We start from the raw sequence: 59,767 nt of genomic DNA, 5'->3' as shown, positions 1-59,767 counted from the left end.
TATTTTGCTTGCAATGAGCCTCAAACAAAACTGTCTTCATTTCAGTCCTACCTGCAAGCATCTTAGTAGGAGGGCTCAGCTATGCCAGTGCCCTGATTGAATCATTGGACCTCAGCTCTGAGTACGAACCAGGTTAGAAAGCCCATGGAGGAATGTGCAGAGATCAAGGGACAAGAAGGACACATTAGTTATTAGTTAGGTGAAGAAACTTCATGGAATCATAGAACTTGTGGCTGTTTAGCCCTGTGAGAAGTGGTAATTAGGTGGAGATGTTGACAGTATCAATTTTCAGAAAGAAGAGGAACACCTACAGGATACCACCCCTTTTACTTCAAACACCAGCCCAGCTACGGGGGGGGGGGGGGTCTGCTTCTATGAAGCTATTGGCTTAATGCATTCATCTTCATCTAAAACTGAAAGAAAGCCTAAGTAAATGGGTTTACTCACCCTTGCCTTCCTCCCCTCCCTCAGTGTTAGTTTAGACCTGGGACAAATACCTGCCTTTTGCTTAGGTCAGGGGTCCCCAAACTGTGGTCTGCGGATGAACTTCATTTCAGGCGGTCAACAGCACATCAGAAAAATATATATATTTAAAAACCAAACATCATCTAGCATAGTGTGTTACATAGAGGGTCCACCAAGACCCTCAACAATTTTTAAGTAGTCCATGGGGGGGGGGGTTGGGAATCACTGGCTTATGCTACTATATAAGGGCTATGTAAATCATAGCACAATAAACAATGGGTGGGATTCATCAAGTGAGTGTTGTCAGCAGAAGGCCTGCACAAAGACTTCGGCTTGTGCAATGGGGCTCCCCTTTCTCCTCCCCCATGCAGCCCATAATTGGCTTGAGGGGTCAGGAGAACCCCTAGAATAGTGCACATGGAAAAGAGAGGGGAACATCGTTCCATTTGGCAAGCTTACACTGATGGAATAATTAGTAGAAAAGGACACTGAATTCTTCCTAACGTGTTACCACATAATTTGTGGCCCTATAAATCTTGATGTTATTTATTAATGCATGCACTGCTTAATGCCAAAATAAGCAATTTACAATTATAAAAAACAAATTGCAGAAGCACTGAAATATAAACAACCATAATTAAAGTACACAAACATGCAATAAAACAGTCCCATTAAAATAACACAGTAATTAAAAGAGGTGACTCTGGTCAAGAGATGAAGGGAATTTCTATGTAAACAGGTGTGTCTTCAAAAGCTGGCAGAATGCCAAGCAGGAAGTGGATCCCATAATGCCAGCACTGCCAGCAAAGAGACCCATCCCTGTGCCAATGATCGTTAGGTTTTTGCAAGACTAATGAGGCTCCATTTGCTGAACTTGATGTACCACTCAGCATATAGAACACAGCATTCTTACACCAGCTGCAGTTACGAGTGCATGTGTCACAGTGGCAAAACTATCTCTGTCCAGAAAGGGTGTAGTCGATTTGCCGGCTGAAACTGGTAATAGGCTCTCTTGGCTCTGGAGGTCACCAAGTCCTTCAAGGACAAAGAAGGTTTCAAGAGCAATGCAAAATTACATGCCTATTCCTTCAGAGGGAGTGCAACCCCATCTAGAGCAAGCAAAAACCCCAGTTCTTGAACCTGGGACTCACTTACCGCCTCCCCCCAGCATCTCTGTCTTAGCAGGGTTCAGCCTCAGTTTATTGACCCTATGCAGGTCTCTGCTGCATCCAGAAAAGGATTCACCTTGTGCATAGCATTGGGGACAAATCTGTTCCCCTAACAGCAGTGATTTCACAATGTATCTGCAACACAAATATCATCATGCCACTACTGCAGCACAGTCACAACATGATTGCACAATAAAGTGATACACTATGTCCCACAGCTTTTCAGAATCATGCTGCAATATAATTAGTGTTTCAGGAAGTAAATTTGGGAAGGTTTTGGAAATATCTTTATATAATGTATCATATAAGACATTTGCTGTGGCAAAACAGGCAACAGAGGACATACTTCTCAGTATGAACCTGACACAACTTCCCAGGTTGTGTTCTCTCCACCTCTCCGATCTAAATACAGTGGTACCTCGGGTTACAAACACCTCGGGTTATAAACACTTCAGGTTACAGACTCTGCTAACCCAGAAATAGTACCTCAGGTTAAGAATTTTACCTCAGGATGAGAACAGAAATTGCACGCCGGTGGCAGGAGGCCCCATTAGCTAAAGTGGTACCTCAGGTTAAGAATGGTTTCAGGTTAAGAACGGACTTCCGGAACAAATTAAGTTCGTAACCAGAGGTACCACTGTAAAAGTGAAAGTATAAAAGTTATTCTCTCATTCTCAACAACTCCAATTATTTCCAAGTCCCCATTTTAAATAGTGATTCTACTGTGTTTGCCTAGGGATGACTATCAATTGTTGCTCAGAGGTTAATTTCGCTATCCTTGTCTGATTTTGGATTTTTCACCTAGAGGCTTCACTATACTTTGGACCCAAGAGACCATTTCTCACCCGACAGCCAGTACAAGAAAAATGTCTCTCCCTGGCAGAGAAGGTCCTATGGCTTCTTAGCGATATTAACATTTCAGTGACTCACAAAGTCACCCTTTTTGCTCTGGTGGCCAGAAAGATCAGAAGAAGAAGAAGAAGAAGAGTTTGGATTTGATATCCCGCCTTTCACTCCCTTTAAGGAGTCTCAAAGCGGCTAACATTCTCCTTTCCCTTCCTCCCCCACAACAAACACTCTGTGAGGTGAGTGGGGCTGAGAGACTTCAAAGAAGTGTGACTGGCCCAAGGTCACCCAGCAGCTGCATGTGGAGGAGCGGAGACGCGAACCCGGTTCCCCAGATTACGAGACTACCGCTCTTAACCACTACACCACACTGGAAGACCCTGGACAATATAGCATTGAACTGTAAGGGAGAGATCTAAATAGAGACTATTATTCATGGCATGGCATCTCTTTATGTGTATTTATTTTTTATTCAGATTTGTCATGGTCAATGGCTAGTACAGTACATTTTTAAAACTACCTAGAGACTTCCCCTGCTGGCAAAGTGTTGAAAAATATTAGGGAAGAAAATGGTGCAAAACGATGTTCTCTCATTCCTCGCCATACAACACAGTATAATAAGAAGCCCTGCTCTTAGCTGTGCCCTTGACTGCAATTATATAGACTTGGAAATGGAATTTTCAGAATGACTTTGCAATATTTTTAGACAGTGTCTCATGTACTTTGATTGCAGTATTACTTCAGAACAGTCACTAGTAAGGCAATGCTGGGATACGTTTCAGCCAAGGCTGCTAAACCAGCCTAGGGATGAGTTAGTGCTGCATCATTAATGATTTCTGGAACTGGAACTTCTTCAGGATGGATGAAATAATACCTGTCCACTATTGCAAAGTACATAGGCACATGACTCTGGAATTAACCCAGGTTGAGAAGTAGGCAACTGTAAGCATAAAGCTCAGTTTAAGGTCCTGAATCAACATGCAGTATCAACCATCATTCCCCAGAGTAGTAGGCAATTGGATTTATATTCCGGTGCAAAGTGATGTCATAGGTGATCATGGCTTGTGATAATTTAATAGAAAGTCCCAAATGGGATCTTCAGACGGATACAGGAGTTAGTGTTACTTTTCATAGAATCTTTCATAGAATCGTAGAATTGGAGAGTTGGGACCATGAGTGTCATCTAGTCCAAACCCCTGCGATGAAGGAAACTTTTGCTCAGCGTGTGGCTCGAACTCACAATCCTGAGATTAAGAGTCTCATGCTCTACCAGCTGAGCTATCGCAGCTGAGCACTATCCCTGATAGCTCAAATGAAGATACAGGTGAGCTGGACACGATGTGAAAGGATGGCAGTGGCTGTCAAGCATTATACAGATACCCACAGCGGTGACACGAAAGGCAGGATGCTGAAATGTAGGGCAGGGCTCTGAGACAGAGAACAGACAGATATTCGAAGGATTTATAGACCACAGAAAGGCTACAGAGCAAGGCAAGAGAAACAAATAAACTTGGGGAGAAAACGTCAGATTGCAAGGTGATATAATGTTAAAGGTGAAAGGTAAGGAAACAAGTTAGGAGAGAGTGAAGGAGAAGCATGGGTTGTGGTGGGAGAAAACCACTATGCACCGTATGGGCTGTGGATGGAAAGAGCTACAATATGGAAAAGAGGGTAGCTTGCAGCTTCCTGTGATGAGAAGGGTACCTAATCCCAACTAGTGAAGGTCTTACCGGGTGATCTCTGATAAGAAGAGACAACCTGAACTTCCACTTGAGGTGCCACGGAAGATGGCTGAAAATTCCATCGTTCCGGCTCCCAATGAAGCACGTGAACGTAAGCAGGTACTCGCTTGGTGTTTAATAAGGATCAGGCAGACTCAGCAATGGAGAATAAGAAGGTAAGGTTTATTGCCAGGCAATAAGGACCCAGTTTGGAATCTCTTCCAAAAGGAACTGGGACCCCGATTGACAGAAATCCAGAGGTCTTTATACCTGAGCAGATCACAGCAAATCATAGATCATGAGACAACCATGAGGGACTCACGATATTGTCAGCAAAAATTAGCCAATTAGCAAGCTTCTTGCCACGCTACCAGCTCCTGGTCAAGCACTGGTCAAGCACGGAGATCCAGTTCTGCTTTCCGTTGCTTGCAGTGACGCTCTGTCTAACCTCTCCCCTAGTTATGACAGGACAGGGAGTTTTGGAGATTTTGTGGTTTTGCTCTTCCTGTTCTGTGGATTAATTTAGCCTGTATCTGAGGGGATTTGTACCAGTATCTCTGATTCACATCTTCCCCTTGTCCAGGGTACACGGATGTTTGTAGGGGAAAGGTCGTCTCCTAACTTTGCTGTTTCAAGCAGTTTGCAGTTAGCTAAGGCACAGCTTCCCTTTGATTCAAAATGGATTTTAAAATACTGTAAGCCCTGATTATGTGTGAGCATATATGAATATATTGATTACTGATAACTGATTATATGGATAGCATAGGGGTAGCCCTTCTTCCTTGCCTCACCACGGGGTAATTAGAGGCTGAGATGGAAGTAATCAGCCTCCCAAAATCTTTCCGGGGTACGGGAGGACACAGTCTCATCCGCGGATGCCCAATAAACCAGTCCCAATTTCGTAAGGAAGGAGGGGCTGGGGGCACTGGATGGAAGCTCCCAAGAGAGTCTGGCTCTCCTGGACGCGCACTGGATGGAAGCTTCCAAGAGAGTCTGGCTCTCCTGTGAGCGCATCAAGTTTCATTTCTTAAGATGAAAAATTGGATTTAAGTTTTGGACATGCTTCGAGCGAGGAGGGAGAAATTACTCTGCCAATTAAGCCAGCCACTGAGATGCCAAAAAAAAGTCTGAGTGGAAGAAGGATTAACATCTAAGTTGGTATCTTGGAACGGAACGGAAAGGGGGGTTAAGCCTCTCCTACTATTGTACTCCTACTATTGTACAAGCTGGATTTCGAAGGGGCAGAGGAACCAGAGACCAAATTGCAAACATGCGCTGGATTATGGAGAAAGCTAGAGAGTTCCAGAAAGACATCTACTTCTGCTTCATTGACTATGCAAAAGCCTTTGACTGTGTCGACCACAGCAAACTATGGCAAGTTCTTAAAGAAATGGGAGTGACTGATCACCTCATCTGTCTCCTGAGAAATCTCTATGTGGGACAAGAAGCTACAGTTAGAATTGGATATGGAACAGCTGATTGGTTCAAAATTGGGAAAGGAGTACGACAAGGCTGTATATTGTCTCCCTGCTTATTTAACTTATATGCAGAATTCATCATGCGAAAGGCTGGGCTGGATGAATCCCAAGCCAGAATTAAGATTGCTGGAAGAAACATCAACAACCTCAGATATGCAGATGACACAACCTTGATGGCAGAAAGTGAGGAGGAATTAAAGAACCTTTTATTGAGGGTGAAAGAGGAGAGCGCAAAATATGGTCTGAAGCTCAACATCAAAAAAACGAAGATCATGGCCACTGGGCCCATCACCTACTGGCAAATAGAAGGGGAAGAAATGTAGGCAGTGAGAGATTTTACTTTCCTGGGCTCCGTGATCACTGCAGACGGTGACAGCTGTCACGAAATTAAAAGACACCGGCTTCTTGGGAGAAAAGCAATGACAAAGCTAGACAGCATCTTAAAAAGCAGAGACATCACCTTGCCAACAAAGGTCCGTATAGTTAAAGCTATGGAAGTGAGAGCTGGACCATAAAGAAGGCTGATCGCCGAAGAATCGATGCTTTTGAATTATGGTGCTGGAGGAGACTCTTGAGAGTCCCATGGACTGCAAGAAGATCAAACGTATCCATTCTTAAGGAAATCAGCCCTGAGTGCTCACTGGAAGGACAGATCCTGAAGCTGAGACTCCAATACTTTGGCCACCTCATGAGAAGAGAAGACTCCCTGGAAAAGACCCTGATGTTGGGAAAGATGGAGGGCACAAGGAGAAGGGGACGACAGAAGACGAGATGGTTGGATACTGTTCTCGAAGTTACGAACATGAGTTTGACCAAACTGCGGGAGGCAGTGGAAGACAGGAGTGCCTGGCGTGCTCTGGTCCATGGGGTCACGAAGAGTCGGACACGACTAAACAACAACTATTGTCCTTTGCTTCATTATAAGTTGGCTCCTATGGGTGGGAGTCAATCACATACTGGTCAACTTAGGTTGTACAATTAAATTTTACAGGGAGGTCTTGTGCAGCAAATTCAATCCCCCCTAATATTTGCCTTTTTGAAATAAAGGAAATCAGCTGGGAAATGCAGTGGAAAGTGTGACAAAACACTCTGATGCAGCATTGTCCAGCTGCTGGGGGGGGGGTGATCAGAATGAATAAACAGAAGCACCTTGAGTCAAAACTACAAGCAAACACAGCAGTTATGTAAAACAACAATTAAGGTAAAAAGAAGTTGTGCCAAGTCTGATTTTAGAAATCTCCAGGTATGCCTACTGGTACTGTGGCTCAGGCACAAGTGAGAACAAAACAAGTGATGTGATTTTAACCAGGTTTTGTGCTTCAAAGTCACATTAACTTGTGATGCACTTCCATACATAGATAATTTTGCTGTGATATTACTCCAAAGGCTGAAGGCAAAACAGATTGTGAAAATTAAGGCAATTCTAGCGTCAGAACCATCCATTCATATAGAGAGATGGCTCTGTTGGGCACATGCTGGCCTGAGCCATCTCTGCCTTTCTCCATCATGTGTCTAAACTCTCCTTTCCAATTCCTGTGACCCGGGATGACTTTGTTATAGCCACTCTTTTCAAATTAGCTTTTAAAAGTAAGCTGTAATTGCAATTGCTTGCATGTCTAGAGAACACACTAAGATTATGTCTCTATTGTGGTATTTGAGGTGCCCAAAACCTGTTATACAGGTATTATCAGATGAATCTGAAGCAGGTGATTCTTCTAATTTTGAAGCTATTGTGCATGCAGAAGTCAAACTCAGATTGGTACATCATCTTCCACACACTCAGTTCTTTGGCCTTGTGATCTGAATGATTAACAAACCCTACTTCTCTAGTTTCATGTAGAATTTGCCAACTGCCCACTCTCCGAATGTACACCTATTTGTTCTTATGTCCTCCTCACTTTAGTAGCTCCTAGTCAGCCAGGACATAGGTGTGTTTCAGTTAAATACATAGCATGTTCTCCCTGAAGGAGAGCACGTGTTGCGGTGGGGTCCGCTGAGTCACCCCTCTGTTGCCAGACAGGGTGGCCCAAACTGACCCCAGGCAATTGATTGGTTGGCTGGATTGCTGGGGAAATTTACTTGTTGCAATTTTGGTGGAAGGGATCGAACCTTTTAAATTCTGGGCGCGCAGCTTGGTGCTTTCTCTTTCGATGTGTGAACCGGATCACCCATCCACCCGCCCTGTGTCTTGAAGGTTTTGCTTTGACCTTGCTATGCCTGTCATGGGGTTGTCTGCCATTGGGGCAGGGGCCTGGTAGGAATTTTGTCCATCTGACCGACTGGCTGGGCCATTTGGTTTTTGCCTACTGCGTAGCAAATCGTCACAACTTGTAAGGTTGCGGTTAGGCATTGGTTATCAAATTGATTGGAGGAGGGGTAAGGATTGGCTGGGCCTGCCCCTCCAATGCTGCTGCAGAATGGAATTCCATTAAAGGAATCCAGGGGTTTGCCACGATTTTGTCCGAATCCCTGGAATGGGGCTAGGGCCGGCAAGCCCCGGGAAGCATGCGGGTGAGTGCTGAGGGCCTGTGACTCAGCTCCATTGCTCCCCAATATTGTTTTCCCTTACTGGCTTCCGAGGGAGTTCGGAGGTCAGTTCTGTCCCCAGGCGGGGGGGGGGGACAGATAGTCTTAACCAGTGCCTAAGCAACCACTCACAGATATGTATTTTAATACAATTGTGGCCAAAATTACGCCAAAAACCTTAAACAAAAATCATATGTGAGTTATTTGAGGGGTGGCTTGGGGACCTCAACACGCAACTATTCTTGCCAGTAATGCATATTATCCTGCTAGAATTTCTGTAACATAAAATACAGGATAGAACAGGAACAAAAATCTTCAAAACTCAATCAATTTGTTTCAAAAATACATTCTTCTATGACAAAACCATCGCCTCTTATCTAGTGGAGATTCCTTCCAGCGGAAGTGGGAAAGGCCATTTTTCCCAATCTAATCTTCCCCTTGCATCCTTTGATACCACCAGCTATACTGGAAGGATCTCCAACCTACAGGGATGGGGGGGGAGGCTATAGGGAAAAGGGGGGATATCACTTCTCCCACCATGCCCACTGCCCAGAACTTACAATGGGTTCTGAACAACATATTTTAGAAGACTCCGAGGGCCTTCTGGTGGTTCCCTCACCGTGAGAAGTGAGGTTACAGGGAACCAGGCAGAGGGCCTTCTCAGCAGTGGCCCCTGCCCTGTGGACTGCCCTCCCATCAGATGTCAAGGAAATAAACAACTATCTGACTTTTAGAAGACATTTGAAGGCAACCCTGTTTAGAGAAGTTTTTAATGTTTGATGTTTTGTTGTGTTTTTAATATTCTGTTCGGAGCCACCCAGAATGGTGGAAACCCAGCCGGATGGGAAGGGTATAAATAATAAATTATTATTATAAGACTGGAATTAAGAGATTCCCTCCTCCTGCCTGGCACATGCATACAGATACTTTGACATGGAAAGATGACCTTCCAGCAAGGGAAATCCATGCATAGAGCCAGGGGAGGTGTGCATTTATAGCATTGGGTGGCGATGTGGGTTAAACCACAGAGCTTGGGACTTGCCAGTCAGAAGGTCGGCGGTTTGAATCCCCGTGACGGGGTGAGCTCCCGTTGCTCAGTCCCTGCTCCTGCCAACCTAGAAGTTCTAAAGCACGTCAAAGTGCAAGTAGATAAATAGGGACCGCTCCAGCGGGAAGGTAAACAGCGTTTCCGTGCGCTGCTGTGGTTCTCCAGAAGCGGCTTAGTTATGCTGGCCACATGACCCGGAAGCTGTACGCCGGCTCCCTTGGCCTATAGCGCGAGATGAGCGCCGCAACCTCAGAGTCGTCCGCGACTGGACCTAATGGTCAGGGGTCCCTTTACCTTTTTACATGACTAACAATGCTCACCCTTCCAGACCCTGCTGCTCAGAGCCAGTATGGCATAGTGGTTAGAGAGTTAGAATAGGATCTAGGGTTCAAATCCTCACTCCACCATGAAGTTCACAGGGGAGCCTTGAACCACTTGCCAACTCTCAGTCTAACTTACCTCACAGGGTTGTAAGGGTGATATGGAGATGGAGAGAGCCACTTAGACCGCCTTGAGTTTCTTGGAGGAAATGTGGCATATAAGAGACATGCAATAATAAACAAATATAATTAAATAAAAAGGACAGCTCTTGAGGACATAGTTTCAGCCAGTTTAACCCAGGAGAGAGGACATTCATTTCTGATCCAAATCTGTGTTAGGAAAACACATGCATATTGTATTTCAAAAGAAAACTGGAGGGTGGAAGGAGATGCAATAGCGTAGTTTAGAAGGAAAAGGAACACCTGTTCTTAGCAACTTCATTGCACCAGCCCTAGCACATTTAAAGACACTTCACGCTGACTCTTGTTCCGCATAGCAACGTAACAACGGAGGTGGGAGGGAATATTTTTTTGTTTCTGAAACGAGAGGGTGTGTGGCTCTGAATCACTTTTGAAACAGGCGTTTATCCACCTCTGCCGGTTTAAAGCCTGAAAAATGTGTGTGAATATTTACAGTCTTATCCTTGGCTCCATTGAGAACATTTAGCCTGTACAAACTTGCACGGAAAACAATAATGGAAGCATGTGGAAGTTTATCACATCTGGTAAGCATCATGGGTATTCCGGTTCAGATGGGCGGAGCAAAAAGCAGATTGTGTATGTTCTTTTCTTTCATTATAAAATTGTGGTGCATTTGTTGTTGTTTGTTAGCATATACACACTACAAAATGACATTGGTTTTGTACCAATTAACTAGGGAATGACAGCAGGAGAAACTTGTTGCGCTCACATTCTCCTGCATGGTGTTCTATAGGCATGTTTCATTATGGGATGCTGGTCTTTGGTCTGATTCAGCAGGGCTCTTCTTATGGCTGAGGATTCTGTTCCATGAGTCTTTCCCTGCCCCCCCCCCCCCCAGATTACAGTTTGCAATATTCCTTGGGGACAGAAAGTGATTGTTCAACCAATTCATGCTTTAAGTCTCAAGGTATTTCATAGCGAAGATGCTTGTTTTTATTTTGGTTCTTTTGTCTTTGTTCTTTTTAGTTTTTATTGTCTTTTCTTTGAATAGTGGGGCAGCTGCTCAGCTCAATCAGGAGGACACGAGACTCTTAATCTCAGGTTTGTGGGTTTGAGCCCTTTGATGGGCAAAAAGATTACTATATTGCAGGGGGTTGGAGTAGATGACCCTCGTGGTCCCTTCCAAATGTTTGATTCTGCGATTTTGTTATCTTTAAAGTCATTAGCAGTCTAGGCATTGTGTGTGAAAGGGTGGGATACAAATCATAAATAAATTAGGATAGTGGGAAATGGGTTTTCCCCCTCTCTTGGATAGAAAGTACATAAAGTATTGGCTTTGAGTGTGGTGTTTAAACTGCTAAATGGTCTGAGCCTAGGATGCCAGAAGCAGGATCTCCTCTGTGTAGACCATTCTAGCTTTGAGATCTTTTTTCTAGATGACATCAAAAACAAGAAAAATTCAGAGGCTGTTTTCTAGAACATTTTAGAAGAGTGGGGAGGAGAAAGACTACATACACAACATACATTTAAAGCACTCCTGCAAAAGAAAAAAAAGAATCCTGTGAAGGCAGCCCTGTTTAGGGAAGTTTTTATTATTTAATGCTGTATTGTTTTTAACACTCGATTGGAAGCTGCCCAGAGTGGCTGGGGAAACTCAGTCAGATGGGCAGGGTATGAATAATAAATTATTATTATTGTTATTGTTATTGTTATTGTTATTGTTATTGTTATTGTTATTGTTATTGTTATTGTTATGTGTACCCATGGGTTTACACATTGGGGCATGTGAACCTGCTAGCTGCTGCCCCTTCTCTTGTCTTGGGAGGCCATCGCAGAGCAGCAACATTCATGAGGCTTCTCTTTCCTATTGCCAGCCCTCAGCCACACTGCAAGACGGGAGGGTCAGCGTCGAAACTCCTGCATATTTAAGAGCCCCTTTGTCTCTGAAACATCCTAAAGCAGTGGCGGGTGTGTCCCGCTGGCTCCACATCGTCCAGTGCTGTGTGCAGTGGCGGGAGAGGGGGGAGCGTTGGGGAAGGGTGGAATGGGGTAGGGTGAGGGAGTGTGGCTCTACATGGTGTTCTTCCCTGAGGTGGGGATGGAACCTGGCAAGGCAGGGGGGAGTGCGCAGGAGGATTAGCATGCTTGCCGAACGGTGCCATACTGTTACTCACGGTAACAGTAAAAGGGAGGGCTGGGAGGAAGAGGGGGTTGAGGAGTGAGGAGGAAGAACAAGAGTGAGCTCCCTTTGTTCTGATGAACGGAGGAGGGCCGGATCCCCAGCGTCTGTTTGCTGCAAAGTTCAAGGAGGCCCTCGCACTAAAGGGGGCCGGTGATAACTTTGCTACCTCACAGACTCAGATTGGCTCCCCACAGCAGCCATGAGTGGGCTGTCTGGCATGATGCTTAGATGCATGTAGTGTCCTTGTCACAAGGGAGTGCTTGTGTGGGACGGTTAGTTGACGAAGAGGGAAAGGGGCCATGTTTAATTTGGGTGCTGCCTTTCTCTTTAAGTTAAAAAACCAAAAAACCCTGGCCATTCTGCCAAATTTAAAAAATCCACCTGGACAGAAATTTTAGCCCTGAAAAAAAGGACATGTCCAGGAAAACACAGACACACGGCAACCCTAATTGATGAAAATATATGAGTGAAACATAGTGGCAACAATTTCAAACCTAGGACCATTTGTTGTTGCTCTTGCCCTGATCAAAGATATTTCAAAAATGTTATTTTGAATTATGCCAATGGGAACAAATAACAAAGATCTGTTGAGTAAAATTACACTATTATTTGCCTTTGCCACTCCTGCGTCTTACTCTAAATGGTAGCAATTTTATAATTATTTCATAATTGAGGCACTAGTCTTTCCTAAGTGCAACAAGTGGATACACTTTCTTCTTAGCAGGGACTTGGAGCTTATCCACCCTTACCTTTCCTGGAGGCTTCCCAGGCACAGTCCACGCTTTAAAGCTCCCTATTTGAGAGCTCTTTTTAGTGCAGAATCAAAGTAATCCACAGAAAACCCAAATTGCCATTTGTTGTGTGGGTTTTTGCAATAAGTGCTCTGGGGCAAAGAAAAGAGCTTTACAGCACAGACCTGTGCCAGAAAAGCATGGGGCAAAATGTAAGTGTGGGTAAGCCCTCAGACTACGGGCACTTCAATCCTATTCTGCACTAGTACAGGCTTCTGTGCATTACAATCTAGGGGAAGGAAAATTACTTACATGTAATCCCCAGTTGCTCCTGCCAACCTAGCAGTTCGAAAGTACATCAAAGTGCAAGTAGATAAATAGGTACCGCTCCGGTGGGAAGGTAAATGCTGTTTCCGTGCGCTGCTCTGGTTCACCAGAAGCGGCTTAGTCATGCCGGCCACATGACCCGGAAGCTGTACGCCAGCTCCCTCCACCTGTAAAGCGAGATGAGCGCCGCAACCCCAGAGTTGTCCGTGACTGGACCTAACGGTCAGGGGTCCCTTTGTTGTTGTTGTTTAGTCATTTAGTTGTGTCCGACTCTTCGTGATCCCATGGACCAGAGCACGCCAGGCACTCCTGTTTAGGTAAAGGGGTAAGGTGGTCCCTTTACCTTTACCTTAATCCCCAGTTGTATAGGAAAATTTGCTCTCATGAGCAGGGCTCTCATCTCCTAGGGGTGAGATTTCTACAGCCTAGCTCAGGGGTAGCTTGCATCATGATCTCCAGCTGTTCTTGGATTCAAACACCCAGCATGGCCAATGAATGATGGGAATTATAGTCCAACAACATCAGAAGGGAACCATGTTGGGTGCAATAGCTGCCTTCAAATATCTGAAAAGGTGTCAGCCACTAAGTAGGTGGAGTGAGATTTGTTTTCTATTGCTTCAGGGCAGGACTAGAAAGATCGGTCAGGTATTGCAAGGAAGTCAATTTCAGCTTAACATTACAAGAGGCTTCCTAACAGTAAAAGCTGACCAGCAGTGGAACAGACTGGGGACATGGCTAGAAGCTGGAGGGGATCCTATATTGAGAGGATTGGCCTGGATGACTTTCAGGGTCCCTTCGACTCTATGATTCACTCCCAGAGTTGTAGACAAAACTATGCCCAGACTATTCACTGTTCAAGATAACTTGCATCCAATGCCCCACTTCCTTGCATTGGTGTACATACCTGCTCTCAGAATACAGAGGATGAGACCATTAATGTTTATACCATTGAATTCTAAAATTAGCCAGAGATGGGGCAGTTGTATGCCTCCCCCAATAGCCATTAAAGGTAAAGGTACCCCCTGACCATTGGGTCCAGTCGTGACCGACTCTGGGGTTGCGGTGCTCATCTCGCTTTATTGGTCGAGGGACCCGGCATACAGCTTCTGGGTCATGTGGCCAGCATGACTAAGCCGCTTCTGGCGAACCAGAGCAATGCACAGAAACGCCGTTTACCTTCCCGCCAGAGCGATACCTATTTATTTACTTGCACTTTGACGTGCTTTCGAACTGCTAGGTGGGCAGGAGCAGGGACCGAGCAACGGGAGCTCACCCTGTCATGGGAATTCGAACCACCGACCTTCTGATCGGCAAGTCCTAGGCTCTGTGGTTTAACCCACAGCGCCACCCGCGTCCCTCCAATAGCCATTAAACACACTTTAATAGTCGTCTGTGGTTTTTGCCTGCTCAGGTCTTCTTTCCTCATCACTTTGATTCCCTGCTTTCAATCCACATTTTCATGTTGATTTTTGTACACGATTTGCATGCAGATAGAAACATCACCTTGTTGTCTGCTTAGTGTAAGAATGATCAGAGCAAGGAATCTCCGGCGAGCAGATACCCGTAAGTAGCTTTTCTATTCCTTTGTGGTGGGCTGGAATGCAATGAGACTATGGTGCCCAATACGGCTTTAATAGGCCAATCTTTTACTGAAAAGGAAAAGGCAATTACCCTGACCCTTGGCCATGCTGGCTGGGGCTGATGGGAACTGGAGTCCAACAACTTTCAAACAGCCACTGGTTCCTCATCCCTGTGTTGGAATATTGATACTGGACATTTCACTTAATATGATGTTGTGAATTTTCTACAAATTCTAATTAACTAAATCTGCATGCTGCACTTTAAATAATCAGGGATAATAGGAGTTGTAATACATGGAAAGAAGCAGAAGTCCCAGTAAAGGAAGAATGGATACAAAAACTTGGGGAATATGCAGAAATGGTGAAACCTACCGGAAGAATAAGAAATCAAGATAACAAACTTTTTATAAAAGAATGGAAATGGTTTATTGAATATTTGCAGATAAATTGTAAACAGATAAAAACATGAGCCGGGTTACATATTGTAATAACCTGCAGTTTTATAAGAGTATATATTTACAGTAGATAATTAAATGAGGAAAATAAATGAATTTGGATCTGCAGAAGATATTAAAAAATAAATTTAAGGAATCGCAGAAAGAAAGGGAAGGAAGTCAAATTTTGAAATGTTAAATGAATTGTAAAATAAATAAAATGTATAAATTTGAAAAGTATAAATAAAAAAAACTATAAAAAGGAGTTGTAATACAGGGACACCTGGAAGGCCACAGAATCCCTACCTGTGTTCAAACAGAGAATTTTTTGAAAGGATATTTGCCAACATTGGGTATGAATTAATTCTGTACAGATATCAGCCCAATGCACAAAGTGATATATATATACCTGTTAAAAAAATAGTTGCAAGGTATACAGTGGTACCTCGGGTTGCATACGCTTCAGGTTACATACGCTTCAGGTTACAGACTCCGCTAACCTAGAAATAGTACCTCGGGTTAAGAACTTTGCTTCAGGATGAGAACAGAAATCGCTGGCTGGCGGCACAGCGGCAGCAGGAGGCCCCTTTAGCTAAAGTGGTGCTTCAGGTTAAGAACAGTTTCAGGTTAAGAACGGACCTCCGGAACGAATTAAGTACAGAGGTACCACTGTATTATATCAGCTATCACACAGTTAAAGTGCTACTTTCTCTCCCAACAGTAAGCCATACTGATTGCTATTTGACCCTATGGCTGCCAACGGCTTCTTCTGAAAGGTTCCAGACAAAGACTGTTCAAAATTCTAAAGACCCAGTCTGGAACGAAACTTTCCATTTCATGGTCCAGAGCAAAGTGAAGGTCAGAAACTGATGGTCACTCCTTGTTGGTATAGCATAATCTCACTGAAAGTGATTTCTTGTGAATTTGAAACATGCCTTGATTTGTAGAAGATCACCAGCTCACAGAACTGAACAGTAGAGTTCCGACGTCAGTGCCATGACACAACCTGGCACAATAGGGCAGTTGGTGTTGCTGTGCCTGTTGCGGCTTTGCGCCAATTCTAATATATGCATACAGTCTTCCACAAATCCTATTGTATGCGAATGATTGCTTCTTTGAAAGAATCATCAGTCTTCTCCCTAATGTGTGAGTTTTCCATGTGCAGGGAAATTTGGATGCATGGATGATTTCAGATGAGCAGTCGCTCACGCACATAGGCTCACATAAATATTTGAATTTGCTTCCAAGACTGATTTAAATTTGACAGTAGCCCTAAACAGTGGCGGAGCTTCATGCAGGCTGCGGCGGGGCTGGCTTGCGTCCCAGGGGCATGGCACGCAGCCACAGGGGTGTGGCGCCCAGCGCGGGTGGGGTGGCAGCCGCGATGGCACCACACCGAGATCATGCTGCGGGGGCAGTGCACTCCCCCCGCACTCCTCTTCCTCTGCCAGTGGCCCTAAAGAAGATCCCAAAAGTACTTATTCAGGTTATGCACACAGTTGGTTTAACATTTAAAATGCTTTATCCCATGCACTGGCTACATGCATGAAATGTCTACACAACTTCATCATTAGTGCAAGACTGTTGCATATGAATGGGATGAGTCAGTACACAGGGAGATGCCACCTTACATGATTGCCACCTCATTTATAACAGTCCTTAGATATGCCATAGGTCAAGTGGGGAAGGCGTGGGTCAGCAGTTTCCCAAGGTCCAAAGACCACAGAAGCAATGAAGCTGTTGATGGAATACATGCCTATTTTTGAAAGAGCAGGGAATTGAAAGTAAATGTACCCCATGCCTAATTTATATTCCCAATTATCCAACTCTTTTCTAAATTGAACATGTTTGGTCTCTTCTTGCATGGATTCCATGCCATTGTAAAATGTTTTCCTTTTCGGTCTGGGGTATACAGAACTGTAGGAAAGCTGTACAGTTCTTTTAGCATTTATTTATAGGTCTTTTCTCTCCTATCAGAACATACTGGAGCTGAGTGTCTTCGATGAGGATGTCTGCCAAGACGAACTACTTTTCACGATTCGCTTTGATATAGCTGGACTCCCACTAAATGAAAAAGTGCTCTTGTCCTTTAAGTCCAATCCAAAGGTCTGTATAAGCAGAAAGAATGTTTAACAGGGCAATCCTATGCATGTTCACTCAGAAGTTCAGTAAAAAATTACTCACCAATAAGCTGGTTTAGCCCAGTGAGAAAGGAAGTATTATTATTAAGTGGAACTTGTTTCTGAGTAAACATGTTTAAGATTGTACTGTGATGTGAATAGTATTTGTTGCCTGAAATGTCTAAGTTCCAGAATTCACAATCTTGATAGGTAATTAAGTAAAATAACTTAGCTGTAATGTGTGTATTATTTAGGGATACAAGGGATTTTGATTTGGTTCGTGTTTTAGTATGAACCCACCTAACTGGCCCTTTCTGAAACAATACTTGAACCAAAATGCACCTATCCTTTCAAATTCACACTTCTCTGAATTTTGTGAATCAGTTCTCCGGTAAGATATTGATGCAGAAATGTGCATATAGGGAAAGGGGGCCTAAAAATGCCTATATTTGTGAAAATAATGTACAAAAATGAGTTGTATTAGGGGAAATTGCTTACAAAGATGAGTATATTGGGGAAAATTGCATACATAAATATGTATAATGGGAGAAATCATACAAAATGCTGAAAAAATTTCAACGCTGACAAATTTTCAGCAACGAAAAATTACAGGATAATACAGAAATGGGGCAAAGTAAACATAAGAGTTTCTCATGTTTATGAACAGGTGTACATCCATATCTGTACTACATGTAGTTTGGTTTTATAGTGCTCTCTTGCAATACAAATGCAAAACACACACACACACAAAACCCATTGCCCCAATCCAGCTCTGGTACCATTCACAAGGAAGTTGGCTCTCCTAGCTGGATGAGAAACAGTTTGTCAAGCAAGATGAGGTACATGCAGTTTTCTTCTTTAATCCAGAGTCTTGTGCTGTATGCATGCATACCTTTAAAGAAGCTAAATTTCCAGCTATCAGCTGTTCAGGAGAGGAAACTAGAACTGGATTCAGTCCTTCAACCACCACAGTTCTCTTTCCCCAACAAGAACTGATAGATAGATTTGGGCCTTGGCGATCAGGGAAGTTCAGGGGTGCATAGTACTAAATAAAATATGTGTTTGTGGGAGGGGGGGTTTATCTTGTATTTTTATCTTGTGAACCACACTGAGATCTTTTGATGAAGATCAAAATTTAATAAATCTAATAAAACAACAACGACAACGACAACAACAACAACAACAACAACAACAACATACTAGCCAAAGTAACCCATGGGAAATTTAAACTGATTTTAATGGAACTAGGTTGCACCTAAAAAGTTGGTGAGAAAGGAAACATTGTCAAACTAAAGAATTTTGGTATATAGAAAATAAATGGTGATCAAAAGAGGAAAACATGATTATAATTCCCATGCCTTTTCCCAACCTCATCATTCCCCCTTCTAATTTTCCATGACAACTGTCACACGTGTGGCTATGAGGAATTGCTGACAGTATATGTCAGGTCTCACTAGTCTGCAGTTACATACAGTGGTACCTTGGTTTTCAGACATAATCTGTTCTGGAAGACCGTTCGAGTTCTGAAATGTTCAAAAGCCAAGGCACAAAGGGCGGTCTGCAAATTTAATAGAGAAAATTGGGGGGGGGACCCCCAGTGGAAGCCATTCAACTTCCGAGGTGCGTTCAAAAACAGAAGCATTTACTTCCAGGTTTTCAGTGTTCGAAAACCAAAACGTTCGACTTCCAAGACGTTCGAAAACCAAGGTACCACTGTATTTTGTAGTCTAGCAGCGCAGAATCTGTTATTAAAAGGGTTTAATTCACTGACCACCCTCTTATTTCAGGATCAAGAGGAGCTGGAGGTGGAATTTGAGTTACGAAACAGGTGAGTAAATTCAGATACTACAGATTACTTAAAGCAACATGCCTTACCCTTCTGATAACAGAATGTAAATCCATAAAAATGAGTTAATTATTAGAACTCAGGGAACATTGTCAACATTTCTCCCAATGACAGCAAAAGAAACATGTATTAATGCTCCAGGCCTGGCCAGCATTTTGACAAAGCCCCATAAGAAATGTTGTATTTTTTAATTTCCCAGGCTACAACAGCAAAGCTATGGTATCTGGTATGGGGAAGGAGAATCAAAAGCAGAGAAGTTGTCAAATTCAAAGCCTTACTGAGCTCATGCCAGCAGACTGGAAAGTCAAGTCAAGTCAAGTAACCTTTATTGGCATCACATAGGAACATTCAGAATACAAACAGAATAAATAGGCCAGTGTGGTCTCGTTGCCATTTCAACAGTACAGGACTGGAAAGTGTATTTTTCTTTTTTCTTTTTCTCCTTCTGCCAGCGTTGAAAATAAAAAGATTTTCTGAAGGGAAAATAAGTATGGCAGCAAACTTGCCCTCACACCCTTCAAGGACCCCTCTTGCTCTCTCTGCTGTTGAACACTGACAGCACCTCAGCAATAGTTCCATTTTCAAGAGGAACATAAACATTTTATTATATGAATGTATATTCATTTATATTCCATTTATTTTTCAGTTTGAGTGTTCCTGAAACCATTGTTACGAATGGAACTCTTGTGGTAATTTTGTTATTTTCTGTCTGCTTTCTTGTACTTTAGATATACAGTGCAAGGGAAACAAAGAGATTATAAATTATATCAAAGTTAATGAATTATTATATACTCTCTGAGACAGGAATAGTATAAAACTGAACATAATTTTCCTACTGAGCCATCAGGCATCTTCTCCTGTATGGGATGCTTAATTACTTGAGGGTTCAGTTGAAGTTATCATGGCCTTTCCAAACATGTGATAAACCCTATGGATACTTATTTCTGGAATAAGTCCAGTTGAAAGGTTTATTGCAGCCCTAGTAAAATCTAAGAAACAGGTTACTAAATGTGACAATATATTGATAAATCCAATCATTATTTTTAATCCAGTCAAGTGTGGGTAATATGTCATTTGTCATTCCTCAGAAATTTACTGACCATTTGGATTTGAGCCTGACTGAATAGGTCCCAGCAGAACCCAGCTTAGCCCTATTGGATGTATTCCCTGTTGCTTTAACCACAGACATTGGGTTTTTGTTCCTTTGAGAATTTAAAATATGGGCAAATATAAATACCATCCATAATACATTTGTCTGTTCTTCATGGATTGAGGTTCTGAAATTAAACATTCCATAAAAATTGTGATCCAGGTGGCAAGCCTATGACCACAACTTTCTTACTTGCTTCCTTTTAAAAAAATGCTCTTCTTGTTAAAAAAATTTAAATCAATACATTGGATCCAAACTAAGTTGTAGGTGTGTAGGCTCATTAATTTCAATGAGTTTGGTTGTAAATTGCTTTGGGTAGCCTTGGACAAGATGAAGCGACTAACAAATTTAATAAATAATAATAATTTTAAAATGGGTTTAATTAAGTGGCGCTGTGGTGTAAACCACTGAGCCTAGAGCTTGCCAATCAGAAGGTCGGCGGTTCGAATCCCTGCGACGGGGTGAGCTCCCGTTGTTCGGTCCCAATTCCTGCTCACCTAGCACTTCGAAAGTACAAGTAGATAAATAGGTACCACTCTGGGTGGGAAGGTAAACGGTGTTTCCGTGCGCTGCTCTGGTTTCGCCAGAAGTGGCTTAGGCATGCTGGCCACATGACCCGGAAGCTGTTTGTGGACAAACGCCTGCTCCCTCGGCCTGTAAAGCGAGATGAACACCGCAACCTCAGAGTCGTCTGTGACTGGTACCTTTACTTTTACGTTTAAGTCTGAATTGTAATCAAACACTATATAAAATTATTTCAGAATCCTTGTATTTTCTGTACTGTACTGTACTGTACTGTATTTGTGATTCAGTCACTCAGTTTTGAAAGGGATTGATTATTATGCCCCCCTCCAAATGCTAACTTTTAGATGGCGAAGAAAGTAATAAAAGGAAGTTTCAACTAGATTCTAAACTTTCAATGTTCTTCTGTCTTCTTGTATGCCTACAGGCTCGTGAAGTTTGTTCTTTGGAATTTGAAGTAGAGAAGAAAAAAAGAAAGAAATCAAGTAAGATTTTCATCATAGTAATAATGGTTTCTCTAGTTTTCTTTTTTTTTATATAAGATATTTATTAAAGTTTCAGCATATTACAAAAATAAGGGGAAAAAATTAAAAAAGAAAAAAAAACGAAAATGAAAATACAAGATAAAAACAGTTAAAAACAAATCAGTCTTTCCATATCTTATTTTTCATTTGCTTGTTTCCCTGACCTCCTCACACCTCCCTTTTTTGTATTCCAGTTCCATTAGTTAATTCAGCAATTCCTTTCCCTCTTTGATTTTATCTTAATCTTTTATCTTAATATATTATGACTTTAGATTATCACTTGTTAACAATCAATTTTTACATATTCCTTTATAACATTGCTGCTAAAAAACCACTTAACTTCAATCCAACATCATTCTAACATTCATTATTTTTGCAGTATTTCTGTAGATAGTTTTTAAATTTCTTCCAATCTTCTTCCACCGACTCTTCTCCCTGGTCTCGGATTCTGCCAGTCATTTCCGCCAGTTCCATATAGTCCATCACCTTCATCTGCCATTCTTCCAGAGTGGGTAATTCTTGTGTCTTCCAATACTTTGCAATAAGTATTCTTGCTGCTGTTGTAGCATACATAAAGAAAGTTCTATCCTTCTTTAACACCAATTGGCCAACCATGCCCAGGAGAAAGGCCTCTGGTTTCTTCAGAAAGGTATATTTAAATACCTTTTTCATTTCATTATAAATCATTTCCCAGAATGCCTTAATCCTTGGGCACGTCCACCAAAGGTGAAAGAATGTACCTTCAGTTTCTTTACATTTCCAACATTTATTATCGGGCAAATGATTGATTTTTGCAAGCTTGACTGGTGTCATGTACCACCTGTAAATCATTTTCATAATATTCTCTCTTAAGGCATTACATGCCGTAAACTTCATACCTGTGGTCCATAACTGTTCCCAGTCAGCCATTATTATGTTATGTCCAACATCTTGTGCCCATTTAATCATAGCAGATTTCACCATTTCATCCTGAGTATTCCATTTCAACAGCAAGTTATACATCTTTGACAAAATCTTGGTTTTGGGATCTAACAGTTCTGTTTCCAATTTTGATTTTTCCACCTGGAAGCCAATTTTCTTATCCAAATTATATGCCTCCATTATCTGATAATAATGAAGCCAATCTCGCACTTTATTTTTTAGTTTTTCAAAACTCTCCAGTTTCAATTTGTCTCCCTCTTGTTCCAAAATTTCCCAATATTTCGGCCATTTGGCCTCCATATTGAGCTTTTTCTGAGCCTTCGCTTCCATCGGTGACAACCACCTTGGGGTTTTATTTTCAAGTAGGTCCTTATATCTTATCCAAACATTAAACAATGTCTGTGTTTTCAAGAAGCAGCCATTCTTTCAGCCAGCAAAAAGCTGCTGATTCATAATAAAGTTTAAGGTCTGGCAGGGCAAATCCACCTCTTTCCTTTGCGTCCGTTAGTATTTTAAATTTTATTCTAGGCTTCTTGCCCTGCCAGACAAATCTAGAAATATCTCTCTGCCACTTCTTGAAACAATCCATTTTATCCAAGATTTGCAGTGTTTGAAACAAAAACAACATTCTAGGCAATACATTCATTTTTATCGCAGCAATGCGGCCTAGCAGTGAAAGCTTCAAATTTGACCAAATTTCTAAATCTTTTTTCACTTCAGTCCAGCATTTTTCATAATTGTCTTTAAATAGATTCCCATTTTTAGCTGTCATGTTGATCCCCAGGTATTTCACTTTCTTAACCACTGTTAAGCCTGTCTCATTCTGAAACCTCTCTCTCTCAATCGCTGTTAAATTTTTCTCTAAGACCTTTGTTTTTAACTTATTCAGTTTAAATCCTGCAACCTGACCAAATTCTTGAATCAGTTCCAAAACTCTTTTAGTACTAGATTCTGGCTCCTGTAATGTCAATACTAAGTCATCTGCAAATGCTCTCAATTTGTACTGTTTAGCTCCGACTTGTATACCTTTAACCAATTGGTCCCTTCTAATCATATTCAGCAGGACCTCCAGGACCGATATAAAAAGCAATGGGGAGATTGGGCAACCTTGTCGTGTCCCCCTTTCCATCTTAAATTCCTCCGTCACCACGTTATTAACAATTAATTTAGCCTTTTGTTCTGAATAAATTGCACTTATACCATTTCCAAAGCCTTGACCTACCCCCATCCTCTGTAGGTTCTTCTTCATAAAACTCCAAGAAATATTGTCAAAAGCTTTCTCCGCATCCACAAATATCAAAACTGCCTTGGTATTAATATTCACTTGTAATTTTTCTAAAATATTGATTATGTTTCTCATATTATCAGACAAGTGTCTACCCGGGAGAAAGCCTGCTTGATCTCTATGAATCTCTTCCACTAGCACTTTTTTTAGTCTTTTAGCCAAAATATCTGCAAAGATTTTATAATCCACATTAAGCAGTTATATGGGGTGATAGTTCTTGAGCTGCATCTTTTCAGTCTCTGTTTTCGGTATAAGTGTGATATACACTTCCTTCCACGACTCTGGTGCCCTTTCCCCATCCAATATTTCATTACAGACTTCCTTTAAAGGTTGTACTAGCCATTCTTTTAAAGATCTGTAGTATCTAGAAGTCAGTCCATCCGGTCCTGGAGATTTACCTAATTGCATATTCTGAATGGCACCTTCTACCTCCTGTTCAGTTATTTTATAATTCAACATTAATTTGTTTTCCTGAGAGATTTTTTGTAATCCATTTATTTTCAAAAATCGATCTATATCAATTTCTTTCTGTGGCCCTTGTGTATATAATTGTTTAAAGTACCTCTGGAAACAGTTTCTAATCTCGACTGGGTTCTGTATGTTCTTTCCTTCCACTTCTAGATTTATAATAGTGTTTAGTTTTTGTCTTTTTTTCATTTGCCAGGCCAACAATTTCCCACATTTATTAGCCGACTCAAATGTCTTTTGTCTCATTTGTTTAATTTTCCATTCTATTTCCTGATTCATCATTTTCATATATTGTACTTGATATAACTTTATTTCTCTCAAGATCTCTTGCGACTTTGGTTTTGCTCTCAATTTCTTCTCACTTTCCTTTATTTTCTCCAAAATTTTATCTTTCTTCTCATTTTGGATTCTCTTCTTTATTGCATTCTGTTGTATCAGGAACCCTCTCATAACCGCTTTGCTTGCGTCCCAGATTACTCTTTTTTCAACATTAGTGTTCATGTTTGTCTCAAAATAGTCTCTCAAGGTTTTTTGGGCCTTCTTAGTCACTTCTTCATCTCTAAATAAGGTGTCATTCATCCTCCATCTGAAAGAGCCAGTTGGTGTTAGTTTCATCTCCATCTTCACGGCGTTATGGTCGGAGCAGGTTTTTGGACAAATTTCCACTTTTCTTGTCTTTGGTGCCATTCCTCTAGTTACCCATATTTGGTCAATTCTTGTCCATGTCATTTTGGCTTCAGAGAAGAAGGTTCCCTCTCTACCCAAGGGATTCTTTGTTCTCCAAATATCAACTAAATCCAAGTTGTCTGTCATCTCAAAAAAGGTTTTCGGTAGTCTACCATCCTTAGTGACTACCTGTCTTTGTGCCTTGTCCATATTTGTAGATACCACTCCGTTCATATCCCCCATCAAAATCACATTATAGTCCAAATAGTCCATCAAGGTCTCATGCAACTTTTTAAAGAATTCAGATTTCCCCTCATTTGGTGCATAAACTCCTACTATCAAAAATTTCTCTCCTTGGATTTGAATTTCAATTGCCACAAATCTTCCTTGGTCATCTTTAAAGATAAATTTCGGTGATAAACTCTCCTTTGCATAAATCACTACTCCTCTTTTTTTAACTTTGTCCGATGAGATAAACTCTTGACCCAGTCTTTTGTTGATCAATACTTTTCTATGTAGCCTTGTCACATATGTTTCCTGTAAACAAATCAAGTCCAATTGTTCCTTTTTTAATAAATGAAAAACTCTTTTCCTTTTCTGGGGGGAGTTGAGACCATTAGTATTCCAGCTTAATAGTTGCAGAGCCATGATGTAGTTACTTTGCTTTACCTCCAACTGCGCCAAGTGTTTGTTCTGGTTCCGTCGGGGGTATCGCTTTCTCTAAGCAGTCCAGTCCAAAAGGTAGTGTTGCTATGTCTAGTATTCCTCTTTCTAATGCTCTTAGCTCTTCTCCAGATTCGTTCTGCAAATCTTCTCCGTGATCTTTCAAAAATCTTTCTTTATCGTCCACTGATCTTATTTTTATCTTTCTTCCTTTGAAGCTAAAAGATAGGCCTTGGGGAAATTCCCACCTAAAGATAATTCTGTTACTTCTCAACAGGGCAACCAAATCTCCGTAGTTGGACCTAAGGTCCAAAAGATGTTTCGGGATGTCTTTAAATATCTCCACTCTTGACTGATGTATTTCCAGAGTCTTCTGAAAGTGCGGACTCAAGATTTTGTCTCTCTCCTCTTTTGTTCGGAGGGTGATCAAACAGTCTCTCACCCTGTTCTTCTTCCCCCCTCTTCCAAGCCTAAAAGCACTCACTATCTTAAAATCTTCCTTCTCCAAATCTAAATCCCAAAAGTCTGCAAATTCCTGCGTAAGAAAGTCAATCAGATTGTCTTTCTCAAGTTCAGGTACGGCCCTGATCCTCAAATTCGTTTGTTTCTCCTTCAATTCAATCATAGACAACATCAACCTGTGGTCCTCGAGTTGCCTATGTATCGGTGGTATCTTCTCCTCTACAGCAACTGCTTTTTCCTTTGCTTCTTCAGCTGTCTTTCGGGTCAAAGTAGATTCCTGTAGCAATTTATCAATGGTTTCTGTGTTAGTGTTCACCTTCTGTCCCAAATTAGTAATGCTTGTAGTGTTTTGATCAATTTTAGTTGATGCTTCAGCTACTTGTTTACTTAATTTTTCCAAAGATTCATTAATTTTGCCTAATGCCAGAGCTAAAACATCTTCAGATGCCATTCCTTTTGATTTAAATTGTACAGGTGCAGCCCCTGATGGTACAGAAGGGCCAGATGCTGATGCTCTTCGCGGCTGCCAAGATTTACCAGACCTCGTTGTTTTTTCTTGAAGCAAGTCTATTTTTTCTTTTCCATCTGCCATAACACTCTAGTTGAAGCTCAAGGTCAATCCCACGGCCAGAATTTGTTTTGAAGTGGAAAATTCCTCTGGCCCAGTTGTTGTAACAATTTCAAACTTCCTCTAGGGGAACACAGTAACAGTCAAAGCTTGTTGCAGTAAAAAATAACTCTTTTTAATCCCCCAATTCACAAAATAGGCAACAATTTCAATTTCAGTTAGTTTCCAGTTACTTTAAAATCAGGAGGTGCCAGCCAGAAACAATGTATCTCTCTTGCAGAGTTAGCTGTCAAAAAGTACTCTATTCACAAGCAGCGCATTTCACAATACGGCAGTCTTATTGTCCATTGGCAGCCCGTTCCCAGGTTTTAAGTGGTGGATTTTTAATTCCTTTCCTCTCTTTTTGCAGGAAAATATAGTTCACACCTTTCCCCCCTCCTCTCCTGCAACCAAGGGGGGAATCACTTGTTTTGATGTTAGGATTATAGTCCTTTTCAATCGACTTTCCAGGTCTTAGCTTACAACTTCTTTCCTTTACTCTAATTACAAGAAACGGAAGGCGGACTTCCTGTTTATGCCTCCCCGCTTCGGTGTCGAATTAAGTCTTTATTTTCCTGTATTTCCAAATTTAACCTACTCATGGGTAGTTGTTTTTGTAGCCAGATTGTCACAGGAAAAAGTCAGCGCTCTCCGGTAACGGCTGTGCGGCTTCGCTCCACGGAAGAAGCAGTTGACTCTCAGCACCGTGCCGCTTGCCCCGCTTCGCTCTGGAGCCCGTAATTGGGTTCCTTTACAAATTGGGGGGGGCGCGAAAGGTGCCCGCCGAGTCCCACGGTCACAGGCTTCACCCGCCTGTGATTTTTTAAAGGGTCTCCGCTTCGCCGTAGCGGAATAGACCCAATTTCCGTAGAGCCATTCCCTCCGGATCAGAGGGAGTCCGCCATTACCGATGGCGCCACCCCGGGAGTTCCTTGCCACCCCGGAAGTTCTAGTTTTCAACCAGTAATAATTATTTTGAAGAATGTTTAAAATGAATTAACACCATTGTTTTAAATATATAGAATGCCTAGTAAAACTTACCTAATCTTATATAAAGCCTAGTTCTCTTAAGTTGATATTTCTTCATACTGTATCTTTCATCAATATATTCTGATCATTACATTTCTCCTTGATTAGCCACATCACACACTCCAACTTTTGTGAATCCAAGATTGGCCTCATTGAGGGGCAGTATTTCAATATGCGTAGGAAAATGAGAGTACCCCTAAACATATTTTTCTTAGAAAAAGAGCACTGCCTCTGAGTATACAGGGAGAGGATTGTGCTGTGAATGTGCCTTTGCATTCAAAGAGTATTGCTTACCAGCTGGGTGATGAATATTTATGATGGATGGGAATGCAATGAGCAAGACAAGTTCAATAAGGAACTGTATAGATAGTTCACTGTTCATATTTGATTTCCTCAGAAGTATAGCTTTTGTTCGGAGTCTTAGCATGGTGCAATAACAAGGCCAAGTTAACTAACGGAGCAAGTAATATATAAATTAGTGATGTGGATGCCATTAAGAAATCTGATTTTTGCAGAGGCCCACTTTGAGTTTAGCACAAAAAGTTATTGCAAACAACAGACCTGTCACGAACATTTTCCCTTCTTTCTTTCAGAACGTGAACTATCCCTTATGATGAAAGGATCCCATGAAGGATACCAGGAGCTTAGTTCAGGCCAGTCCTCATTCCACTATGCCAAATATAAGCACCTGACAATGGATGTTAAACTACCGAAGAAGGATCTAGATTATGCCTTTGTACGTTATTCATCAGCCGAACACTAAGGGCTTATCCACACTTCCAATTGGTCCCACTCTTTCTGGGCCTGCACTTAAAATCTCTGTGTCTGAGTGGTTTTGTGTTTGTTTTGTCCCAGAGCTTTCCCCCATTATAACCTGCTCAATTGGAGCAAACATCCATTCAGATTTTGCATGGATTGTCATTTGCTCCAATTGAGCTTTAAAGAGTGGGTTTGCAGAGCAAAAAAAAAAGGGGGGGGATGTGCTCAGACATGAAGCTCAGACCATGCCTAGAAAGAGAGGAGGAAATGTAAGTGTGCATAAACCCTAATGATAAAAAGGTTCCTTTTTTTCATTGATGTTTTATTTCCGGGAGGGGGGAGGACAGGGGATTAATTGTGAAAGCCACTCTGAGAATATATATCATGTGTATACTAAAGGGAGAAGCATACAGTTTTTTAAAAATAAAAAGATACGGATGAGCAGACTTTGTGAGTGGACTTCCCCCAACCCTCCGGAGCAGAATATAAAGGTGTGCAGAAGGATGCTGGAGGGTGGAGTTGCCATATTTCAAACAGTGAAAATCCAGACATATGGCCTGCCGTATGGACTTTCCCAGACATTTTACCGATTTTCACCCAGACACTGATTGACCACCCTACCAGAGGGAGAAGTGGAAACTCCTAGACATGCAACTTTGCACTCTTTCTCATAGAAACATGTGGGTTTTCTTCTTCTTCCAGGGGCCAAGCTCTTATAACAGGAAAGAAAGATCCCTCAGAGTGGATATAAATTCACTTCCTACCAGCAAGAAAATAGTGCTCGCAGAGGTGAGAATCAGTTGCTGTCCTCCTGAATATTGCTTTGAATGGATTCTTTTGGAAGAGAAATAGCCGTCATTGCTTGCTTCCATAATCTACAGCATAAGGGGCCAGTTTATCGTTGTCATTGTTAATTGTTAATATAATGATTAGGTAGACTGTGGCCTCTGCATCATGGACAAGGCCATATGTACAACGCAGTAAAAAAGATTTCAATTCCAAAGTAAAATTCCAAAGCTATCTAAATCCTTCAGTCTGAATCAATTATTGATTTATGGCTTATTGAATCACTTGCTTCTTATTTTGTTGCTTTTGAGGAATAATGAAACAATGTAAAAGGATCTAACTATTTATAACTATTTATGCATCTTTGCTCTGGCAGTTTTAAATCTTTTAACATATTGCTTAACTAACAAATATGATAAAAGTCCTTTTTTTAAAAAAAAATAATCTAAATTCTGAGTAGAAATTGTAGAAAGAAGGAAGAACTTCCCCTTTATTTATGATTCCCAGAAAGGCAAATTTATTGACATGTTTCAATATGGGGGTGAATATAAATTTAATCAATTAATTCATGAGTCACCCAGAAGCCAGTTTATTGATTGTTACAGTCTTAATTGGTTGATAGACACTGTTGTACGGTTTCATTTGGTCTGCAATATTAAGGAAACCAAACCAATTTACACCTCCTGGATTAATGCACTGATCAGAATATAATTAACCTTCAGATTTCTCACTTCCATGTATTAAAATGTGTACATTGGGGGCAGGGGGGGAGTATGCAAAAAGGTATTTTGTGATAAAATGCATATTTAAATATTAATTTCAGTGGAGATTTTAAGAGGGGATCGCATCTTAATGTGGAAATGGGATGGAATGGATTTGTGACTAACCACATGGGATACTAACACAGATCAGCAATAGACTGATCCATCCCTGTTATGTCATAAAGTGGGTTGCCTAGCCAATTGAAATAACTGTTAGAAATTATAGCATTTCTTTCACCCTTTATCTGGCTCTAGTCATGCATAATCAAGATGCTAACGTTTGCTTAGCTGCTTGAGAACATAGAAGGGGATTTGCATTGGAATGTGTAGCCCATTCAAAGTAATATAGCCTGTATAGAAGAGGGATGGGAAATCTCAAGTACAGCCCTCCAGGTCTCTCTGTTCAGCCTGTGGGACTCTCCCCAGGCTGCGCACCTCACAGGCCTTATTATCCTCAAGTACAGTATCTTCTTGTATGGAATGTGTTCTGTAACTGTGGTAATGCCTCTTATCTAGATGAAGGACAGAGAGGGGTGTGTGGGTGTAAATGGCTCACTTTTGCATAATGTAGCCTACTGTACAAAGGCCATGTCAATTGCTGCATCCGCTGTTGGCTTCTAGGCCATATAGAAGGTTGTTCATGAGGCTATGTGACTCTGAGGCTGGAAAAAGTTCCTCACCCCTGTATCCTCCTTTCAATATTTATCTGAATTTGTGTTAAGATTTATGCCCAAGGTTTCCAACCCAGTAAGTGGAATGTGTGAACCTAAGAACCCTTGCCGAGACAAACCAAAGAACTATCTAATACAGCATTCTGTTCTCACAGTGGCCAACCAGATTCTGATGGGAAGCCCACTCACAGGTGGGGACTGTGCTGTTGTGCTCAGGTGCTGCTTTCGGGCATCTGATTGGTCATGGTAAAAACAGGATGCTGGATTAGACAGGCCATTGGCTCAATCCAGCAGGCTCTTCTTATGTTCTTAGGACCTAAGTGGAACCACATTCTCCCCATTTGTGATGCCCAGAAACTGGTACACTGAAGATGGAACATGGTTAAGAGCAAGTGATAGGCTTATTCTCAAGGAATTCTCTAATCCTCTTTTAAAGCTACACAGGATGGTGGTGAATTCTGGTGCCTCTTTTTCTAAAAGAATAGCACTGATGGTGGCCCATCACTACATCATGTGTGAGTGAATGTCATACTGAATATGTATTTTTTTTTTGTCTTTCTTGAATCTTCCAAAAGAATTCTGTTTACATGCATGCATCTTCAGAACTGACTCAGGGCATCTATGCACCTTGTTTCAAAGAGAGGCAATGTATTCCTAGGAGTGAAATTTGTGTTTGCATTCTGTTTTTGTTTTTTCAGAATAAAAAAATGGCATTGCATGTGAAAACAGAAGTCTGGTAAGAGATGCTTCCTGTGTTGGATAGCTATAATCTTAACTATTTTTCTACTTGTCTGTCTGTTGGAGAAATATTCTTACAGGAGATTAGCCATGTGTTCAGGATATTAGTCATTTGTATGCAGTATGAGCACTGTACCTAACATTTATTGAATAAACAGAGTTTACATCTATATAACAAGAGTCACATTTTATACAGAGAGGGCTGATGTACCCTATAGCTTTAGAGTTCTAGTAAGCCACACTTTTGTGGTGTCGTTCTGCTTAGTCTTTTTAATCGAAATCACTGCTGTGTAAAAACCACCACATAAACCTTGCTGCCTTGTGAAAGCAAATGACTTGATGCCCCGTGAGGCTTCGCCTGCCACACATTTTGTTAATTGGTCAGCTCAGGGATGTTGGCAAGCAGTCTCTAAGCTTGACTCTTGGATGAGTAGCACCTTTTAAAAGTTCTGAAACAGATTCTGAGATACAATATGCCTGTGTTCCCCCTACCACCTTCTGTGTGGCTATTCCAGCCAGACTGACCTAGATGTGCGCTTGGGATATGGCCTTTGTACACAGGAGCAAGATTTCTTGTGCAAAAGGCAGAAGATTGTTGCTGGGGCGTTGAAAAATGTTCTCAAACTAGAACAGGATCTGCAGGATCATGAGGTATGTGATGCAGAACTCTGGCTATCGCTGCTGTATGAATTATCACAATATGTGGAACAGAAATTGCAGAGAGAGTCTGGGAGCAAGAATAATGTGTGTCATGGTCAGCACACCACTGTCCCATACAAAGTTGCTTTCCTGTTCTCTGCAGTGATTTAGTATTACGTTGTCAGAGTGCTGCATCTGAACTGGCCAGTGTGCGCACGAGGAATAATTCACCAATGATGCCATCTTTTCCAAGGCTTGAGTGAGCGCTGAACTTTCCAAGCAACTGCCCAAAGTGGTATCACATTCATGCCATTATTCATTCATGTGCCCTGCTGAAATTGGCTTAGTCGCCCGTTCTATTTTCTCATCCTCTGAGATGAAAGCAAGCATAATAAAATGCAGGCTAAAAGGGCTGTAGCTCAATAGCATAACATCTGCTTGCATGCAGAAGTTCCCAGGTTCAGTCCTTGGCATTTCCAAGTACCGTATTGTTTGCTCTATAGGACTCACCGGACCATAAGACGCACCTAGTTTTAGAGGGGGAGAACAAGAAAAAAATTTATCTCCCTCTCTGCGCAGCGCCCCTTCAGCAAAGCGGCAGGAGGAACGGAGCCCCTTCCATTTCTCCTCCCGCTTCGCTGAAGGGGCGTTGCGCAGAGAGGGAAAGCTGCGCAGCGCCTCTCCAGCAAAGCGAAGCCAGGAGAGCAAGAGGGATCAGTGCGCACTGATCCCTTTTGCTCTCCTGGCTTCAGCGAAAGCAACACGAAGCCTCCGGAGTCTTCTGGCGGCTATCCCTGAAGCCATGGAGCCTGTATTCGCTCCATAAGACGCACACACATTTCCCCTTAATTTTTGGAGAGGAAAAAGTGTGTCTTATAGAGCGAAAAATACGGTATTATTTATTTATTAAATTTGCATACCGGACTCTGAGGTCCAGCTCCGAGGGCCTTCTGGAGGTTCCCTACCAATGAGAAGTGAGGTTACAGGGAACCAGGCAGAGGCAGAGGGCCTTCTCGGTAGTATCACAAGCAATGAGAGAGGAGCATTAGCTCACCATAGCACATGTATTTTTCTTGCATCTGACTACTTCGCTCAGATTGCTGCGCTGCCTTTAACCCTATTGACCTCATTAGACTGAAGAAGAAACTAGTTAGTAAGTTCTCTGCCACTGAAAACAGCAGCCTTGAATCTGCTCCTCTTTTTCTCCTCTTTTTTGCCTCGTGACATTTTATCGTGTTTTTAATTTTCTGTTGAGAGCTGCCCAGAGTGGCTGGGGAAACCCAGCCAGATGGGTGGGGTATAAATAATAAATCCCACAGCGGGATCCCAAAGATCCCACAGCGGTTCACAACAGAAAAATACATAATGAGAATTCAAAATACATAATAAAAACAAAACAATAACCTCCCTCCCACAAACGCATTTTAAAAGCCATAGAGTGTTATTCAGCCGAAAGCCTGGTTGATGAGAAACGTTTTTGCATGGTGCTGAGAAATATTCAATGCAGGTTCCAGGTGAGCCTCTCTGGGAAGGGCATTCCACAAATAGGACTGGGAGTGTCTCCAGTCTGAAACCACAGAGAGAGATACCATGGGCCCATTGAGTTCAGTATTTTCTACCCTGACTGACAGGGACTCTCCAATGGTTGATATGTTTTGATATTCCTGACACATTGGGCATACTGAATGTTTCAATAAACATTTCCACTTTTAGCATCAGTTGGAGGCTTCCCCCTTTGACTTTTTCGGCTTCTTGTTGTTGCCCCTTCCTTTGCATGTTCTGCTCATCTCGACAACACCAGTGGTGATGACATTTAATAATAGTTATTATCTATCAGGTTTCCCAGGCTTCAGACCCATGTAATGAGTTAAGCATGCAATTAGTAAAGCGACTGTTAAAGTAATTGCTTAAGCATGCACTAAACTCTCCCATTGAAATCAGCAAGACTTAATTAAAAATGAGGGGTTTAAATCAGTAGTCAGCTAAAGTTTTCATCAGTTGTGGCACAGAGAGCAATTTTATTTATTTGATTCATTATACTTTTATACTGCTTAGCCAACTGTGTTCTCTTTGAATTTTAATCAGTGCAGGAAGGAGCAGTGATGATTACTAGGGTTGAGATTTTTAAGAGCACATGACTGCTCGAAACCAGTGGAGCACTAATTAAACATCCCATCAGCACAAGGATATACACTTGGGCAATGGAAGTTTCTCCCCACTCCTTCTCCCACTCCTCCCTTAAATCTGTTCTGGGTTGTTTCCCCCACCCCCAACTCTCTGGACCAGATTGGGGTGTGGGGCAGAGAATGAAGTTGTTGAAAGTGACCTTCCATTCAGGAGTGGTAGCTGTTGTTTTCCAAAATTACAAGTTATATTCCAAGTTTAGATTGCTTCAGGATCTAAAAAACCCCATCCCTACTAAGGTGTTTGTAATGTGCAAATGTCTTCAAACAGAATAATCAGTTCACTGGTTAAAAAGCAGATTCTGCAATTTATTTTATTGATTGACAGGCATAATTAAAATACTTCAGTTTCTTGTGCATTAGCCTGCTTTTCCACAGTCATCTCTAGTTTGTTTGTTTTTTAAAGTAATATATTGCTTACATGCAAATTAATTTCAAAGGGGGCATGCATATCATGAGATGTGTGACATGTGTGTTGCATGTCATGATTACATATTTGAGACAGCTGTCCAAATATGTATACAGTCATGCCACACTTCATGCATTACCATAGATGAGATTTTCTATGCAAATTGGTAAAACGTGTATGAAACTGTGGTCTGCAAATAGGCTTATGTTGGGGAGGAGAAGTTGTGAGACGGAGGAGACTTTAAAGAAGGCATTGACCAAAACAAATGAATGAGAGGGATGTGAGAGAGATCGTATTTTCAGTTAGCCTGGTTATGGAATGCTCTGAACTGATATGCAATGTCTAAAAGAAAAATAGGCTAGCTGTGAAACTGGGTATGAAGCAACCGTTTACTAATATCACAAACTGGCAGAATAACTGCCTGAATAATAATGAAGAACAGCTGATTCATTCTTTGCAGTTTGTAATTTATCTCTATTATTGATTATATTGCTTAATTAATTAATTACCACCTTTATAAAGGCTCTGTGGAGTAGAAAATATTAACAGTGAATTATCAGTTTCCACTTTTGCATCATCAAGCATGATGGGTCCTAACAGCACATTTGTTTCTTGCTGCCAGTCTCTTCTAATCCATAAATAGATTAGCTGCAGATTTACTTTGCCAGATCCCATCATACCACAACAGGGAGGCCAGACCCCTCATGGGTTCATGGGGCCGCCATCTGCACAGAGGTCATAATGGTGTCCATATGTGAAGTGTCCCTGCATCTTCGTGTGCTCTAGCTTGCTTGTTTATGCATTGCAGGTTCCAGTAGTTGCAATTATGACGACAGGGGGCAGTACAAGATCACTGACTGCGTTCTATGGAAGCCTACGAGGTCTTCAGAAGTTAAATCTCTTAGATTGTGCTACATACTTAACCGGTTTGTCTGGCACAACATGGTAAGGACAGAGACATTGGGTTCTATGTGGAGTTATAGAAGTTAGCCTTGTTTGATCTGTAGGTTACTTAACTGCTTGGTTGAACATAAAACGGAATCACTGATCTATATCAGTATCAAAGCTCTGGCTTGCTATTGTTTGTGAACCTTTTCCAGTGTTGTTCTAACTTGAAGACACAGGAGTCAGTAGAGTCATTTACATACTTGGCTGGATCTAGACTTATTTGCAGTGAACTTGCAGTAGACCCACTGAAATCAATGTTAGAAGTTAAATGTGATAAAAAATAGCATGGCACCAGCCCTTTCATTAAAAGCCATCAATTCCCCAATAATCTGTAGTGATGCAAATAAGACTAGAATCTGAAGTTGCCAACTAAATGTATTTGTAGGTTTGGAATAGACAAAAGAAAATTCCTCTTTCCATAACTGTTTATCAATAGCTAGCAGCTATGATCACTAAATAGAAATCCCATGTTGAGAGAGAGCATACCTTTAGAATACCATTAGGGTACAATAGGAGAGCCGTTGACTTGTGGACTTCCTAGAGGCATCTGTCTGGCACCACTATTGGAAACAGGATGTGTTGCTAAAAGGAACAACATCCAAATGGATTCCAGGATCAAGCAACATAGCAGCCCTCATCCAAGCAAAACAACTGGAAGGTACCAAACTGTATAAGCTTATGTTCTCACACTGTCCTTCCATGTCTTTCCTTTCTCAGGACCATGGGGAACTTGTACAGAGATGCTTGTTGGTCCAAAAAAGATTTGGATGAGCAAATCAATGAGGTGAAGAGACATGTGACCAAGTGCAAGCTGGATGGCTTTTCCATAGAGCGTTTGAAATATTACAACAGGCAGCTGCGTGAGCGGAAAGAAGAGGGACAAAAGACATCCTGTATAGACCTATGGGGGCTCCTTATTGAATATTTGTTACATGATGGGGTACAGTACTTTTGTTACTTCCTGAGTTTATTTTTAGCCTGTTAAATAGCACAGATCATCCAGGCATACTGGATATAACTTAGACATTTATAAATCTAGGCCTTTGAGTTGGGAGAGATGCTAGTGTGGAAAAGCTAGGCTGACAGGAACTGAGTTTGAGAGGGTCACTGCTGCCATCATAGTACACTCACAATTTTGTTGTCTCGTGCCCCCGTATGCTCAAATAAGTTTTGTGGATAATTGAAAGAATATAAAAGCAACAACAACAAAGCCTGTTGTGCCAGAGGCGAAAGTAGGGTGAGTGCATACGGCATGAACAATCATCTTTCACCTTGCACTCAACTGCCTCAAAAAATAATCTGCCTCCAGGCTCAGCATTAAAAACAACAACAAATAAACAAATTAATATGATGCTGAAATAAAACCTTCATTATGCTCAGAGATGTTGCTCCTCAGTATAACATTCTATTTCACCCACAATGTGATGCCAGAATCACATTGGACCAGTGGTTTTCAACCTGTGTTCCATGGCACCCTGGGGTGCCTTGAATGATGGCCAGGGGTGCCACAGACAACACTGGCCTCTGTCCTTCTGTCCTAGCCTCCCTCCTCTGATGCCCTCTCACATCTCTGCCTCCCCAAGGCTTGCACAGTTGTTTGTTGCAGCAGCCCTGCCTACAAGCTCCTCAGGGGAGTGGTGCCTCTGGAGCTGGCCAGGGGGTCCTGATTGCCAGAAGCTGAGGTGGCCTTGGAGTAAGCAAGCAAGTGGGTGAGGGAGCCCAGCCAGCCAGTCTGCCAGCCCTTGCTGTTGGGAATAGACAGACAAGTCCCAAGCCCCTGTGGGGCAATGTGAGGAGGTACCTCTCTCTGGAGCTGGGGTGGGGAGCTCAGAGACCAGGGATGGCAGCAGTGGCTGCCTGGAGTACTCCCAAAAAGAGGGGAGAGGAGATGAGGCTGAGGGAACACTCCAAGAGGGTATTTGAAAAAGGGTGAGGGGCTGCCAGCTCTGCAGGCAAGGAGTGACCTAACTGGGCTCCTGAGCCCCACAGAAAGAATGTAGTTGGTTAAGGGAGCCGTGGACTCAAAAAGTTTGAAAACCTCTGCATTAGACCACTTTCTTTTTCCTGAGCCAATCTTATATTTCTTTCAATTAACACAGAAAGACAACCATAAACTGTCTGATCAGCAGCAAGCAATTAATGAGGGCCAGAATCCTTTACCAATCTACACTGCAATCAATGTGAAAGAGAAGTACAGCACTATGGATTTCAATGGTAGGATATTTTTGTTTTTTAATCTGTCGCTAGATCCTCATCTCCAATTGTTTTTTGTGAGAGAAAAATGAGGGAGTAGGAGTTTGGTATTGCCTCATGATTGGAAAGCCACCTTAACCAACTATTTAAAAGTTGGGTAAAGGTAAAGGGACCCCTGACCATTAGGTCCAGTCGTGGCCGACTCTGGGGTTGCGGCACTCATCTCACTTTATTGGCCGAGGGAGCCGGCGTACAGCTTCCGGGTCATGTGGCCAGCATGACTAAGCTGCTTCTGGCGAACCAGAGCAGCACACGGAAACGCCGTTTACCTTCCCACCGGAGCGGTACCTATTTATCTACTTGCACTTTGACATGCTTTTGAACTGCTAGGTTGGCAGGAGCAGGGACTGAGCAACGGGAGCTCACCCCATCGCGGGGATTTGAACCGCCAACCTTCTGATAGGCAAGTCCTAGGCTCTGTGATTTAACCCACAGCGCCACCCACATCCCAAAAGTTGGGTACAAATGTAATAAATACATGAAGTCCAGAGGCAATGTGGGTATCATAACCCCACTGAGAATGCTGTCCCTGCAGATCTGTAGAAACATAAAAGAGATCACTCTAGCATACCCTAAAACTGCCCTGATTTTCCAGGGACAATCCTGGAATTACAAAAGCCATCCCGGCTTCTGATCTGATCCCGGAATGTTCCGCAACTGCTGATCCCGGAATTTCCTCCGCAACGGAGCTCAAAGAGGAGGATGAGCCAGAGCTCCTGCCAAGCGACGGCAGAGGGGAGCATCCTCTTGCCTCTCCATGGCTGCTGCTGCCAACTTCCTCCCATGGGCAGCTTGTAGCGGCTGCTGGAGAGCAGATGAGGAGGAGGAGGAGAGGCTGCTGCTGCTGCTAGGCCCAGGCCCATGTGACGTGCTGGCTCTGAGGGGCTGGCTGAGGGCAGGGCTGCCCTGGGCAGGAAAAAGGGGAAGTGGAGCACAAGGAGTCTTGATTTAAAATAATAATAATAATAATAATAATAATAATAATAATAATAATGATGATGCTTTGTGCATCTGCGTCTAATCTTGCCCCTTTCTTAAATTTATTTATTTGTGTGTGTTTTTCTTTTTGCGCGTCGAGGTCCCCAAGACACCCCCCCAAAGAAAAACACAATTGACACTTAATTTTTGTTTAAGGTTTTTGGCATAATTTTGGCCACAACTTTATTCAAATTACAGCAATGTGAGTGGTTGCTTAGGCATTGGTAGCACTAACTGACCCTGCCCAGGGACAGCTCTGACATTCGCACACACACACCCAGCGAAGTCAGCAAGGGTAAGTCACCTGGGGAGAGAGACGGGACTGGGAACCATGCCTCACCTCTCCCCAGAATGCTCCCAGAGGCTTGCGTGGCCCTAGCCCCTTGCCAGGGGGGTTTCGGACAAAAGCATGGGGAGCCCCTGGGTTCCTTTAACAGAAAACCCTTGAAGCAGCAGCAGCATTTTGGAGGGGCAGGCACAGCCAAATCCATACCCCTCCACCAACCAATTCCAAGACCAATGCCTAACCGCAAACCTTACAAGTTGTGACGATTTGCTACGCAGCAGGCAAAAACCAAGTGGCACACACTAATCAGCCAAATGGACAAAATTCCTACCGGGCCCCTGCCCCAAAGCAGACAACCCCATGACAGGCATAGCAAGGTCAAGCAAACAGCCTAAAATTAGGGAAGGGAGGGCGGGTGATCCGAAGTAAGCAGCGAAAAGAGGAAGTTCTTGGCTGCGAGCATTGTATTTAACAAATAGGGCTGTCAATCAGCAAATGGCAACATCTAGATTTCCCCAGTAACAGCCCGCCCCTGCTTAAAGGATGGCCAAGCCATTTGCCTAGTAACAGTGAGGTGTCTTGTCAGCCCCGCCCGCAACCTGTGCTCTCCATGAGGGAGAACACACTTTGTAAATCTACCAAAGAATAAAATAAAACTGGGGTTAAGGGGTTGTCTCAGGACAGTGGAGGGCATGTGTTCTGTGTCCCATTGGTGTGGTGGTGGTGGGGATGACAAAAATGGGGGGGGGTTAAGGAGGGTCAGTTGGGGGGAGTGAGAAATGTCCCTCTTTTCATCTGAGGAATGTTGGAGGGTATGCTCTAGCTGGCTTGCAGTTTCCACCTAAGGTCTGCTTCAGAGCTGGGGCTTCTCCACACTTACATTTTGCTCCATATTTTCCAGGTACAGGTCCACACTTTAAAGCTCCATGTTTGAGTGCTCTCTTTTTTTGCACCAGAACTTTCCCCACAAAAACCTGCTCTTTAAAGCTGGAGCACAACGAATGGCAATTTGGGCTTTCCGTGGATTGCCATTTGCTCCAGTAGAGCAGTAAAGAGTGGTTTTCGTAGGGAAAGCTCCAAAGCAAAAAAAAAATAGAGTGCTTGGACATAGAGCTTTAAAGCACAGACCATGCCTAGAAAGCACAGAGGAAAGAAAGGTAACTGTGGCTAAGCCCTTATAATGCAATGACCTAGTTTGCACATGACATTTAACCAAGCTATGCTTTAATGTGAGCAACAAGTGTGCTACTGCACACTGTGATTTCTTTGGACAGGGTGAGCTATAAGTTAAGCTAAAGAAGAAAATGTGTCTTAATTCATAGATGGAGAGAGAGAGAGAGAGAGAGAGAGAGAGAGAGAGAGAGAACACTTTGCTCATGTTCTTGTAAATGTGATTGTAACTGCAGAATGGGTTGAGTTCACACCCTATGAAGTGGGGATACTAAAATATGGAGCTTTTGTCCGTGCTGAAGATTTTGGAAGTGAATTCTTTATGGGGCGTCTGATGAAGAGGATTCCAGAGACTCGGATCTGTTACCTACAAGGTTCTTATGATTTTTGTTTAATAATGAAGTAGCAATAATATAACCGATTTAGCAATCAAGTCCATGTAGTATGGGTAGTAACAGAGCTGTATGATCTGTCTAAAATCATATTGATGTACATGAGCATGTAGGGTATCTGAAACCCACACCAAAACTGTAATGAATTACCTTTTCTATGAATAGGTCAGTTTAAGGCATAAATGCTAGCTGGAACATAAGAAGGGCCTGCTGGACGAGACAGCCAGTTCCCACAGTGGCCAACCAGATGCCTATGGAAAACCTGAAACCAGGACCTGAGCACAACTGCACTTTCCTCAACTGTGATTCCCAGAAACTAGAAATACCAATAAGCTACAACTGTAGCCCAAATTGTCACTCAACCAGTTCCACAGTCATTGTTTAGCATTGGTAGAACTAGTCAAGACAGTGCGAAACGAAAGGAAAACAGACTGTTATATTTAATGTTAAGTTCAACAATCTCTGTACAGGTTGTTGTTGTTGTTTAGTCGTTTAGTCGTGTCCGACTCTTTGTGACCTCATGGACCAGAGCACGCCAGGCACTCCTGTCTTCCACTGCCTCCCGCAGTTTGGTCAGACTCATGTTTGTAGCTTCGAGAACACTGTCCAACCATCTCGTCCTCTGTCGTCCCCTTCACCTTGTGCCCTCCATCTTTCCCAACATCAGGGTCTTTTCCAGGGAGTCTTCTCTTCTCATGAGGTGGCCAAATATTGGAGCCTCAGCTTCAGGATCTGTCCTTCCAGTGAACACTCAGGGCTGATTTCCTTAAGAATGGATACGTTTGATCTTCTTGCAGTCCATGGGACTCTCAAGAGTCTCCTCCAGCACCATAATTCAAAAGCATCAATTCTTCGGCGATCAGCCTTCTTTATGGTCCAGCTCTCACTTCCATACATCACAGTCAAAGGCTTTTGCATAGTCAATGAAGCAGAAGTAGATGTCTTTCTGGAACTCTCTAGCTTTCTCCATAATCCAGCGCATGTTTGCAATTTGGTCTCTGGTTCCTCTGCCCCTTCAAAATCCAGCTTGCACTTCTGGAAGTTCTCGGTCCACATACTGCTTAAGCCTGCCTTGTAGAATTTTAAGCATAACCTTGCTAACGTGTGAAATGAGTGCAATTGTGCGGTAGTTGGAGCATTCTTTAGCACTGCCCTTCTTTGGGATTGGGATGTAGACTGATCTTCTCCAATCCTCTGGCCACTGCTGAGTTTTCCAAATTTGCTGGCATATTGAGTGTAGCACCTTAACAGCATCATCTTTTAAAATTTTAAATAGTTCAGCTGGAATATCATCATTCCACTGGCCTTGTTATTAGCAGTGCTTTCTAAGCCCCATTTGACTTCACTCTCCAGGATGTCTGGCTCAAGGTCAGCAACCACACTACCTGGGGTGTACGAGACATCCATTTCTTTCTGGTATAATTCCTCTGTGTATTCTTGCCACCTCTTCTTGATGTCTTCTGCTTCTGTTAGGTCCTTTCCACTTTTGTCTTTTATTATGGTAATCTTGTACAAAATGTACCTTTCATATCTCCAATTTTCTTGAACAGATCTCTGGTTTTTCCCATTCTATTGTTTTCCTCTATTTCTTTGCATTGCTCGTTTAAGAAGGCCTTCTTGTCTCTCCTTGCTATTTTTTGGAAATCTGCATTCAGTTTCCTGTATCTTTCACTATCTCCCTCACATTTTGCTTGCCTTCTCTCTCCTGCTATTTGTAAGGCCTCGTTGGACAGCCACTTTGCTTTCTTGCATTTCCTTTTCATTGGGATGGTTTTATTTGCTGCCTCCTGTATAATGTTACGAGCCTCCATCCATAGTTCTTCAGGCACTCTGTCCACCAAATCTAAATCCTTAAACCTGTTCCTCACTTCCACTGTGTATTCATAAGGGATTTGACTTAGATTGTATCTTACCGGCCCAGTGGTTTTTCCTACTTTCTTCAGTTTAAGCTTGAATTTTGCTATAAGAAGCTGATGATCTGAGCCACAGTCAGCTCCAGGTCTTGTTTTTGCTGACTGTTTAGAGCTTCTCCATCTTCTATAGTTCAGGTACCTCTATGCAATTGTACCCCAATTGTACGGCCTCGGCCCAGTATACCTGAAGGAGCGTCTCCACCCCCATCGCTCAGCCTGGACACTCAGGTCCAGCGCTGAGGGCCTTCTGGCGGTTCCCTCACTGCGAGAAGCAAAGCTTCAGGGAACCAGGCAGAGGGCCCTCTCGGTAGTGGCGCCCGCCCTGTGGAACGCCCTCCCATCAGATGTCAAAGAGATAAACAACTACCTGACATTTAGAAGACATCTGAAGGCAGCCCTGTTTAGGGAAGTTTTTAATGTGTGACATTTTAAAGTATTTTTAGTCTTTGTTGGAAGCCGCCCAGAGTGGCTGGGGAACAAATAAAATATTATTATTATTATTATTATTATTAATCCTTAAGAGCACCTTAGAACACTCAGGATGCTACACAGAGATTATCTCAGTAATTCAACAACATTGTAGGGTGGGCCAATACTACTGTCCTCCTATGGGACTTGGAACTGAGGAACAGTGACTACCTAGTGAGTTCATAGGAGAATTGATATTAGAGCCAGGAGCTTTGTAATTCATAGCTCGCAAGCAATGAGAGAAGGGCATTAGCTCACTATAGCACATGCATTTTTCTTGCTTCTGACTACTTCGCTAAGATTGCTGTGCTGCCTTTAACCCTATTGACCTCATTAGACTGAAGCAGAAACTAGTTAGTAAGTTCTCCGCCACTGAAAACAGCAGCCTTGAATCTGCTCCTCTTTTTTGCCTTGTAGCCCAACAAGATATCGTCAGGTGAATTTCTCTATCCCTACCTAACTTCATTGGCTGGCATTTCTGGAGGCAGGGAAATTCACAATGCAATGATATCACAGCAGAAAGAAGAGATGCAAGCCTCATGCTTTTGATGGCTAGAGAATCTCTCATAGCTTCAGTCACTGAGTATTTGTGCATGACAGAGGCCTATACCAGGAGCTACTCTGGGCCACCACTCTGATGTCTGGCATTATTTGTTCAGTGTTAAAATAACTTTGCATATGTTATGTCAGGATCCCTTCCATTGTAACAAATGCTAAGGTAATGTAGGTGAAGTAAGGATTGAAACAATGCTTATAATCTGTGAAGGGATAATGATTTGTCCAATGCTACCAGTGAATTGTGTGGGTGTGTGGCTCTGATTCATAATCACAGTAGCGCTCACAGAGTCCCCTGATTAGTGGAAAGAAAGGCAAACATGTTCTGAGTTTACACACCCACACAACTGAAAGAATACACCCTGTACTTGCCTTAGCCAACCCATTAAAGCAGAATGGGCAAGCCGCCACAAATAATCTGCTGACACAAGGGCAGGTATAGCAGAGGCAAATGGCGGCAGGGCAATTGATACATTGTCAGCACAATGCCAGGCATCAGAAGACTTGGGTGTCTCAAGACATGGAGCATGTGCAGCCGGTGGTAGCCTATTTAAGGCCAATGAGGTTGCGGACAGGAAGGAGATGCCCAGAGTTGAGCAAGACTGCAGTACTGGAAGGGCGGAGGAGGAAGAACTGCCTCCCCACCCTAGCCTGAGGTTACTACAGGGGTGGCTGTGTGATGCAAAGAGAAGACTGAGCACAGTGCATAGAAGATACAGCACATATGGCAGAGTGTATGGAAGCCCTCCAGGACCCTTGGCAAATAGTTTGCAGCCCACAGTCAATCTCTTCTTCTGACCACATGGTAGTAGAGGATTCCTGCTGTGCCCCAGTCCTCTAGGGCAAGCCTGCGGAGAGTGGGGGGTAGCCAGGTGCACACTTGCCCCAGGTCTTGGGGGGCTAAGTTGGACAGAGGGCCCTGCCGGGGGCCTGCCAGACTGCCTGCTCTGGGGCATGAGCTACAATGGCACAAATGGAATTCCTAAAAGCAAGGACCGTTCTGCCTTCATCATAGTTTCTTAAGCATGCGTCTGTTTGAACATGGAGATTGCAAATGTGTGCTCTGATTAAACAGTGCAATTTACTGCAAAAAATAAATAGTATTTTTTCAGTAGAATAATGCTAAATTGTTATCGATTATCCCTCACTGTACAGGCATGTGGAGTAGTATATTTTCCCTGAATTTGCTGTATTTCTGGAATGATTCTCAAAGCCCAGAGGACTTCTGGCACAAGTGGACACAAGACCAAATAGCTGACATTGGTTAGTTATTTTCCTAAGTGGCCTTTGACCTATTGATTGTGTTCTAAACTGATCTGTGAGCAATGAACAAATATTTTGGAACTTTGCTGCCTGTATATTATTAGTGTTGGCTCCTTGTAAGCACATTTGTCTAAATGTTTTCAGATTTGCGTGTGTAGGTCCCCAGGCCACCCATCAAATAACTTCACACATAACACATATTTTAGTTTTGGTTTTGGGGCACTATTTTGGCCACAACTTTATTAAAATACAAAATCAGTGAGTGGTTGTTTAGACATTGGTTATGACTATCTGTCCCCCCGCCTGGGACAGAACTGACATCCCGAGGTCCGATCGGTAGCCAGTAGAAGGGAAAGTCAAACTTGGGGGTCATTTGAGCTAAGCGTCGGACCCACGCCGCTCACCCCAGCAGCTCCCCGAAAGCTTGCCGGCCCAGGTCCTATGACAAGGATTCCCATGACAGGGATTGGGCGGCCCTGGTCCCATGACAGGGATTGGACGAAATCATGGCAAGCCCCAGGATTCCTTTAACGGAATTCCCTTCAGCGCAATGGGAGGGGCAGGCACGGCCTATCCTGACCCCTCCACCACCAGCATATTATAACCAATGCCTAACCGCAACCTTACAAGTTGTGATGAATTGCTGAGTAGTAGGCAAAAACCAAATGGCACAGCCAATCACCAAATGGCAAAATTCCTACTAGGCCCCTGCGCCAAGGCAGACGACCCCATGACAGGCAAAGCAAGGTCAACCGGAAAAGAGGGCGGGCGGACGGGTGATCCGATGCACTCTGCAAAGAGAAAGAGAAACCAGAGTGCACCAATATTTAAAGACTATGGTCCCACCCACCCAATTTGCAACATACAATTTGCCCCAGCAACCCGGTTATCCAATCACAATGCCAGGCAACAACTATTAACCTGCCTGGCAACCAGAGGCCTGGCCCGGTGGCCCACACCGCAACACGTGCTCTCATTTATTGGAGAACACGCTTTGTCTAAATGTTTTCAGATTTAGTCATCCTTGTATTAGACAACTGAAGCTCTAAATTGTGTGTGTGTGTGTGTGTGCATTTAATGTTAAACGATGATTTTGAATGAGGGCCCAAAATGATTTTCTGCTTTTGCTGATTGAGCAGACACTTCCACAAAATATTTCTCTTTTGGAAAGGATTGTAGTTTGGAAAGGATTGTAGTTTCAGAAATTTATAAATTTTATAAATTCATCGTTGCTGCTTTTCCTTTGTAGATACAGAGCCTCATCTACCCCCTCGACCACATGAGCAAAAGACACATCTGTACACCCCTGCTGGACCGCTATCCAGTGCATTTAGAGATGTGCTTACTGATCGCCTATCAGTTGCCCAGTACCACAATTTTCTCAGAGGTCTCGAACTGGACAATGGCTACCTTGAGAATGACAGTTTCCGTAGATGGAAAGGTATTATCATTTGGGATATATATATTCTAATGTAAAAAACATGCTGCCTGAGCTCAGTCTGAAATTAGAATAAGCACACTGCTTGCCAAGGCTCCTCACTCAACATTCCACCCGAATGCCCAGTCCATGGGTATGTCGTGTTATTGTTTGTGCACATGCTAGATCATGCTATGGGCTTGAATGCATTAGGTGGCAGTGGCTGTGTGCTAACTGAGCTTCAATGGGTCTTTGCCTAGTTATTGTGCCCCTCCCATGAGCCCCAGGCAGAGAGGTCAAGGGTCAAGGATGATGGGAGCTGTAGTCCAATGATATCTGGAGGGCACTACATTGGCTATCCCTGCTGTTAGTGGTTCCTCTTTGATTATTTGTTTAATTGCCACATACCTGATAGTGCTTCCTTTAAAGAAGAGCAGAGCTGTAATTATCATATAAATATTCTCAAAAATAAATGAGATCCCCCCCCCACCGCCACCACCACCACTCTTCTAGAAATGGATAGCCACTTTGCAGAATTTTCTCTGAATAGTCTCCATCTCCCTCCTACCCCAATTCTCTGGAATGATGCTAGGTCCAGGGCATTTTGTAGGATGCAAAATGGTGGCCAGGCTGCCATGCAATTGCTGCCACTGCTATCTACAGCAAGAGCAAAAAATCTTAGGAAAAAAGACAGAAGCTGTGCTATTGCAATTGCCAATGGTTAGCCCCCACACCCAAGAAACCATTGGAGAAGTTCTTTGCCCCAAAATAGGTGGAGAATTTTTAGGAGTCATTACTGGACAGCTCTAGTTTGGGGGCCTGTGTTTATTAAAGCAAAGCATAGTTCCACCCTTAGGCAAATAACTGAAACTTTAGACAATATTTGTAAAGTACTCAACATCTGAAACTGAAGAAGAGAAGTTGTAGGAGAAAATTTCTAAGTACGGCTCTTCTTTAAAGTTGAGTAGGAACAAAGAAAGCTCCAGGTTGGAGAAGATTGCCTCTGTGGCAATGAAAACTCGAGCTTACTCTGTTCCACTTAAAACTGATTCTGTTTTGCCATTTAGGTACTATACTCGATGCTTCTTCACCCAATCAGCTGACTCAAACAGAAGAGTACTTGTCACTAGTAGATACTGGATTCTTCATCAATACAAGCGTTGCACCTATACTGAGAAAAGAGCGGAAGGCAGACATTATCATACATCTAAATTACAGTGCAGGATCACAAAAGTTGGTGAGAAATGCATCTTTCCCATTTCTGCCCATCTCTTTATGATGAGTATTATAAATGATGGCTATAGCTAAGTACAGTCGTACTTGGATCCCGAATGCCTTGGCTCCCAAACAAATTGGCTCCTGAATGATTGAAACCTGGAAGTGAGTGTTCCAATTTTCAAACGATTTTCAGAAGCTGAATATCTGGTGCAGCTTCCATGGCTTCTGATTGGCTGTAGGAGCTTCCTGCAGCCAATCAGAAGCCACGCTTTGGTTTCCAAATGTTTTGGAAGTTGAACGGACTTCCAGAATGGATTCTGTTTGACTTCCAAGGTACCCTATATCACAGTCCCTATATCACAGTCCAAGGGCCCTGTATCCTTTCCCTCCAACTCCTATCTTCCTTCGGACATATCTAAGGCAAGTTTCAGTTGTGGGGGGAGGAGAGAGAAGAGGAAAGGTACTGGAAAGAGGAGGTCTAGAAAAGAAGGTAGGGAGGAAGCTGAGAGACGAGAGCAAGACTGATTCAGGAAACAAGCTGCAGGAGTAAGAAAAGACTAGGAGAAAGCCCTTGAATAAGTTGGAGGCTGGGGTTACTGTAAATGTCTCTGACTGTGAATCATCCTGCCCTGACATCTGAATTGCTATGATGTCACAGAATGTTCAGGAGAAACTACTAACACAGAGCCTAAGGACACAAGGAACACATTGTTTCTCGTAGGACAGGCTATGCAGAGACAAGATGAAATAATTTCCCCTGATCCCTCACCTACATATGAGTCCTTTGTGTTACCTCTTAGTAGCTAACATTTCCCCCGGGGAGTTTCAAAGAGAGTTCTGGTAGGTGTCTGCTCTTGGAAGGAAATTGTACAGAGAAATGAGGAGTACTGAATTTAAAATAAGCCTTTCCACATTTAGTATACTATCATATTACTAACCACCCAGAGTGGCTGGAGTGACCCAGTCAGATGGGTGGAGTATAAGTAATAATAGTTACTACTTTTTTCCACCTAGCCCCTGGAACAGTCATGCAAGTATTGTGCAGAACAAGGAATCCCATTTCCCAAAGCTGTGATACATGAAGATGACAAACACTTGAAGGAATGCTATTTGTTTGACAATGCAGAGAATCCAGAAGCACCAATATTAGTATTTTTCCCACAAGTGAATGATAGCTTTCGTTACTACAAAGCACCCGGTATGCCATTATTATTATTATTATTATTATTATTATTATTATTATTATTTGTACATTATATTTACAAAGTTATATTTTAAAAGGCAGTTCCGTATTTAGTGGTTTATTATCTACATGTTTACAGATGAGGAGAAAGAGGATAACAGAGGAAAGGGAGAAACACAGAAAATCCATTTCCCCCACACATTTTGGAAGCAAATAAATTCCTCTAAAAACCACTAGAGTCAAGCGTCTGTCCTCAGAAATGACAAAATCTGCAGATTTGAACTCAGTTATATATCTTATGAGGACCCACAACTGTGCATCTTCTTTAGCACAGCTAAGGAAGTCTAGCTTCAAAGAAAGTACTGCCAGTGCCAGCCTTAACATGGCAAGTCCAGCTGACATTGGCTGAGCTTAAACTGGCTTTTTGAAGTTGAATGGACCTGCCTCCTAAAAGCTAATCCTTCCCACCATTGTTCTCTAAGACCTTGCTGTTAGGTCGGGCCTTTGGAAACTAAGGTGCAGACGATGCTGATCATTGGGCTGCTGTCAGGGCAAATTATATTTAAAATGCTAGCTTTAGATATGTTGTGATGTATTTTAATTATCATTTTTAACTAGCTGCTTGTTTTGATTATTCTGTATTTTATAATGGATGTTTCTAAAATGTTGTAAACCACCTTGATTGAATCCCAACTTGGGAGAAAAGCACGCTAGAAATACATTGAATAAATAAATAAGTTAAATCTGTATTCATGAGGCAGTGTGATAGTCAGATGGTTGGCACTGGCAGGTGGCAGATTTTGCTCATCATCTGGTAGTGGTGGCTGGTCAGCCACCAGCACACTGATAATACTCAGGCGCCTTGCAATCTTTTTTTGTTTTGCTTTTGATTGAATAAAACTGTTCTCTTAACACTATAGCAGAGTTGTAAATGGAACCTACACTTCTTCAATGTTTTCAGCAATGGCCAAACTAGTCATTTCACAAAATGCACAGTGTGCAACTAATTCTTGTTTCATTCCCCTGCTTTATTTAATGAACTACAGGCACAGGGGCCCCAGATTGTCATCAGATCATCAGTTCCTTTTTCAGCCGCGATCCACAACCTTCCCCCACCCCCAGGGATGTCTATAAGACTTTGGGGAAAAGCTCCCATTTTTATTCTAAGCTTCATAGCCATGCCAAGGAGGACTTTGGTCCAGATCATAGCTGGAGATGGAAGGAATACACCTCTTCTCCCTGTGCACTGCGGTCCTGATGACAATTCTAGATAAAGATATAGAGATAGAGATGATAGAGATAGAGATAGAGATAGAGATAGAGATAGAGATAGAGATAGAGATAGAGATAGAGATAGAGATAGAGATAGAGATAGAGATAGAGATAGAGATGATAGAGATAAGTAGAGGGGGGGAGACATAATTACTTGCTACTCACTGCAGAAAAGCCCCTTGTACAATATATGAAGGGTCTTAATTTCCTAGCATGGATGTATCAAGCCTCAATAACAGTACCACTAGCATACAGTCCAAGAAATTCAGTTTTTAAACAGTAGTAGTAGTAGTAGTAGTAGTAGTAGTAGTAGAATTTATATACCACCCTATACTGGGAGGTCTCAGGGCAGTTCACAGAAAAGAAAACATGTCTTCAGTCAAACAGAACAATTTCAACGGGAAATCTGTGTGCCTTAGCAGCTGTTGAATATGCATGTATGAACTTAATTTTGGTAAATCCCATTCTTACAGCACTACCTTACTGCAATTTTTTCATAGGTGTTAAACGCTCTCCATCAGAAATGAAAGAAGGCAAAGTCGATGTCTCCAGTAACTGCACCCCTTACTCTACCTACTCACTGACATTCACTGAGGAAGAGTACGATCAACTAGTGAAACTGAGTGAATACAATATTCTGAATAACCAACGTATGATCCTGGAAGCTTTGCATATGGCAGTGGAACAGAGAAAAAAACTGAAGAAATGCACGAAATGAGATGCTGGAATATGGACCCAAGCTCTCTGAGTGCTCGTAAATCTCACTGAACTTTGGTTTGGACCAAGGGGCCCTACGGGATAAGCCAAGCAATTCAGGATGTCAACAAAAGTTATCTTTTCCCAAGACTGCTTGTGCTTTTTTGAGCAACTGAGATTCTAAATCAGCATGTCACTTATTTGAAAACTCAGCATCAGCTGTGCTGATTCTCCCAAGTTGGTTGCTGTGAATCTATCTGTACTTAGCAGGATTAAGGATTATTGTGTTCGTATCCTGTCCATGGACTTCCCATAGACATCTAGTTAGCCAAGATGAGAACAGGGTGGCAGACTTGGATGGACTTTGGCTCTGATCCAGCAGGGCTACTATTATGTTCTTATCTCAGGAACAAACCAATTGTCATGTAAAACTTATAATATAGCTCCAGATCCCTTATGTAACAGGTATCATCTCTTACATTTCATTTCTAGGTTTGCATTTACTATTGGACAGGGGAGGTGCTGACATTTGAAAGCAACCTTCAGTGATCTCCCAGCACATCCTTGTGTGTGTTTACTCCAGCGTAGGAGCTTATCCACACTTCCACTTGTACCATACCAAAAAAGCAGACTGGGACTGTCTGTGTGCATGCTGTGACTCTCAGCTTCTAATCCTGTCCTGGAGGGCCCTCCTTCTCCTGAGGTCCCTTGATGACTCAAGTCTCCTGTTTCTAGCAGCTCCCAGCTCATCCCTTCTGCTGACTGCTCCTCAGTGTCCCACCGCCAGGCTCCAGACTCTAAGGTATCATCTTCAGAGCCCTCCTAGGGGGCTTTTGGGAGGCAGGCTCCCACCACTCCTCCTCATCCAACCTGTCCTTGACAACTGCTATAGATGTGGAGTTTATTTAACCTGCCTATTCTGAGATAGTCCAATAACAAAAGGAATTGGGTGCCAATGTGGGGCTGCAGCTGCTTTGTAGGAGGCTTTTAAGTGGCAGATTCAGACTGTGCCACATGAAAAGCAGTGTTTTGCATGGGAATGCACAGTGCTTGGCACCATTAGAGTTGCCACCTATCCTGTATAATACAGGATTTTTCCTGTATTTCAATGTAAAATGCTGTGTCCTGCATTGATACAGTTTTGTCCTGTATTTCATGTCTTCTCTCTCTCTCTCTCTCTCTCTCTCTCTCTGTGTGTGTGTGTGTGTGTGTCTCCCTCTCTGTTTCTGTCTCTGTCTCTCTCTGCCAAGTTAGGGATCCTCTCCAAATGCATGTGTTTGAATGGGTGTGGGAAAGGACATGCATTTAACCTCTGGGTAACCAAGCACAGACAGGTTTACAAATTTGTGTGTGTGTGCACGTGCGTGCATGCATGCGTGCATTTGTGTTAAATTCCAGAGGGGTCATCCACTTAGGCTGCAATAGATTGTAATGGATTGCTTTTGAGTCACTTCAGCACCAGGTTGGGGGGGGGAGGGAATCACCCCCAACCGCCCCACCCTGCCCTATCCTGTATTTTGCCAGAACAAAGGTGGCAATCTTACAGAACTAATTTGCTTGTAACGTTGGAACATCCTGTGAATTCTGGTAATGATTTAGGAACGTTGGAACATCCTGTGAATTCTGGTAATGATGTAGAAACACATAACTGAAACGGAAGGCTTGGCACTGTACACATGATTCTGTATCTCTAAGTAGCAAATGGCATTTTCAAAGTCAACGCGACTAGATTATTTTAATACTTAATTTATTGACAGCAGCCTGAACTCAGCAGTGTGGCTTGTGCTTCTGCTGCTGCTCTGTTTGGCTTTTGTGGTTAATTCATCAATATTAAAGAAAACATGCTTGTTGGCTCAAGTTATTATTTGTAAGATTAGAAAAATAAAACCTGTTGGTTCAGTTGGATAATAATGATGAACGTAATGGAGCGTATCTAGTTTCTGACTTGAGAAATGCTCTTCCTGCTTTTGGGCTTCTCATGAACATCTGGGAAAACAGGTTGCTAAGCTAAATGGGCCACTGGCCTGAATTAAGAGGGCTTTTCTTATGTTCTTATGAGCAGTACATTTCTAGCAGCTTTCTTCAAGTATTCAATTGCAGTAACAGAGCAACCTGAAAGCTGACTCAGTACTCTGAGTATCACATAACTACTGCCAAATAAAATGGAAGTCAATAAAATCTCTTGGATGCAGCCATGCTTCCCATTAAGAATGCTTAATTATTCTCAGGACAACATGTCCTGTTGTGCAACAGAATCATGCTTCTGTCTCATGTTCATCCATCAGTATCACCTCAGTCTTTCTACCCAGCACAAATATCTACTCAATCGCTCAACTTTTCCTAATTAAATTTGGCAGATGTCCATCACCCACTATCTGCTAATTAAATCTGGGGGGTGCATTTCTTCGATTTTGAAAAGACTATTAGCACTGAACCTAGCAATGCATATGATTGCTTCTACAAAGGTTATGTTGGAGTAGGGTTGCCATGTGTCCGAGAAATCCCAGACATGTCCTCATGTCCTCTTTTGAGGGGCCAACATGCCCATCAGGGTTTTTGTTTACATTTTAAAGGCAATGTCCTGGTTTGGGGTCTTTTTATTTCGGAAGGGGTTGGCTCAGGTGTAAGCAGATTGGGCTTGGGCTGCTCTACATGCCGTGGCCGGACCGAGCCGGGAAAGAGGCACACAGGCGTGACAGCAGCCCCACGCACCTCTATTCCCTTCTTGGATGGGCAGTGGCTCAGGCTCTATTTTGCTCTTCAAGATATGGCAGCCCTTCATTGGTGAGAGAAAATGTTTTCAGCCTGAGGGCCTAAGATTTCTTCTTGCAGGACCAGGCATTGGACTTCCTATACCCCAGCCTGTATAATAAGAGACCAATAAGACTGGTTTTGGGTCAAAACAAGCCACAACTTCATTGAATACAGATGAAAGAGGTTTGGCTTGGGCATGGGGCAATCGAAATACTTCTGGCCCGCCCGCCGGAAGTGACGTGTGGTCAATCCAGGCGGCGGTTCCTAAGACTTACATCCAATAGGGTGACCCCCGCAGGGACTGCCATCTGGGGGAGGAACAAACAGGCTGAGCCCCAGGTGCTGGCTGCTTAAACGGGCAAGGGGCAGATCAGAGGGAGGCCCACAATCAGCTCCATTGGCTCCGCCCCCGGCACAGCCCAAGTCCCAGCCTGCATCCCCTTTTGCCAAAGCAGGGTTCAGGCTAGGATCCGGTTCCTGATAGGCAGAGAGGGCTCATGCCCCCTCCCCTATCAGGAAGGGCACAGCCTCCTCCATCCCGCAAAGCCACAGCCCGCAAATGGTGAGTTGGCTTGTGCAAACTTCTGAGGGTTGCATCCTGCAAGTGGTTGGTGGGCAACAATGTTTGGTGGGTGGAGCTTCCTATGAGACTACAATAAGTGACACTGCAGCCACAAGAAAGCCATCTGCACACACTCTCCATCCTCCATCCAAGCAAGAGGCATCATCAAAGTTCAAGGACCTGTTTCAGCCTCAAGGAGGCTGCAGATGTGGACCAGAGAGGTATAGCCCAGAGAAAGGACTACTGTGAAGAACTGATGTTCCCTTTGGAAATAACTGGTGTGTCCCATTTAATTGTCTTTCTAGCCAATTAATCTATATTTCAGGAAGGGAATGCTATTGTTGCATGCCACCCCAAACTCCTATCAGTGTGAGATTCCAGAGGTTCCAGGCACTCACTCAGGGTTCGCGTATCCTTTTGGAAGTGAAGCACAGTGGAGACTGTGGTGTCTTTATGATATATGGTTTATTTACACATATATACAACCTGAGCCTAGGATGGAGGGGTACACAGGATTTACACCCCAATAGGGTCTTGTTTCTCCCATATCCACAGCCTTGGATATCAGCAGAAATCAGCCATGGCTCTTACCATCTCTCCAGCTTGCCACCTTTACCACACTACCACACTTGGTGGAATCTAGACACATAAAAAAAATATTGTGAAAATGCTTTATAAAAAAATGTTTTGAAAAATGTATTGAATTTGCCATAGCTCACCATCGCCATCTGGTGTCAAATTTGTATAATGCACTTTGCAATACAAAACGATTTATTTGTAGCTGTATAGCTGAGTCCCTTTTTCCTCCAGGTCACATCCCAGCCAACTCTAAACCCCTGCTTTAACTCTAAGCTGGAGGAGTGGCCCCATCCAAAGCAGCCTCCCTTTAGCTTTCTTCACAGGCCATCATCTTCCCTTTTGTTTTCATCATCCAAGGTGATTACCTCATAAGGAAGCTGGCCTGACTTATTTGGCTTTCAGAATTTGATTAAGTGTCTGGCATCCACAAACTCATAATAACATCAATGGTTATTTTACTTTAGACTGTTGTCCAGTAATTCTGGCAGCTGCTGTAGCCATCATATGATTCTAGCCACAGCTTGAACGTGTTGGAAAAACTTAAGATTGCTGTTCCTTGAAGTCGGTGATAACATTCCATGCACAAAATTGCATGTTGTTGTGTTTATGTGGGATTACACAGCCCACAGTGGGTGGAGTGGGTTACAAATAATGCAATAATGTCAAAGGGAACTACAGCAACTGACATACAGAATCCATTATCATATGGATCTCTTAGATTCACCTTGCTGCAGTAATACATGTACACATCATGTTGATGCAATGATAGGGAAGGCGTCAGAGAGACATAACTTGTTAAGAAGCCTATTTGTGGCGCAGCAGAGGTTTTGGCCCTGATAAAATACAAGAGCTGCCCATCACAGCTGAGAAATTTGAGGTCAAGAAAAAAGCACAAACTCAAATGAACATTTAGATTTGTATTCAGAAATTTAATAGAATTTGCTAAAAGGTAGCATGACTCTCCTAGAGCTACATCTCTGGTGATAACACGAATGCAGCTCGCAAACTCATGCAGACCAGTGTGACTGGTGAGTATTTGGTGACCTTTATATTTTGCATTTCTTTAATTGATTGACTGTATTTAGTGCGCTTTCATTGTCTTTTCCTTGTGTATTCATATGCTGTTTGCCTCTGGGCTGAAAAAAGTATATAAATAAACCATAACATAACACCATCACGTCTAACTGCTGTGTCTGTATGGTCCCTTGATTTTGTCACTGGTGTGTTCTATTTGTTTTTTGAGCAAGGCATATGGGACAAACCAAGTGACAATGCAAATGCCAGTTTATTGCCTACAATACTCCTTCTACATCAGTCCCTCCTCTTTCCCCTTTGATGCACCTTTTTCTTTCTGTTAAGAATGCTGGGGATATTAGTCACGACAATTTATTCCGCAGCAGAAACTTCACAGGGGCAAATTTGCCCGCACAAGCATAGGAATAAACCAGCAGCTATCTGCAGAAGAATATGTGACCTTTTCACTCCCTATGTTAGTAAAGTGGCATGTGTAAAACGCTTTAGAGACTCAGGGAACATAGGGAAATGTTCAAGGCAGAACATGCCTTTATTCAAACAACTTTACCATTGACAAGTATTCATTGTGTTATGACATCCTGAGATGCCTTGGGTAGGGAATGCCCCCCAAAGGTGCCACTTCCATGTTTTGCAAAAACAAATAAATGGAGAATCTTCCATTGTTTTCCACCAGGTCTAGCTTGGTTGGAGAGGAGAGGAGTGTTGCTTACATTATAACTGCTTTGAATTATGGTGTACTGGACATCCTCTGTGCTGGGGGTGAAGATGGGGAAGAGAAAGAGAGGATAAAAGCTAGTTTAAAAGCTAGTTAGATTAATGCACCTCTCATATTGTCCCAGAACAAGTTTGCGCTGCCCATAGGTTGCTTTTGTGCAGGACACTTCCCCACAAGGGAAAATTGCTGCAGCAGAGCAGAGCAGTGTAGATTTGAGCCGTTGGCTGACAAAGCTGGGCATGTGGGTGGTTGAAGGGAAGGGACTGACCCAACAGTTGCTTCCTGTCAGCCTGGGACCGAAAGTGGACTGTGATGTGGTGCTTGTCCTCCAAGTCCCACTCCAGAATCCTTTAAGAAAGGTGTAGAAGGACATCAGGCCCAGCTTTACGGTGATTCCTTTTTAGAAATGGGCAAATCCATCCATTTCAGTTTCTCATTTTTCCAACCTTAAGTTCACTTTGCCACATATCTGCATCAGTTTGTGGATTTTTATTTTATTTTTTTTTAAAGGTGCAGGAAAATTCATATGAATTTTGGGACATGTTTCCCTTAATAGAGTAAGCGTGCTACTTAAGCACATTTAACTTGCTCACATTCAGAACAAAATTGGGGGGAAATTGGAAAAGGGGCAGAAAGGCATGATGGCACCCAGGTGTTCAGGACTACAACTCCCATCAGCTCACAGCTGATGGTCAGAGATTATGGGAGTTGTATGGAAAGCAGCTGGTGGGCATGGCATTGGCTAGTCTTGGTCTAAGTAGTTGCCTGTGGGCAAGAAATTAGACTCAGAGAATCTTCTTCTTCTTCTTTGGCAATCACTCATAGCCGAGTAATTGATAATCAGGCATCCAAACAACATGGCCAGTCCAACGAAGCTGATGTTGAAGAATCATTGCTTCGACTCTGATGATCTTTGACACCGACATCATTGCTTCAACACCGGATAGGCTTTGAGAAGATGACAGGATGGTTCTTGGACCCATCGGAGCCTCGCATGTCCCTCCCTAAGCCGGGCAGAAGCTTCCTGGGCTTTTTGGAAGGAGACACCAGGGGAACATTTAGGGGACTAGCCTAGTCCCCTTAGTCCAATGACCACACACCACTGGCTTCCATGATGCTTTAAATTTATTTATTTTTGCCAAAAGAGTGTGTTGGTGTGGCGATCACACAGGGCCCCCGGATGTCTATTGATCCCTGTGCCACCACTGTGCTCGCTTCCCCTCTGCCACCAATCAGTTACTCTCTGGTAAAACACTGAGTCCAGTCAGTTGTTAAAAGTGAACCAAAAAAACAAGTTTCTTTTACAAACATTAACAAGTTTATGGTTTCTCAGATAATATTCCTGTCAGTATCTTAACTTTAGTTTCTTTACGGGCCTATACCTTGCTAATACCTTCTGAATGATTATCTCAACTGTTTGACTGACTCCTCTTAACAAATTCTATCACTCTCTCACACCAGACTAGCCCAACCCATAGACTTATCATCTCTGTCTCTTCTAACTCCAGACTGTCTTCTCAACAACTCTAACGAAAAAAACCTCTGTGCTTAAACCTTATACACAGTTAACTCAGCCCCCTGGGTTCCAATTGGTTAGTCATTTTACAATTAGTTAACCCTTTCCCCATGAACCCAGTATGATGTCACACACATAGGAGGGCAAACGCCACAGTTGATAATAACAAGATGGTTGGAGAATATGCTTCCTCTGAGGAGACAGCCCTCCCACCCACTAGGAAATGTTTCATTGGTCCCAAGTTCTTTCAGCAAGTAATTCCCCTTTTGCCTGAAATATATGACTGGCTCTGGCTTGTTGTCTGAAAGATGAAGAGTCACTGCCATTTCTCTGACTTGTGCATGCCTATAAATGTGTCATCTCTCTGAGTTATTGTCATGACCCCCACCCCCCAACTAATCAGCATGGAGTAAAGTGTTTTACATGTTGGCAGAGGTGTTCAGGCAATGATGAATATCGGTCAAATGTCAGCCCATCCTTAGGGTTATTTAGTTGTTCATCTGCAATATTGCGATTGCGATATATGTTGTGTAAACTGCTCCTGAATAAACATTTCATAACTTTGCAGGCAGTTTTGGTATGGAACACCCTAATCCTGCACATGTTTTCTCAGAAAGGCAAAATGAATGGGAGGCACATTCCATGTTAGGGAACAATAGGAAACGAATCAAAACTAAAACCGGCAGCATTGCAATTTTCTAATACAGTTCTATGACGTAAACACACTTGGAATACTGCATAGAATTCTGATTGTTTGGCCTCAAAGGAGTTGAGAGTCGCAGCATTTGGGACTTCTTAGCTTAGAAAAATGCAAGTAACGGGGGCATGAAAGAGTGCATAAAATTATACTTTGTGTTGGAGAAAGCTTTCTGTACTGCCTTTTCCCTCATTTTTCTCCTGCCTGCATGCCTCTCATCATCTTGCTACTGTTCCTTCTCCTCCAAACTGCAGCCTGTTGTTTTTTTGAAAATCAGAATTGAAAAGTGAAGAAGTTATATCAAGGAGGCAAATAACTGCAAAGATCATGGGATCTTTAGCAGCAGAGAAAGTACAAGGGATAGAATTGTCAATAGTGCTAATGTCAGTGTGATTAGAACTGACAACCATTGCAACAGAGGTATCGAGGTTGGAAAAAGATATATTACAGAACAAGAAGAAAATCCTATCAAAAATGTACAGACTACTACTGGATTGGGAGACTAAGGAGGAAGTGAAGGATGTAATGACTAAAAGGGCAAAGGATTTTGGATACTCCATTCAGATGGACGATTGGGAAAATTTATGGAAAAGAGATTTAAAATTTACGGCTTGGTACACATTAAAGAATTTTTAAAATGAAAATTCTCTATAGATGGTACATGACCCCCAGCAAATTGCCAAAATATATAAAACAAACTCAAACATATGCAGGAGGTATAAGCAAATGGAGGGAACAATGTACCACATGTGACGGGGTTGTTAAAAAAATAATAATGGGATACTGTTTATGACATGGGACATGAATGGCGCTGTGGGTTAAACCACAGAGCCTAGGACTTGCCGATCAGAAGGTTGGCAGTTCGAATCCCCGCGACGGGGTGAGCTCCCGTTGCTCGGTCCCTGCTCCTGCCAACCTAGCAGTTCAAAAGCACGTCAAAGTGCAAGTAGATAAATAGGTACCGCTTCAGCGGGAAGGTAAACGGCGTTTCCGTGTGCTGCTCTGGTTTCACCAGAAGCGGCTTAGTCATGCTGGCTATATGACCCGGAAGCTGTATGCCGGCTCCCTTGGCCAATAAAGCAAGATGAGCACCGCGACCCCAGAGTTGGTCACGACTGGACCTAATCATCAGGGGTCCCTTTACCTTTACCTTTACTGTTTATGATGAGTTAGAAAAAATGTTTAAACAAACATTTGTGAAAAAGCAGGAAGCCTTTCTTCTAGCTAGATATTTTGACATCTGACGTACCAAATGATAAGAGGAGGGTTTTCTTATATGCAACAACAGCAGTGAGAATGCTAATTGCTAAAAACTGGAAAGGAGAGAAAACCCCTACAAAGGAAGAATGGCAAATTAAATTATGTGAATACCTAGAACTAGACAAAATGACAGAGGCAATCAGGAACAATCAAACCAAAAATTCAAAAATGAATGGGATTGTTACAGTGTATTTGGAAAAAACATTGTTCCCAAGAGAAATCCTTAATATGCCTTGACTAATTTACACAAAGTAGATAACAGATAGATAATGCATATTATGAAAAGCCAATGTACTGAAAGAAAAAAAGGACTCAGTAAAAAAAGATAAGGAAGAAGCATGGAGCAGCAATGAAGTGGAGGGAAGTCGATACTAAAGACTAAGACTTAATGTAGCAGTATTATCTGATGTTGAATTATTTTGGATTCATGGTGTGTAGCTTATTATGTCTTCAATAACGT

General features: G+C 42.6%; 1 protein-coding gene across 4 annotated transcripts; it reads left to right on the top strand.

Annotated features, from left to right (window-relative positions):
• Positions 1-10,133: 10,133 nt before the first annotated feature.
• LOC308472156 (cytosolic phospholipase A2 epsilon-like) lies at positions 10,134-55,245 on the top strand (the record flags this gene model as incomplete). Of its 4 annotated transcripts, none has more annotated exons than XM_080996764.1 (21): positions 10,134-10,298; positions 14,445-14,517; positions 15,690-15,826; positions 16,946-17,074; positions 18,876-18,916; positions 19,581-19,623; positions 21,034-21,091; positions 27,825-27,967; positions 28,693-28,779; positions 30,907-30,944; positions 31,462-31,597; positions 34,986-35,122; positions 35,843-36,065; positions 37,225-37,339; positions 40,049-40,186; positions 44,296-44,403; positions 45,653-45,844; positions 46,888-47,057; positions 48,053-48,236; positions 49,994-52,800; positions 54,084-55,245. In XM_080996764.1, 20 exons carry the CDS (start codon positions 10,269-10,271, stop codon positions 50,209-50,211), a joined length of 2,400 nt encoding a protein of 799 aa, XP_080852890.1. In that variant the 3' UTR covers positions 50,212-52,800; positions 54,084-55,245. The 4 variants fall into 4 exon arrangements, with proteins under 4 accessions (XP_080852890.1, XP_080852891.1, XP_080852893.1 ...); XM_080996767.1 differs by having other exon boundaries at positions 10,294-10,354; positions 14,449-14,517; XM_080996765.1 differs by lacking the exon at positions 54,084-55,245 and having other exon boundaries at positions 49,994-52,881.
• Between the last annotated feature and the right edge of the window lie 4,522 nt (positions 55,246-59,767).

This window comes from Podarcis pityusensis (assembly GCF_964106645.2).
Source record: "Podarcis pityusensis genome assembly, chromosome: 1".
In the NCBI taxonomy this organism is placed as follows: Eukaryota; Metazoa; Chordata; class Lepidosauria; order Squamata; family Lacertidae; genus Podarcis; species Podarcis pityusensis.
The sequence above is the reverse complement of the archived record's forward strand: the minus strand, read 5'-3'. Positions and strand labels throughout refer to the sequence as shown.